General features: G+C 43.1%; 4 protein-coding genes and 1 long non-coding RNA gene across 7 annotated transcripts; 2 read left to right on the forward strand and 3 right to left on the reverse strand.

The window, feature by feature from the left end:
- Window positions 1-5,516: 5,516 nt before the first annotated feature.
- Window positions 5,517-7,891, reverse strand: LOC4342974 (heavy metal-associated isoprenylated plant protein 7). 2 transcript variants are annotated; one of them, XM_015790067.3, is made up of 5 exons: window positions 7,812-7,891; window positions 7,548-7,725; window positions 7,172-7,419; window positions 6,461-6,542; window positions 5,517-6,312 (listed from the first exon to the last, which is right to left on the reverse strand). In XM_015790067.3, the coding sequence occupies exons 1-5, from the start codon at window positions 7,818-7,820 to the stop codon at window positions 5,600-5,602; spliced, it is 1,230 nt and encodes a 409-aa protein (XP_015645553.1). In that variant the 5' UTR covers window positions 7,821-7,891; the 3' UTR covers window positions 5,517-5,599. The 2 variants fall into 2 exon arrangements, with proteins under 2 accessions (XP_015645553.1, XP_025882476.1); XM_026026691.2 differs by having other exon boundaries at window positions 6,461-6,578.
- A 9,608-nt stretch (window positions 7,892-17,499) lies between these two features.
- Window positions 17,500-29,390, forward strand: LOC136357155 (uncharacterized). The gene is made up of 3 exons (XR_010742317.1): window positions 17,500-18,231; window positions 18,725-19,993; window positions 25,999-29,390. It is a non-coding gene; the product is annotated as an uncharacterized lncRNA (long non-coding RNA).
- Window positions 29,391-46,987: 17,597 nt separating this feature from the next.
- Window positions 46,988-53,033, forward strand: LOC9266059 (uncharacterized). Of its 2 annotated transcripts, XM_015792168.3 has the most exons (5): window positions 46,988-47,086; window positions 50,977-51,057; window positions 52,125-52,219; window positions 52,411-52,568; window positions 52,663-53,033. In XM_015792168.3, exons 2-5 carry the CDS (start codon window positions 51,030-51,032, stop codon window positions 52,757-52,759), a joined length of 378 nt encoding a protein of 125 aa, XP_015647654.1. In that variant the 5' UTR covers window positions 46,988-47,086; window positions 50,977-51,029; the 3' UTR covers window positions 52,760-53,033. The 2 variants fall into 2 exon arrangements, with proteins under 2 accessions (XP_015647654.1, XP_015647655.1); XM_015792169.3 differs by lacking the exon at window positions 50,977-51,057.
- Window positions 53,034-55,661: 2,628 nt separating this feature from the next.
- On the reverse strand, window positions 55,662-59,293 carry LOC4342977 (pentatricopeptide repeat-containing protein At3g26782, mitochondrial). The gene is made up of 2 exons (XM_026027046.2): window positions 58,226-59,293; window positions 55,662-57,050 (listed from the first exon to the last, which is right to left on the reverse strand). The coding sequence occupies exons 1-2, from the start codon at window positions 59,201-59,203 to the stop codon at window positions 56,007-56,009; spliced, it is 2,022 nt and encodes a 673-aa protein (XP_025882831.1). The 5' UTR covers window positions 59,204-59,293; the 3' UTR covers window positions 55,662-56,006.
- Window positions 59,294-61,784: 2,491 nt separating this feature from the next.
- LOC136357145 (serine/threonine-protein phosphatase 7 long form homolog) lies at window positions 61,785-64,123 on the reverse strand (the record flags this gene model as incomplete). Its single annotated transcript, XM_066312029.1, has 7 exons — window positions 63,953-64,123; window positions 63,511-63,877; window positions 63,012-63,425; window positions 62,633-62,931; window positions 62,267-62,528; window positions 61,919-62,174; window positions 61,785-61,843 (listed from the first exon to the last, which is right to left on the reverse strand). Coding segments are annotated over exons 1-7 (1,809 nt in total), but the record flags the coding sequence as incomplete, so codon positions are not given.
- Between the last annotated feature and the right edge of the window lie 7,707 nt (window positions 64,124-71,830).

The following is a 71,830-nucleotide window of genomic DNA, read 5'->3' on the forward strand; positions in this document are numbered from 1 at the left end:
ATCTCCTCCCTTTCCGCCGCGCCGTCGCCGTAGTGCCGCCGCGCCGCCATTCCCGTGCTGCCGCGCCGCCATTCCCGTGCCGCCGCGCCGCCGTTCCCGTGCCCCCGCGCGCCGTCGTCGCCGCCGCCGCCGCCGTCCGTGAGCCGCTGTTTTCCCCCTCTTTCTTTTGTCGCCGCGCCGCTCGGGTAGGAGGGAGAGCCGAGAGAGAAAGAGAGAAGCCGGGAGAGAAAGAGAGAAGCCGGGAGGGAGAAGAGAAAGAAAAGAAAAGAACAGAAAGAAAGGAAAAGAAAAGAAAGAAAAGAAAAGAAAAGAAAGAAAAGAAAAGAGAGAGAGAGGGGGAAAAGAAAAGGGAAAAATTTAGGGGGAAATTTACAATATTTACAAATATTAGAATTTAATTGTAGGATTAATGAAAATATAGTTAGATAAACTCTTACTAATTAAATACCTAAAATACTAGCATTTAAATATAGGATTAATGAAAATATAATTGGATAAATTCCTATAGATTATAGATAACTTTTAGTACTCTCCATAAGAAATCAATTCGCGGTATTAATTTAGATGTAATTAATAATTAAACAAATGTATGAATTCTCGTAAATTATTGTGGATTATTTCTGGGAAATCTCTATAAATAATCGATCAACGGTAGCGATTCGGATTTAATTACTAGGGTGTTAGCCGTGTATTATATTTAATCATAGACTAAATTAAGTCGTATAATATTATAAGATAATTTTAGGATTCCGTCCGACATTTGGCTCACGATAAGAAATTTCTAACCTAATATATGGATATAATGCTAGGGTAGATTAAATTAAAAACATACGACAACAAAATATTGTAACCGCAAAATAATTTAAACCAAAATTTGGGGTTTGCCATAGTTCGCGGATAGTAAAATTAATAAAAAGGAATTGACTTTCGCGTTCGACTTCCATTTGGATTTACTTGGATTTTTATTTGAATTCTAACCGAATTCAAATCAATTTTCGCACGTAACTATAGAGACCGAGGGAGCCGCGGATCCAGGTGAAGGCCAAGACCCGCAAGACCTCGAGCAAGGCAAGTCATCACTATTCCTTGAACATGTTGATCCTAATTGCGAAATTGTTTTGTTTACAAATAAAATTGCATGCAATGATGAACATCCTACTTGTGATTATGCCATGCCTTGATTATTGTTTACCCTTAAAATCCTTGTACCCATGATTACGTATGAGTCCCTAGTCAATTATGACAATTGCTTAGAAATGCTATTCTAGAATCATGCATACTCATATTTATCAAATGCTATATGCTTGGGCAATTACCTTTGGGAAGGTAATTGAGATGCGGCATGTGGAGACATGAGCGCCACATTGCCATGATGTTGATGACATGATTTGTGAAAGGAGAAATAAAATTAAACAACTGTTTTCGACTGGGGCGGACGGAGGATTTGGGTGGTATCTGGAAAAGGCTAGTACCGTCCCCGGTCAATTAAGGACCGAGCCATGAAGTTAAGCATGAAACGACCCCCGTACAACCGTACTTCTCGAATGGGTATAGACCTAGCGGATTAGATAGCCGAGCGGAGGCAGTATCCCTGCATAGATGGTTCACCCCTGAGTGAGGCAGGTGCGCTACAATGGGACAGCCGTTGAGGTAGGGCCGAGAGGCGTGCCCTACATCGGTTTCGCCATTGGTAGGACTGCCATGAGTGTGTGAGAGAGAGAACTTAACTTGAACCATAATTTAATATGCGTGTGAGACTTCTCTTTCCCGGGAGCGCCAGAACTCCTCTCACTGCTAGAAACATGGACGCCTAGAGTGCATGAGGATTTAAGTTCATGGAGCGGGTACTGCCAATGCGAGGTTATCGAAAAGCTTTGCCGTGACGCGTCTCATGTGTTGGGACGAGGCTCATGTGTTGGGCAGTCGCGGAGTGCGGGTAAAGTGTACATCCACTGCAGTGTGAGTAAACCAAATCTATTCAAATAGCCGTGCTCGCGGTTATTGAGCACCGGGACATGTATTACACTTGGCTAGACTCTAAATTCTTAACTTGTGTGGGATGGGATATTGCATGATGATTTTTATGCTGATGGAGCCACTTCCTGAGAGGTGGGAAGGTGGACATCCTCAGAAAACCATGACGAATCAATGGCGGGAAGCTATCCTTGGGATCACAATGGATGGTGGACAGAACCGTCGTTGTTTAAATACAAACTCTGGTACTAAAAGTTGAACAGTCAATGCTAGGTCTTAGGCTTGTGAAAAGAATTACAAAACTTGCTTTGCGCAAAAGAACTATGGCCATCCTTTGAACTCCCCCTTTCATATGCATTGTTGCTGTGGTGGCTTGCTGAGTACGGTTGGTACTCACCCTTGCAAATATAAAATTTATCAGAAGCGGGAGATGAAGCCTCGGAGGATCCTTATGCCTACTATCAGGAGGGAGATGAAGACGATGGCGTCCAGTAGGTCTTAGTACGGTCGTTGCCTGTGGCAATGGCATGCCGCTGCCTGAATTCCGCTGCCTTATCTATTTCTGCTTTTGGATGTATTCCGGACCTCTCGGTCCGATGATTTAAGACTATGCCTGCGGGCCTATGATGTAATAATTCGTATTAGATACTCGTGTATGTGCACTTGATATTCCAGCTATGAATTCGTGAGTACCAAACTACTTGATCCAGGGAAATGGTACTGTTTACACGATTGATTCCTGTTATAAAAACGGGGGTCCACAATCCCCCAGTCGCCCTCTACGTTTCCCCTCAAGTCCCGAGCCCCGCCGTCACCCGTAGCGCCGCCGTCGCCGTTTCAGCCGCGCCGCACCACCGCTAGCGTTGCCGTCTCCGCCGTTTGCCGCCACCGCCGAGTTCGCTAGGTGGAGGAGCACCCCGTCCACCCCATCGCAGCCGCCGAAGCCCGCCGGAGAGCCGCCGTCGAGCTCGTCGTCGGTCGTCGTTCGTCGTCGTCCGTCATAGTTCTTTGCACCGGTGTGTTCGTGTCGTCGTCCTCTTCGCGTTGGTGTCCTCGGAAAGCCCAACCGAGCCCTCTAGCTCCGGCGACCTTGTGGTTCAGTGCCATGGCTGCGATGATGTCATCGATGACATCATAATTCCCTTTTATTTATAAAAGCTTTTCTGTATTAGATGAAAATCGGTTAAACTTAGAAAATTCATAACTAAATCATCGAAACTTGGATTCGAGTGGTTCAAGTTGCTAAATTCATATAAAATCGAGATCTACATGTTAAAAATTTCCACATGTACTGTTTATACATGTTTTTGTACTGTTTTGTTGATTTTGTCTTGCTTTAGTTTCCGATGTTCCGGAGGTGAGCGTTTTCGTTGAGGAAGGTTCAGAAGCGTTTGAAGAAGCTCAAGGCAAGTCACACAGATCCCAAACAACCCTTTGAGCATATTAAACCCGTTTAAAGCTAATGTTTTTTTTCAACTATGCATTATTTTCATATGTCATCGGGTGGTGAGCCTTTCCCATTTAATTATGGCCAACAATGACTTTATTTTCTTTTAGGTAATAAATTGATTAGCTCAAACCTTATATATTGGTTTGTTTAAGCTAAATGCTATATATATAATTGCTTAGCCACGCTTAGAAACATTTGCTCATTAATGTGATGGATTATACTACATAATTAATTATGGTTATATTTAATGGTAGCTCACGATGGTTAATCGTGTTATAAAAATTAATTGATAATTAAAACCTGATTAAAGGTGGGTTGTGAGCGCATGGTTTTGATGGTCGTGCTCATGACAATTAAGGACTGGTTCGCGAGCTACTGTTGTTAAACATTTACCGTGCCAACCACAAGCCGGCGTGGGCAACGGCTTTACCTTTTGAATAGCATAGCTCATTATGGGGTGCCTGACTGAGAAGCGGCGAGAAGTCCGTGGGGATCGCCGGGGAGTCCATGCCTCTAGTTGTAGAGGGGGTGATTATGATCCAGGAATGGTGCACTGTGGTGAGTTGTGTTGTGCGAGGGGTATTGTCACAGTTCCTTTCCGAGATATCGTGGTGGTATTGAGGCGCATGGTGACATGTTGTGGAGCTGTGTCTTGTGATTACAGTGGTACACCTCTGATCAGAGTAAAACTATTTGAATAGCCGTGCCCGCGGTTATGGGCGAGTTGGACAATGTTTTTCGTAATTAGTCTCACACTATTCATTGGTGGTAAACTGTGATAATTAATTTGACTTCTGGTTTCGAATGGTATATTCCTGGTATGGAGATTTGATTTGTACAACCGGGGTTGGTTGTTCAGATGAGGTTAGGCCTATGCAACACGGGTGTGTTGTATAGTGTTTATTTAATACTGCTTAGTTACTCAACTGTTTTATTATTCTCTCAAATGTTTACTAAATGTTGTTTATGCAAATAAGCTCTATTATGCCATCCTTTGTTATCCTGTGCACTTGCATATTTGCTGTGTGGCTTATATTCATTCATCAGAGGAGGAGTACTTCAGTGAAGGTAATGCTTTGGAGGATTAGGTTTTGTTCAGGTCAGGATGCTTGTGGAGTGGAGTCGCCATAGCAGTCTTTTGTTTTTATTTCTGCTGCGTAGAGTTTTATTCTTTTGAGAGAAACTATCCACCTCTATAATAATTTATTATTTTGTGAGTATTAATTAGCTGTTTGATAGTATTCTATTATCAATTTGTTATTATGTGTCTCGGCTGATTCCTGGACGAGGATTTAACATACATGTAAGCGTTTGGAATTTTGGATAGAAACTCCGGCGTGACAATGCCCCTGTGCCACCGCTGCCGCGCGCGCAGGCCGCCGCCGCCTCGGCGCGCGCCGCTGCCGCCTCCCCTCTCGGATCCGGCGGAGGGGAGGCTGCTGCCGCCACACGGCCGCCACCCTCACCACCACATGCCGCCCCACGCCGCCCGCCGCCCCAGACCCTGCAGAGAGCAAGAGATCGAGGAGAGGATGTGGTAGGAGGAGGAGGCGGGGAGGGGGAGGAAGGAGATGGGGAGATCGAGAGACTTCTCTGGGAGAGGAGATCAAGACTCGGCGTATGAGAGGTCTCTGTTTAATGAGAGGGGAGGAGAGAGGAAGGGGGAGGCGATAAGACCGATACTCGGCGCGCGGCTCGATCGGGGTGATTTTTTGGTCCCGGTTGATACAAACAACCGGGACTAAAGATTCATTTTTTAGTCTCGGTTATTTATACCAACCGGGTCTAAAAATAATTAGGGTCTGACTCGGCCCGGCAACTTCTTGAACCAGGATTAAAAATGATCTTAACCGGGACTAAAGATCAATTTTTTTTAACCGGGACTAAAAATGATCTTTTAGTCTCAGTTTCTATTCGAATCGGGACTATTGTGGTTTTGGGCAACCGATAATAGATGGTTTCCCTAGTAGTGATGCTTATTAAAGGTTAGCAAAGTGCGCCTCCAGTTATATATTTGTTAAAAGGGCTCCAAGTCTTGTATTCCTGCACCTGTGCATCCCATTCGGCCGCAGGTATGTGAATGGTGTTTCACTAACGGTGACAAACGTGATTTATTGCAATTATATATTAATGCCTTGTAGCTTAATTACACACCAAAAGTCCCACATTTATGTGCTACATGACGGTACATACATTTGGGTTCGCGTCACTGAAGTCCTCTGGCACATGATGTGGATAGTACCCATACATTGCAGGATAATTACCAGCGGCGTATATGTTCTGCTGCGGATATTGATAATACTGATGACACGGATACGGATATGCCGGGTAGTAGTAGTAGCTGTAGCAGAGGCTGTTCATGGCCATCTTCTCACTCTCCGGCGGCGCAACCGCGACAACTGATCTCGGGAGAGCAACTCTGAACAGGTGATCCTTCGTGCTGTGGCTCTCTTCCGCGACGCCATTGTAGCTTGCGTCGTCCTCCGTTAGGGGCTTCAGGTCATCAGCTTCGCCTCCTTCGTTCTTCTCATCTGGTTCTTCCTTCTTCTCCTTCTCTTCCGGCTCTTCTTTCTGATCCTTCATCTGATCTGCTTCCTCCCCTTCCTTCTTCTCCTGCGCATCGTCTGATGGTGATGGGTCTCCTCCTTGCTTTGTCTCCTCCTCCTCGGCCGGCTCAGTACTTCCGGCTACCTTTGGAGGCTCGTTGTCATCGTCGACCTTTGGCGGAGACTCAGATGGTGGGGGCAGCGGATGCTGTGGTTCTGCCCTGAAAATGGCGGCTCTCCTTCCTGTCCACTTGTGGATGAGCCCTACTAGGGTTGCTGGCTCAACCTTTCCTCTCACCATCACCTGGGACGATTTCATATGCGGCGTAACTTCCTCCACTCCTGACCAATGCAAGAAGTTCGATCACAATTGTGCAGTCAAAACATGCGCTGTTATCTCTGTTTCATCTAAATTGCAATTATTTAAATTGGCAAAGCTACTGCTTGCTTAACAGTTAAGATGTACAGTACATATACTACTACGGAGTACCTTTAATCTTGAGTATCCTCCGTTTGATCTCCTCGCAGCATGCCTCACAGTGCAGGTCTATCCTCATCACCACTACCATTTCCTGGCATTCAATCATTTCTCCGAATTTTACTACAAGCTAGCACGGGTAAAATTTCGGACTTACCGGTGGGTCCTGGCAGGAACAAATTGCATCGATCTAGCCAAATATTTTGAATTTGTTTGAAAATTGGTTCAAATTAATTCATCGAAAATATGTTTAGATTTCTAATTTTGTATGATGTTTCCAAAATTTTAGATTAAAAGTTACATTCCGAAATGTAAAACCTTATATCGAATGCTAATTACCTGACTAGTTATTAGAATATTTATTTGGGTAATGGATTTTCATCCTTGAGAGGATATCCCCTCGTTGTTTACATCTCGTTGTTTACATGTCATCTAAATATTTATTAATTTTTTTTAAAAAATAACAACATAGATTAATATGAAATATATCATTACATAAACATACAAAAGCAAATTCAACTCCTATAAGTTGTAAAAAAAAAATTAAACTGAAAATAGTTATCGTACATTCGCAGATATATTTGTTATTTTTATTACAATTTGTAGAAGATGAATTTTTTTTATAAATATTTAGGTGACGTGCATGAATAGCGGGGATATCCCCTCGTTGGACGAAATCAGTTTCCCTATTTATTTGCAGCAGTAACGGGAGGTTACAATTACCATGTCCTCTTCTGACATCTCTTTGCCCATGTCCTGCTCTGCAGCATCTTTCTTCGCCGTCTCAGAACTCCTCTTCTCCGGTGACAGCGGTGGCTTCAGGTTGGCCGACGGCAACGAGCTCAAAAGCAGGGCCTTCTTCCCGGTCCTCCTGTCCAAGACCTCCACAATCCCAGCCGGGTCCACCGCTGCCTTGGGGCCCCTCACGATCACCGTGTTGGTCCGGCAATCCACGGTCACCTCCTCCACACCTTCACCGACGACGACGACACAACAAACACCATACATGCATGAGCGTACGTAATCAAATGATTCAGCAAATCAAACAGCAAGTATATATATATGTTGAAAGGAAAGAATGCCTAATTTAATTAATTACCATCAAGACGCTGCACCGAGCGGCGCAGCTTCCGGGCGCAGCCGTCGCAGTGCACCGGCACGCTGATCACCGCCTCCGCCACCTCACCGCTCTTCTTCTTGTCTTCTCCATCACCTCCGCCGTCGTTAGCGCCGCCACCGGAACCACCCGCTGGCGTCGCCGGCATCCACGACCTCCACTGCATGCATCGATAGATCGCCGGTGACAAATGCATGCTTGCTGCAAAATTAATTACTAGCCAATTCAAGCCGTGCGTGCGTATACCTTGGCCATGGAGACCCGTGCGTCGTCTGTGGTCGCTGATCGACCAGCCGCTTGGACAGATAGAGACGAACTCGACCGGCGGGAGGAGAGCAAATGAAGGCGCGCGTCGATTTATGGGAGAGGAGTACGTAGGAGGGGAAGCGCGCGGCGACGTGGAGCGGGCTGGGCGCGCCACGCTAGCTGGGGTGTATGAGCTGCGCGGCGCGGGTTGGGGTTCTGGGGTCTGGGGGCGGGATGGATGGCATATTGGCATGCGTGTATGCTTGGCTGGAAACCACAGGGTAGGTAGGCGGGCAATGCGGCGGCCTCGAGCGGCTGGTTTTGCCGCCACTTGAACTATGTAATGTACTTTACTGTCTATGCGACAAACGGCTGAAAAAATTTGATGTTTTTGTCCGTCGATCCACACACGTGTCTCCAATCCCTCCACTACCTGTGGATCGCGCAAAAATTTTCACGGGCATAGTGCGCTCACAAATCTGAGGATCACAATATTGTGGGCTTTGTATGTTTTGTGGCCCACCGCCCACAGCCCTGAAGGAAAATAGTCCAAGATATTTTCTCCATGAAAAAGCCCACAACCGTAAGAAGAAACCCATTTTGTTTGAGGTCAGTTCTGAGTATAGCCTGAAAACACACAAAATTTCAAGTACTCCAACAAAGCACACCAGCAATATATATAGAATGATTTGTAAAAAAAGGCCCACATGTCGTAGGAGAAAAATGACCGGAAATCGGTAGGATGCTACACGAGTGAGGAATTGCGCTGAAGCTCACCCGGGATTAAGGAATCGACAGCGGTGGCCGGCGGACGGAGTTGAACAAGAAGAGCTCGATCTCTTTAACGACGATGTCTCGGCTCGATTCCTTCGGTGATCTTGCTCCTAGGGTCTTGGCAACAATCATGGCACAGTGGCTCGGTCTGAGATGGCATGGGTCGACGGGAACGGCGACGCAATCCACGGCAACACTCTAGACACCGAGGGCGACGATGAGCTTAGCACCAGGTGTTCGACCCATGGAAAATTAAGAACAAAGGACATGAACGAGTTAGGCATGGTGTCTAAGATTACGTTCCAGTGATAGAATGTCGCGAAGCTCATCAGAAAAGATTTGCGACGAATCAAACACCTTCGGCTAAGAGAAAAGAGGAGGATGTTCTTTGAGATTCCGAGGGAGTTTTCTCTAGGTTCTTCCTTGGAAGTGAGCAGAGTTAGCTGGTGAAGTGGTTGACCAAATAGTGGTTGTTGTGCTGGCAAGGGAGAGAGGTGGCATGATATGGCATGGACATGATTTTTATGAGTTGAAAAGCTATGTCCTAACATGCACTTCACCCATGTTTAGGAAGAGAGGTTGCCTAGTGGCCCCATGTAGATGTTTCCTATAAGAGTGAAGAGGTATGGTGAAGTTTTGGGTGTAATTTGGACATAACTCTCTCTCTCTCTCTACTTCTCTTTTGTTAAATAGAATTTAGGATTCAAAGAGGTGACTCACCAAGGTTTTATGGCTGATGAGTCGATGACAAGTGGGTCCATGTAGATACATTCTAAGTGTATGAGAGAGGTAGAGTAGTAGTAGTTTAGGTGTGATTTGTATTTCTATCTCCCTCCCTCTCACCTTTTGAGAAATAAAAGAAAAATATGTTGAGAGATGAGCAGATGATGTGTTGGCTGTGGTTGTATGACACATGGGTCCCATAAGAACATGGTCCCACATGTAAGAGATAGATGTAGAAGGAGAGATCTAGAAGCTCTAAATTTTTTAAGTGTTGAAACTATTCAACATGTGGTTTCAACCCCTCTTCTCTCTTTCATTTAATTAAAATTTTGGGTGAGACAAGGATTTTTTATAGATCAATGTACCAAGTTCCACAATTTAATTACCTTTTGGTTTACCATGGTAGTTTAGTAAAGTTGACTAGTTAAACTATTGACTGCAGTCAAGAATACTGTTTATACATCTTGTGGTACTCATTCCATGTATGGGGTTTCTCTTCGAATTAGATTAAGCCATTGCACCTTATGGTAGAGTACAACATTTTTAACATTCTGACCAAGTGATTTAGCTAGATGAGTTATGATTAAATTTGGGTGAAGGTGCAAAGTAGGCTAAGTGATATGCTCTTTTTCATATTCGAATAGCCGTGCCCGCGGTTATTAGGCGGTTAACTAGCTCCCCGTGATTAGTCCCACTATAATAATATGACTTAATGAACTGGTGTAGTTCAGGTTGTTTGGTTGGGCCTGTTGCAACGAAGATTTAGCGTTGGACAACAATGATTTAATACTGCTTAATTATATATTGTTTTACTTATTCAAAATATGATTTATAAATGCTGCTTTTAGTGCAAATATCCAATGAGCCATTCCTTTGTGAATATCTTGCATCATACCTTCCTGTTGGTATGACTTTTTGAATACGGTGGTTGGTACTCAGTTTTGCTTTATTTTTCCCCACGCCAGAGGCAGATATTGGCTCAGATGGTGAGTTTTTTAGGATTGAGCTTGTTCCAGGCATCGAGGATGCCTGTGGTTTATGGAGGAAGCTATGCTTTTGGTCGTGAAGATTAAGTTTAGATTTATTTGTTTTTCCACTCCCATCAACGGCAGCGGAATCCGCCAATCGTATAGGCGAAAACACCAGTCGGCGGCGATGGCGTCGACCGGTGGTGAAGACAAAGACGCCCATCAACGGCGGCGGAATCCGCCAACCATATGGGCGAAAACACCAGTTGGCGGCGATGGCGGCGATCGGTGGTGAAGACAATGTTGCCATCAACAACGGTGGCAGAGTACACCAACCATGGAGACAACGACGCTCATCAGTGGCGGTGGCTCCAGCAGTATATGTAAAGAGACAAAAACAATCTCTAATTAGCATCAAGAAAATTAATCTTGTCGATGTATGTCTGCATATATATGAATGCATATATGAAGCATGCATATATTTTTGATCGGCCGATTGATCTTCTGTAGCATGAACAGTACACGCATCGACACATTCACATCACCAGACCAATCCATATGCTCCTGCCGTGCGCACGTACGGACCGCAAAACCGAGTTTGGATCAAATCCAAGTCGGCGGCTTCGGACGATGGGAAACGGACTAGGGCGACGAGGTGCCACAGCCGCGTTCATGCGTGGTCACAGCCCAGAAAAATCCAATGCCACAAATATGTCAGCACCGGTAATATATGCATGTAATTAAGCAGATAGATCAATCTGTTAAAATCAGAAAATTAATTCTATATATATATATATGTGCATGGTGCATGCATGATTAATTAAATTAATGATGCGTGTGTTGATCGCCGGATCAACTCATGCATGTAATTTTCTCCTGGTAAAGCTCTAGGCGGCTGCTCTCGTGCCCTGTGGTAGCCACGAGAGCGCCGACGATCCGTCGGCGCTGCTTCGGCGTTTGACTTGTGCATGAATAAAACCTCTATGTACGAGGGCGCCGCCAATAGCTGCACTGTGATCTCGGCCAACTAGCACAGGAAGAGCAAGAAAACACCAGAAAAGCAAATCACAATTAAAAATTAATCTGATAGAAGCTAGATTGGAACGACCAACCCGATTGAAGATTTAGGCCATTGAAATCAGTAAGATTGATCTCGACGTTTCTTCTTGAAGTTGAATCCATCGCACTTCTCGATAGAAAACTCGACGCACCCCTACCTAGCGCGCCAACTGTCGAAACAAGGGCAATAATAAAAGGGGGTAGCGCACGAGACCTAAAAGTGGATGGATGCGGAGACAAAGGATTTAGACAGGTTCAGGCCCTCTCAATGAGAGGTAATACCCTACTCCTGTTTGGGGATTTGAATCCGCCGGGTGTGTATTGATCTGACGATCTGGTTGTGTGTCATGCCCCCTTGAGGGCCTCCTGCCCACCTTATATAGGATGGGGGGCAGGATTACAAGATAGAAGCCTTAATCAATACGGTATCAGTTTCCTAAATCTACTTTACAATCTTATCAAATCAGGACTTTAGGCCGTTCCATAATATACAGGGAAACGTAATACCTAAGTCATGATCCGTTACATATTTCATAGATATAAGTTATCCCCTATAACCAGTCGGATAACCATGCCGTGTGGGTATGGTGTACCCATAATCTCCACACATGTATATGCATACATGCATACATGTACTGCCAACCACTACAGTACACTTGCATGCATCGATCAATATACCACACATATGCATGCTACACACAAGCACGCATACACATATGCACGCTACAGTACACCACCGTACTGTAGCACCATATATACTCCTGTTCTAATTTCTTCCAATCCTCTTCACGAACACCGACGTTTGCACGCATATGTTATGAAGCCCGTTGCGAAGATCTCTCCCACACGATATCCATCCACTGTATGCCATCTCGTATCCAACTTCGTCACCTGGTATCCTTGACCGTCTGGACCTCAACTCCTCCCTTAGTTTAGTCCCGACCCCCACCGTTTACCGAAGTTGACCTCCAAGAATCCTAACTCTAGTCATCTTCTCACATGGTATCCCGACCGCACTAGACCTCTGCTCCTCCCTGAGCATAGTCCCGGTCCTCACCATTGACCAAGGCTGACCTCAAGTCACCTGCAAACAATCAGATAAAACAACCGTTCCTGGACACAGATATCACAACCTGACCCACATTAGTCACACGCACTCACACCAACATCCACACATCCTTTCAAACCAATTCACTGATTAAATTATTTGTAAAGCCAATTGTTCATCACAAATATTAATCATGACAATGATTTCACAATCTCCCCCTTGATGAACACATTAGCAGCATCATCAAAATGCAATTTTGTGTTTTTGAAAAATAAAAACAAAAATCACAAAAGTGAAAAAGAAAAACTCTCCCCTTTATAAAAGAAAGAATTTCTCCCAGCAAATTGCAATCAAAGCACAAAATCGACTATTTTTAAAATCAAAATACAATTCAATTCTCCCCCTTTCAAGAAGCATGCATTTTGTATATTTCTCCCCCTTTGACAATGATTTCATCAAGAATTCAAAAGAGAAATAATAACCAATAAAGCACCAATGCAATTATGTCATGATTGCCACTTGGAATAACCATTTTTTATTTTTTATTTTTCTCATTTTTTTCGAGAGCTTTGAAATGTACCAAAAGCATTTCATGATCATGAGTTGCAAGACAAGGGAGATAAATTCAAAAGCATTTCATGATCATGAGTTGCAAGACAAGGGAGATAAATTCATCAGCTAGTTAACAAGCATGCACTATAGTATAAACATGAATCAAATATATTACAATGAAGTAATAAGGATTCATGATTTCAAATGATTTATAATGCAATATATTCACAAGCACATAGGTTGAAAAATAAACACTATACATATATACCTATTGCATTTATCACTCTTTCTCAAATTAGCTTTAGCACAAAACAATCAAGAGATTTTTTTTAACTTTTATTTGAGCCTTTTTGCTCACTTTTTTTTCTCTCAATTATTCCGGGTACGTCCTCGTCGTCAAGACTGTTTCCAAGGATTTGGCACCCATTATTTTTGCTCACATCGAATACGTCCTTGTCGTCAAGACTGTTTCTATGGATTCGGTATTCATTTTTTTCATATTTTTTTTATTCTCTTTGCACAATGAGCAAATAAAAACTATTTGAGGAATAACAATTCAATAAAGCATATACATAAGCATTTATAAATCAAACCATATGCTAGCATCAATATTGCATATTTTCTTAATTCAAGTAAGACAATTAGTGTTATGCATCATCTCACTTAAAAGCAATATCTAATCCTCATATAAAGACTAAAATGCATACAAGCTAACATAGCAACAAATATACCTCAATTATTTTGCTAGTATGCACAAGAATATACTAGAGGTATAAAACAAAGCTATTCTTTTTCTTATTTTTATTTGTTTTCAGAATTAGAGAAAATGCATAAAAATAAACATGAATGCATGAAAAAGTATTAACTCCCTCTCAAATTAACCTCCAATTCTCCCCGAAGAAAAATCAAGAAGAAATCAAAGATTTTGAAAAAGACATCCAATTGCCCACGATATCACCAAGGTTCTCATGAATTGACATTCATCCACTTGTATTAATCAAAACTAGTACCTCAAACACTAGCACTTGAAAAACTAATAAACGAGAGAATAGAACAAAATTATGTCAATTCACAATTACCATGATATTACCTTGAAAAGCAATCGCCGTCTCAACATTGAACGCATATGGGGAGTATGCCGCCAATATACCTACGAACAAGAAGATATCGAGGCCTCCGTGTTGGGGTTAGAAATAAGAAATTTTGGAATCCAACAATGAGTCACACGACTAATAGAACCAGTAGGTACATATGCACTAACAAAATCAGAACCAGACTTACCTGAAAACTTTCCTTGTCATTTCACAAAAGTCCAATTTGAATTACGCGCAAAATCACCCCGAGACCGGTCTGACCGTCGCTGTCCCTGCGGTCTGACCGGGCCTGGCTGCCGGTCTGACCGCCGGTTTACCTGCAGTCTAACGCTGGCCGGTCTGACCGACTGATCAGTGTCAGTATAACCGTGTTCCTCGAACCAAAAGCTGATTTTTGCTACCGTCATTTCGCAAAAGCAATTTCTCTTTCTTTTTTCTGTTTACGGGCAAGTCTAAAACAAAAACCAACCAAATGTCCATTTTTTCCAAAAAAAGAGCAAGTATATTTTTCATGATGATTAGAAGCACAAGTTGATACAGACGGTATAACATCACAAGTCACAACAGAAGGTTTTGCATGCACAACATTGGTTTTAGAAGATGATGCACTCAAAGTAGACATGATGCCAGCAGATTTAAATACAGTGTTCTTAGTTTCAGGTTTAATCAAAATTTCACCACTTCTAGCACCAGCACCTAAAACAACAGGAGGATGTCTAGTATGATGAGCATAAGAATTAAAACCTAAACCACGATTGTTTGTGCTAACCTTAGATTGATCAAGAATCATGTTGAGGTTCTTTTGACCATCGGAAAACTTTTCCAAAGAACTTTTCAAATAAGAAACTTCTTTTGTCAAATTTTCACAATTTTCACAATCAACCAAAACACCTTTGTTTTGCGACACTTAGAACAAGAAAGCACTTCATCAGATTTCACAATGTTTTCCATATGCTCAACATGTCCTAAAGCATCTTTCAATTTCATCTCATTCAAAAAAAACACTTTGAGCAATTTTGTGAAATCAAAACATCCTCATTTTGTTTAGCCCTATTTGCACATGAAGCATTGAACAAAGAACTTGCACAAAAAGCAACTTTGTATTTTCTCAAAGCATTCTTTGTCAAAATCAACTCATCAACAACACGAGTATGCAAAGCAAATCCAAGAGCAAAAGAAGACTCCAATTTTTTAGATTTTTCAATCTCATATTCCAATTTCAAGCAATTAACAGAATTGGCATCTCGTAAAACATTAATTTCAGAAAATAAAACTTCACAAGATTTACATTCATCATCATTAGGAATCAAATATTTTAATCTATCAATTTCAGCATTTAGAATCTCAATAGCGTGATCCTTCTCATGAAGCATATTAGAACATGTTTGAAGTTTCACAGCAAATTTGAAAGCAACATGTTCTAATTGATCATAACTAAGCTTTTCTTCACTATCACTATCAGATTCATCCACATTAGAACTTGCATTACGAGCAATAAAAGCTAGATCAACAACTTGCTTACCTTTGCTCTCATCTTCATCCACCGATTTATCAAAAGCTCTTATGAATTCTTGGATTAGCCTCTGCATGCAATTCTTCTTCTTCTCCTTCGTGACCTTCTTCTTATCCACGTCATCTTCCTTGACTCTACCATTGTCGTCCTTCTTGCCTCTCCCAAGCTTAGGACAATGCGAACGTATGTGACCAACCACTCCACACTCGAAGCAATGATTTGGTCCACCTCTTTTCCTGTACATAACATTATTCATAGCTCGATAAAACTTGTTAGTAACCAAAACCAAGACCTCCTCCTCGAACTGTTCGAGTTGCTCATCAGACATGGAATTAATTAAAGCTAGAATAGAAGACTTCGATGAAGAAGCACCAACATCCAAAGAAGTCGAGGAAGAAACCAAAGCACTAGACTTAGAGTCGACTTTACGAGAAAGAATATTCATCTCATGTGTTTTGAGTTTTGTGTAAAGTGAATCCAAAGTCAAAGTATACATATCAACAGACTCCTGAATTGATGAAACTTTCATCTCCCAAATACACATGTCAAGACCATTCAAAAAGTGACGAGAAACCTCAGACTGTGCGTAATTTCTGTCATCAGCAGAATCAACCGATTTAAGATCACTTAAAATTTTGTTGAATCTAGAAAGATAGTCATCCAAAACTTCTCCAGGTTTCATCTCAAACTTAATGTACTCCTTTTCAAAAAGATCACGACAAAATTCTTTAATACTTGAAGTTCCTTGATGAAATTTTTTCGAAGCGTTCCAAATCTCATGAGCGGTTTGAAGATGTGAAACACAATCAAAATCCGAACGAGAAATCCTACTCAAAAGAATATTGCGAGCTTTGCAATTATTTTCAAATTCAGTTTTTAAAGCAGCAGTATTGATTTGATCTGGAATCTCATAAGGATTAGAAACTTTCCTCTAGCTATCAAGATCCTCAGCCTGGATATAAGATTGCATCTTACTACACCAATAAGGAAAATATGTTCCATCGAAAACATGGGACTTAGTTGTAAACTTATTAGCCATGGCAAAAACTCAAGATCGATAAAGATAAAAAAGAGCAAACGTCGCTCTGATACCACTTGTAGGATCGAACACAAGTAAACAAGCCTACCAGAGGGGGGTGAATGGTAGGAAAAACCAAAAACCCAAAAACTTTTAACGGAAATAAAAGTTACCCTCAAATCGATGGAAATCTCGACGTAGTCTTATCGCCGCCGGTCGGACCGCTCGCACGCCGCCGGTTGAACCGCCTCCCTGCCACAGGTGTGACCGCCGTACACCCACCGGTTAGACCGCCGCCTTGCTGTCGGGGCCTAGAAACACCGGTAGATGACAAGCTCGAAGATGTACATTGAAACTTTTCGGCTTTATTACATCAACTAGTGTTTAGAAAGTGCATAAACAGCACTCCTCACCAAAATCTTGAACTAAATTCGAAACCCTAAATTTCTCTCAACTCTAGTCTCTCTAAAACCAATACCGGGAAGCCTCACGCTCCCTCTCTATTTATACATGAAAATCCTCCTACTCAAAGTATGTCACACCCTGAAAATCGCTAAATTATAAATCGTTGTGAAAAAGGAATTTTTTTTAGAAATTATTTAATAATAAAAGAAAGTGTGTGAATAAAATCTATTAAAAATTTGAACTTAAACTTGAGCTAGAAAAATTTTTATTAAATACTTTGTATGCCCAAGTATTTTCTGGATTTTTCCCATAATTATTTGAGCATTGGAAGTATTTTTAATAAATGAAAGATTATTTTAGCAATTATTTAAATTAAAAAGTTAATTAAATTCTCTTCCTCAGTCTGGGCTGAATCCAGCCCACTCCTTCCTCTCTCCTCCTCCCTCAGCCCGCCGGCCCAGCTCGCTCTCTCCTCCCTGCGAAGTCCACTTCGCTTCCTTTCTCTCTCCCGAGCCGGGCCCACCTGTCGGACTCGCCTTCCTCCTCCAGCCGGCCGCTCCTCCCGTGCCGTGTGAAGCCGACGCCGCATCCTCCGCTCGATCCGGTGCATCCTGTGCTCCGTTTCCGAAATTGGTTGCAAAAACGGATTCCCCTCGATCTCCTCTACCTTATCCCCAAGAAACCCCCTTGAATCCCGTGGTATATCACGTGGATTCGACGCGGTTTTGAGTTCCTATTTTCCGGCGAACCCTAACTAATCCGTCGCCGATTTCATCCGTTCCCGAGCCGATCTCTCCCTTTTCCGGCTATTAATAGCAGTCCCGAGACCTCCTCTTCTGTTTCCCTCTTTTTCCCGAGTTTTTCCCTAGCCCTAGCCGCCTCCCCACGTTCGGCTTCTCTCTCCGCCACCGGCCATCGCTCCAGCCGCCCCTCGCCGGCGCCTCGGTCGACGCCGCCCTATGTTGCCGCTACCCTCGGCTCCGCAAAGCCGAGCTCCACCTCGGCCACCCGTTCCTTTGCGCCAAACCCCGCCGGAATTCACCGTCACCGTGAAGGCCGAGCCGTCGCCATGTTTTGATCTCTGGCAAAGCTTTGCCGCTTCTCCCGTGGTCGCCGAACCTCGCCGTTTCTTCTGGTGGCATCGCAGCACCAAGTTGAAGCCCGTCCACCCCTCTGTTGCCGCCGCTCGTCGCCAGAAAGCCATCGCCATCGTCACCCCAAGGTCGCCGACCATCTCCCTCGCCGTCTGTCATCGCGTAAGTGGTGGTAAGGGTCGCCTTGATCTCCTCTCTCTCCCGGTGCCCTCCGTTTGAATCATTATGCCGTGGTTCGCTGGTAACTGCCGTTCCCGGGCTCGCCGGCGTCGATCCTGCGTGGCAGCCATGTCATCGCTGACATCAGCGCCATCTTGGCCATCCAAAATTAATATAAATTTGTCATCTCTGTTCAATGACATATTATTCCTTTTTAATATATGTCATCTACCAAATATGATCTAATCTTTTCCGGAGGATGTTTTAATCTTTTTTTTCTCAGCTATAAATCATTTGTAAATTGTTTAATCAATTTGGAATAGTCTTTTCTTTAATAGGTTTAATGGGAATTAAATCTTGTAAAATTCATATCTAATTCATACGAACTCGGAATGAGGTCGTTCAAGTCTCATAATTCATCTAAATTCAATCTCTACCCATTTATGAATTTTAATTGTACTGTTCATTTGGTTTTTATTAGTGTTTTTCCTTGTTTTGCACTCTAGGTTTAGTTTTCCGTTGTTTCGGAGGATCGTTCGTTCGTTGGAGAAGTTCCTGAAGATGAATTGAAGATGCTTGTTTGTAAGGCAAGTCACACAGATCCCAAACAACCCTTTGAGCATGTTGAACCCGTTTAAAGCTAATGTTTTATTTCAACTTATGCATTATTTTCGAATGCCATCGGGTGGTGAGCCTTTCCCAATTAATTATGGCCAAAGATGACTTTATTTTCCCATGGGTTATAATTTGATTAGCTAGAACCTTATATATTGGTTTGGTTCAGCTAAAAGCTATATATATATAATTGCTTAGCCATGCTTAGAAACATTAGCTCATTAATGGGATGAATCATATATACTACATTATTATTTATGATTATATTTAATGGTAGCTCACGATGGTTAATCGTGTTATGATAATTAATTGATAATTAAAACTTGTCAATGGTGGGTTGTGAGCACATGGTTTTGAAGGTCGTGCTCATGGCAATTAAGGACCGGTTCGCGAGCTACTGTTGTGAGACATTAACCGTACCAACCACAAGCCAGCGTGGGCAACGGCTTTACCTTTTGTATAGCATGGTTCATTACGGGGTGCCAGACTGTGAAACGACGAGAAGTCCGTGGGGGTCGTTGGGGAGTCCATTGCCTCTGGTTTTGAGGGGGAGATTATGATCCAGGAATGGTGCACTGTGGTGAGTTGTGTTGTGTGAAGGGTATTGTCACGATTTCCCCCTTTGCAGTGCCGTGGTGGTACTTCGGGGCATGGCAACATGTGTGGAATCGTGTCTTGTGGGCGGGTCTAACAATGTTTTTCGTGATTAGTCCCACACTACTGATTAATGATAACAATGTGATAATTAATTTGACTCCTGGTTTGGAATTGTTAATTCCTGGTTTGGAGGTTTGATCTATACGACCGGGGTTGGTTGTTCTGGTTTGGTTGGGTCTGAGCAGCATGGGTGTGCTGTTCAGTGTTGATTAATATTGATGATTAATTACTCTACTGTTTTACTACTCTTAAATCTTTGCTAAATGCTGCTTTCGCAAATGAGCCTATATTATGCCATCCTTTGGTATTCTTGTGCACTTGCATATTTGCTGTGTGGCTTGTTGAGTATGTCATATGCTCTTTCTTGCAATAATCATCAAACCTCAGTTGAAGAAAAAGGATCCAGAAGGAGAAGACCTTTGGCTTAGATCCCAGTTGAGCTGCCTGTGGGAGTGGAGCTGAAGCTTCGCTAGATTTTATTTTCCGCTGCAGTTTTCTTCATGGTGAGGACTAAGTGCCTCTTATGTAAGTATTTATCGTTTTAGTTATTTTGATGAATCGTATATTAAATTGTCAGTTTGTGTACCTCGGCTGATTCCTGGACGAGGGTTTTAATGCACAAATTAGTTCAGAAATTACTTGTGAATTTCTGGGCGTGACAAGTTGGTATCAGAGCCATCTCGACTGTAGGTCAAGCCAAACGGTTAAACCCATAAGGACGTGTCTTTGCTAAAACAAAAATCTATTTGCAAAAGTCTGTTTTCCTCCTTATCCCATTGCTCCTTGCAAAAGCTTTTCTCATCCTCCCTTCCCCGTCTTTCAACTTGCTTTAAATGAATCCCTACAAGGAGAGGTTGGAAAAGATGATGGCACGCTTTGATGAAATTTGGGGTGATCTGCCCAAAAAGATTGATCAGATTAATGAGAGAAGAGAAGCTCTGGAAAGCAATGCATTATTCTAAAGGAAGCTAAGAAATATGGGAACTATGGTTTTATAAGTGAGCTTTGTCGTATGATGTATGATCTTGGATATGAGGTTCCACCAAAGTACACTAAAGTATCTACTCATGTTGGAAACCAATTGCATTGCATGACAACTGTTACTCTTGTTTCCGACAAGGAAGATCTTCCCCAGATATCATTCAATGGCAAGGCTAATTGTTTCTTTTATGCTCGTGAAGGAGTCGCATTCGAAGCTTTGTGTTGTCTCGGTCGTCATTTCAAGGATCGTCTGGAGAATTTTACATATCACTACCATCCGAAACATGGTGATGATTTTTGGTTGAACGGTTGTATGCATACCCAAGGAGAAGATAACCAAACGATTGTGCATATGACTACAATGTTGGATGCTATTGATGACCTCCACACTAATTACAAGACTCAAGCCATAAATCAGAAGCATGCCCAACAGGAGAAAATTGCCAAGCTATAGAAGATGGTTGAACAAATGGAAGACATGTCTCAACCTGAAGATAGTGACACCGCCAAGATGTTGAAATATACAGAAGCTCGTTTTGCCCAGTATCGCAAAGACACCAATCGTAAGCTCGTCCTTCACAAGAAAAGGATCTTCGAATTAGAAGATGAACCATGGAAGTTGAACGTAGAACCTTCATTGGATGAAAGATGATTATGAAGATGTGAAGCCTATTTATGTTGACAAGCGTCTCTGCACTGGAATTATTTTTCTCATGGAAGGTCGATTCCGGTGAGGATGAGTCAGTTGAAAAGCCTCTAAGTCCAAAGGAAATATGGAGAAGTTTTAAGCACCTATGGCAGAACCTAAGCTTTACCCTCAAGAGTAGTGGTCTTTTGTTTAGTTAGATCGTTGTGTTAGCTTGCTTGCTTAAGTTTTGTTTGTGTGTGTGTGGGTTTTAGCGTATGGGATATATCAAGGGTTGTGATATAACCATACTAGTTCTAGAGTTCAGTTCAGTGTTAAAGAACAACCTATTTCACATCAATAAAAATTAAAGTTTAGTAAAAACAAAAAAAGTCTATTCTATTCTGAATCCCCTGCTACTTTCTTAACCCTTCCTATCTCTCTCTTACCTCCTACCTAAGAGAATGGATTTAAGGAAAGGAAGTTTTGTGCTTATCAGTGCCAGTGGTTTTAACAACAAGTTAACAGTTAAGGAACAATGTGTCTGGATCTCCAAATAAAATTCATCCTGATGCTGATGTGGACAACACAGTCAGTCATCCAAGGAAAGTTAAAAGTCAGAAGCTCAAAGGACGCCATTGAAACAAAATTCAAGAGAATTGTTCACATTTGGTCTCTCACTCGTTTTAAGGTTCCATGTTTGATGTGAGCAAGGGTCATTAAGGAATAAGGAAGATAAAAGCTTACATCTATGTGATCAAGATGATTATTATCGCTACAATGTGCTTTATAGAAGGAATGATTATATCAAGGTGTCTGAAAGGACAATTCTTTTTGCACTATTTTATTAAGTCAAGAGAATAGTGTCAGTAAGGCTAAGACATTAAACAATGAGGAATGTAAAGAGATGTTGATTTAGAAGAAAAAAATAGCAAGAAGATTCAATTCCCACGTCTTCAATGTGAAGTAAATGGAGGTTAAAGTTTGCATTGTTATGGAAAAGTGAACACATTAATTACAACAATTATTCCTGTTATCATGGTAATGGAATATCAAGTGAAGGCTCGGTTCATAAAAGATTTTGTCTTTCGATTAATGGAATAGATCAGGAGATAATAATTGCTAGCCCAATTCAGTAATAGTCAGGCTCGCGAAGGATGGCAGAAGTTGTAATCGATCATTGGACGGTTCCTTGTTGATGGCAGTAATCATGACATTATTTCTGTTAGTAGTAACCAGATAATACTATCAAATGTGATCAGCAAAAGTATCATCAAGAAAGGTTCAAGTTTGTATATGTTTTAGTTTGTGTAAGAAGATTGTTAATGAAGAGGAATGCACCCCTTTCATGTTGGGGATTGGTATGAGTTAATTGTTTTGAGTCAAGACATTTTCGTAGAGACTATGCTAATCACAACTAAGAACCAACAGTTCTAGAGAGAGAGATATGGAAAATGTGTTCATGACGGTCTATTCAATGTGAGACAATTTCTAAAGGTCGATAGTTGAAGTTCTAGCATTAATAGTCAATTATCAAGTAAGATGGATATTAGCTGTAGATGGTTGCATATATGATTCTACCCCAAGGTCTACAGTCAATACCCTGAGAATTGGAGCAAGTTCGAAGTGTAATGTTAATGGATGCAAGACTGCAACCACAACGAAATTTACTATGGCAGATCTCTGTCATATCATAACTAAGAAGGACTAGTTGACTGCGTTACTATTATCCAACTGAATGAAAGGCCAGCTAATGTCTATATTGCAAATGATCTATAATAGTTCAAGAGATTTAAATGGTTTGTGTTTTCATGAGTAAAAAAAATATGGCTCCGGCAGGTGCAATAATAATTAGACAGAGGATAAGATATGGATCCAAGCAATCAGTTTAATTCCAGTTTATCGAAGATATATGAGATTCAAAGTTGTTTTAAGGAATGCCAGTCTGTCTAAAAGTTATGGATTCAGTTAAATAGAATCATCACTGTGTTGAATAAGTATGTAATCAAAGAAAGTGAGACTATGGATTCTACGGTGATGTATTGGAATAATATAGTTGATGCATGAACCTTAATATTTATCGATGGTCAGAGGTATACTCATGTCAAACAGATGTTTATGGCAACTCAGGAAAACAAGAATAAAGACAAAGTGATAATCAATCAAGGATATACAAAGTCGTAATGGGAGTTTCCTGCACCAGAGGCTGCTTGAAAGTACTAAAGAAGGTTTATACTCTACTAATATGGTGCAAGGTTAGGAATGGTTTGCTTGTCGACACATCACTTGTACGAGACTTGACGAATCACTACAAAGTTTCTGTAAGATAGCGTATGGGTCGTTCTACTTGTTACACGTACACCAATGGGATAAAGATGAGTGTGGACATCATTACTATATTAATCTGAAGTATGAAAATGATAATGGATGTCACTACTACGTCAATCTGAAGTGTGAAGATGATAACAAGGAGAAGGATACATAGAAAGGTGATAAATAAAGAGTCAATTGAAATGGAACAACAATCACTAGGACAGTCAGATCAAGTGTGGAGTTCTCTAATTCAAGGTATTTTGGAACTGCAGAGGCCATAAAACACGGTTGCAAAGTGGTTTTACATCAATGTTTGAAGTAAAGTCTTGATAGTCTATCCAGATGGTTGATAGTCAAGCTATTCAAGAAGCTACATTGGAAACTAGAATCAGAAAGGTTAAGGGGTCACCGTTACAGGAAATAATTCAATAATATTTGAGATAGAAACAATAATTGTTTTCACTGCAAAAAGATGAACAGCGGATCAAAGAAGATACTTCAAGATCAGCTGTCAGTTAAAGTATTTGTAAGCCCGGATTGAGAAGGCACAAATATTTCCTTAATATACTTTATGGATAAGAAATTTTTTTCCATAAGGAAATAGGAAATCATTTTACCATGGAAGGTGGGATTGGACTAAAGTGGAATCATGGGAATCAATTTGACTCCAGTAATAGGCAAAATTTCTATGGACTTGATATACTTCAAAGTATTCCAAGGAAAAGCTAAAGCGGACCTTTGGTCGAATACAACAATGTTTGGAGATCTTGTAATCAACATTCTCAAGGTTGAAGGGATAATGTTTACGAAAGGCAGACCTGACAATGTCTACAAGAGGATTATGTTAGGTGTTAGTTCTATTGGAAGAAGGACAAAAAAAAAGGGGTCAGATTATTGCCCTACCCGATTTCTTGCTAGCTATTCCAAATCTCGGGACGAGATTTCTGTAAGGGGGGTGGATTTGTCACACCCTAAAAATCGCTAAATTATAAATCATTGTGAAAAAGGAATTTTTTTTATAAATTATTTAATAATAAAAGAAAGTGTGTGAATAAAATCTATGAAAAATTTGAACTTAAACTTGAGCTAGATAAAATATTATTAAATATTTTGTATGCCCAAGTATTTTCTGGATTTTTCCCAGAATTATTTGAGCATTGGAAGTATTTTTAATAAATGAAAGATCATTTCAGCAATTATTTAAATTAAAAGTTAATTAAATTCACTTCCTCAGTCTGGGCTGAATCCAGCCCACTCCTTCCTCTCTCCTCCTCCCTCAGCCCGCCGGCCCAGCTCGCTCTCTCCTCCCCGCGAAGTCCACTTGGCCTCCTTTCTCTCTCCCGAGCCGGGCCCACCTGTCGGACTCGCCTTCCTCCTCCAGCCGGCCGCTCCTCCCGTGCCGTGTGAAGCTGACGCTGCATCCTCCGCTCGATCCGGTGCATCCTGTGCTCCGTTTCCAAAATTGGTTGCAAAAACGGATTCCCCTTGATCTCCTCTACCTTATCCCCAAGAAACCCCCTTGAATCCCGTGGTATATCGCATGGATTCGACGCGGTTTTGAGTTCCTATTTTCCGGCGAACCCTAACTAATCGGTCGCTGATTTCATCCGTTCCCGAGCCGATCTCTCCCTCTTCCGGCTATAAATAGCAGTCCCTAGACTTCCTCATCCGTTTCCCTCTTTTCCCCGAGTTTTTCCCTAGCCCTAGCCGCCTCCACACGTTCGGCTCCTCTCTCCGCCGCCGGCCATCGCTCCAGCCGCCCCTCGCCGGAGCCTCGGTCGACGCCGCCCTATGTTGCCGCTACCCTCGGCTCCACAAAGCCGAGCTCCACCTCGGCCACCCGTTCCTTTGCGCCAAACCCCGCCGGAATTCGCCGTCACCGTGAAGGCCGAGCCGTCGCCATGTTTTGATCTCCGGCGAAGCTTTGCCGCTTCTCCCGTGGTCGCCGAACCTCGCCGTTTCCTCCGGTGGCATCGAGCGCCAAGTCGAAGCCCGTCCACCCCTCCGTTGCCGCTGCTCGTCGCCAGAAAGCCGTCGCCATCGTCAACCCAAGGTCGCCGGCCATCTCCCTCGCCGTTTGTCGTCGCGTAAGTGGTGGTAAGGGTCGCCTTGATCTCCTCTCTCTCCCGGTGCCCTCCGTTTGCGTCATTGTACCGTGGTTCGCTGGTAACCGCCGTTCCCGGGCTCGCCGGCGTCGATCCTGCGTGGCAGCCATGTCATCGCTGACATCAGCGCCATCTTGGCCATCCAAAATTAATATAAATTTGTCATCTCTTTTCAATGACATATTATTCCTTTTTAATATATGTCATCTACCAAATATGATCTAATCTTTTCTGGAGGATGTTTTAATCTTTTTTTCTCAGCTATAAATCATTTGTAAATTGTTTAATCAATTTGGAATAGTCTTTTATTTAATAGGTTTAATGGGAATTAAATCTTGTAAAATTCATATCTAATTCATACGAACTCGGAATGAGGTCGTTCAAGTCTCATAATTCATCTAAATTCAATCTCTACCCATTTATGAATTTTAATTGTACTATTCATTTGGTTTTTATTAGTGTTTTTCGTTGTTTTGCGTTCTAGGTTTAGTTTTCCGTTGTTTCGGAGGATCGTTCGTTCGTTGCAAAAGCTCCTGAAGATGAATTGAAGATGCTTGTTTGTAAGGCAAGTCACACAGATCCCAAACAACCCTTTGAGCATGTTGAACCCGTTTAAAGCTAATGTTTTATTTCAACTTATGCATTATTTTCGAATGTCATCGGGTGGTGAGCCTTTCCCAATTAATTATGGTCGAAGATGACTTTATTTTCCCATGGGTTATAATTTGATTAGCTAGAACCTTATATATTGGTTTGGTTTAGCTAAAAGCTATATATATATAATTGCCTAGCCATGCTTAGAAACATTAGCTTTTGTATGGCATGGTTCATTACGGGGTGCCAGACTGTGAAGCGGCGAGAAGTCCGTGGGGGTCGCTGGGGAGTCCATTGCCTCTGGTTTTGAGGGGGAGATTATGATCCAGGAATGGTGCACTGTGGTGAGTTGTGTTGTGCGAAGGGTATTGTCACGATTTCCCCCTTTGCAGTGCCGTGGTGGTACTTCGGGGCATGGCAACATGTGTGAAATCGTGTCTTGTGGGTACAGTGGTACATCTCTGCCAGAGTAAAACTATTCGAATAGCCGTGCCTGCGGTTATGGGCGGGTCTAACAATGTTTTTCGTGATTAGTCCCACACTACTGATTAATGATAACAATGTGATAATTAATTTGACTCCTGGTTTGGAATGGCTAATTCCTGGTTTGGAGGTTTGATCTGTACAACCGGGGTTGGTTGTTCTGGTTTGGTTGGGCCTGAGCAGCATGAGTGTGCTATTCAGTGTTGATTAATATTGATGATTAATTACTCTACTGTTTTACTACTCTTAAATCTTTGCTAAATGCTGCTTTCGCAAATGAGCCTATATTATGCCATCCTTTGGTATCCTTGTGCACTTGCATATTTTGCTGTGTGGCTTGTTGAGTATGTCATATGCTCATTCTTGCAATAATCATCAAACCTCAGTTGAAGAAAAAGGATCCAGAAGGAGAAGACCTTTGGCTTAGATCCCAGTTGAGCTGCCTGTGGGAGTGGAGCTGAAGCTTCGCTAGATTTTATTTTCCGCTGCAGTTTTCTTCATGGTGAGGACTAAGTGCCTCTTATGTAAGTATTTATTGTTTTAGTTATTTTGATGAATCTGTATATTAAATTGTCAGTTTGTGTACCTCGGCTGATTCCTGGACGAGGGTTTTAATGCACAAATTAGTTCAGAAATTACTTGTGAATTTCTGGGCGTGACAAAGTAGGAGTACAACTCCTAATCACACTAGACTCTATCCAAATTACAATCTCCTAAAGCCTGCAGCCTCACAACCGGCTACCGTCAATCCGTGTCCTAGCCAACCTGACATGGACAAATGTCTGTCTCATACGAAGTCCCAGTCGGCCTCGGCCTCCTGCCATGGAGCCTGCCTTGGACTCACTGAGCCAATCACACATGTATATGCATACATGCATACATGTACCACTACAATACACTTGCATGCATCGATCAATATACCACACATATGCATGCTACACACAAGCAAGCATACACATATGCACGCTACAGTACACCACCGTACTGTAGCACCATATATATACTCCTCTTCTAAATTCTTCCAATCCTCTTCGCGAACACCGACGCTTGCAAGCATATCTCGTGAAGCCCGTTGCGATGATCTCTTCCACACGATGTCCATCCACCGTATGCCATCTCGTATCCAACTTCGTCACCCGGTATCCTTGACCGTCTGGACCTCAACTCGTCCTTGAGTTTAGTCTCGATGCCCACCGTTGACCGAAGTTGATCTCCAAGAATCCTGACTCTAGTCACCTTCTCACATGGTATCCCGACCGTACTAGACCTATGCTCCTCCCTGAACATAGTCCCGATCGTCACCATTGACCAAGGCTGACCTCAAGTCACCTGCATACAATCAGATAAAACAACCGTTCCTGGGCACAAATATCACAACCTGACCCACATTAGTCACACGCACTCACACCAACATTCACACATCTTTTCAAATCAATTCACTGATTAAATCATTTGTACAGCCAATTGTTCATCACAAATGACAATGATTTCACAACTTCAGATGGGTTACATTTTCATCATCTCCATAAGGGTCAGGCTAGATTTATTGACTCTTGAGTTTTCCTGAGTGTTCGGTTTATGGGAGAATGCACGTTTAAATATGCATGGGGGAGGCCCCATGGCAGAATTCCATAGTTCCCCAAATAAATTTGTAGAGTGCCACGTGGCCCAATGAAAGATTAGATATTCCACCCTGAAATTGGTATTAGATATTAGAGCAAGTTTAATAGTGTAGCCAACTGCTAGATCTAAATCATTTATAGTCAATCTAATAGCCAATTCATACAATAGTTAACTACAAATATATACGACTTTTGGCGATTGTTATATGCCTTGGCAAGGATCTACATAAATTGCAAAATATATACTTGAGTGATCTGAGAGTAAGTCAATATGAGGAGTATAGCCAGCTTTGCAGAAATTCATGAAAACCCCGAGAGTTCAACGAAAGAATACAAGAAGGACTGGAATCGAGACTGTTTCATCTATCAATTACCCAAGATGGTAAGCTAGACACTTCTGAAGTTCACAGGTACGAGAATTGTTTTGAATAATTTTTGTGCTTGCACTATATCTTGGAGAATTTTATCCTACATCTTAGCCTTTACTCAGGGACAAGTAAAGAGCAAGTGTTGGGGGTTTGTTGGTGGTCGATAAATGCCAATTCTATGCCGCCAATACCTGCATAAAACATAATAAATAACACATCCAACATAGTGGTAAGGTTTAATTCTAATTTATTCCACGAGTGTTGGTGTATATTTTGATGCAGGAGATAAACCGACGAAGTTGGGAGGAAACCTAGACTAAAGAGAGAGAATGCTTTTATCCATTCAAGAGTGGACTTTGAACTTCATCGAATTATTAGAAAAATGACCCATCGTTCCTGGAAATGGATAGTACAGAAGGAGAAGGAGTAACAGGCCAAAATCTGGGGCCTATTGGGCCAGACCAAGGTTCAGCCGAACCCCAATCTCAACCGTCCAGGCTGAGGTTTGGCACGGACGCTCCAGATCTTCTCCTAATGGCGGTTAAGGGGCACTTCGGACATTTCGTGTTCTCCAACCGTCATTACCTATCTATATAAGGACATTACCTTCTCACTTCATTCACACACACTCCAAGCTTGAGTTGAATTATAAGAGGCTCTATTGTACTATATTATACTAGAATTAGGGAGATACTAGAGTAGAGAAAGTCGGAGGAATTCCGGAGTTGTCGGTAATCCTCTTCTTATTTCTTTTACTATGTTAATTACTCTGCTTTAATCGAAATATCATCTGGAGTAATTAAGATTTATTGTGTGAGAGTTATCTCTTAGTTAGTTCCTAATCAACGTACGGGATCACTGATCACTATAATCCAGTAAAACATAGTGGTTGCTTTAGTGTTTAGCTAACGCTAAAGTAGTTTTTAACTGCGTAGACGTGGTGTCTGGGTAGTTAATTTCCGGTGTTTGCTTCGTATCCCACAGTAGGTTTGAGGTGGGTGTAGAGGTGGTGACAGCTCTCAAATACACTGAAGTCCTCCCTGTCCGGGTACATTGTAAAGCCATATCTAGGAGCAGCGGGCTGGCCAGCGAACAACGTACCACGTTAGGATTAAATTGAGCTTTCTGTAGACACTGTCTCTCACTAGTAAACCCTCTTTACCCTTAGCCTATCTTAGCTTCGTGTCCTTCGATGAACCTAGTGAAGAGCTGACACACACGTTCCTTGTGGAAATCGATACCTTGGAATACTTTCCTGTGAAGTGCTACATCGGTATCTTCTGTGTGCTTGCGGATTCTATCTGTGACGTTAAGAAATACGAACAACCATTTCTGGCGCCGTTGCCAGGAAACGGTTGCTGTCTATCTCCGAACCTTGTTCATCCTCGTATCCTTTTATTGTGAGAATAAAATTCTCGATTGGAAGTTACTATGATACTGCAAATTTTGGTCTTGTGCCTATGCAAGCTTGTTCTTTGATGTTTGGTCAACCATGGATATATGATAACAATGTTTTGCATAATGATATTGCTAATACATACACATTTAGGCATAATGGTCGAAAAATAAAATTGGTACCAATGAGTAGTGTTGAGATTTTCATCGATAATCTTGAAAGGTTGAGCAATAGAATCAATAATATTGCGATGCCTTCAACTAACTCTGAGTTATTAAAAAACGAATGTATTGTTGTGCCTCTTCCTTTGGATACTAATGTTTTGCAGGTGTCTGAGAACAACCAAGGTAATGAGGAAGAGAAGAAAGACGGGGATCAAAAAGAACTATCCATAGCTCCATGTATGCTTGAGGAATGTTTAATTGACCAAGCGCCTATAATTTCTAAAGATGAGAAAAAAGGCAATGATAATGGTGCTACAACTACTCAAGGTATGCATAGTTATGATGTGCCAACTATGTCCACTACTTATGCTATATTAGAGCAACCCATAGTGGAAACAACTGTTGAAATACCTCTGTCACAAAACAATTTGCTTGAAGTTTCTTGTGATAAATAAGAGTTGTGCGATGCTTCACTTATATCCATGCCACAACTAGTGAATGAACATGTTAGTTCTATGGTAGAGCCACCATGTGTTGAGTTTAAACATGTTATTCACATTACTAGTGAGAATGAAGAGCTTAAATTGCTATATTCTTTAAATACTCGGGGTTATATTCAATTTGATGATCTTTGTCCACTCAACTGCTTAGAGAATAAATTATTTGCTAGATTTGAATTGCCATGTCCTTCTGATGTGATTTTTCATGTTATTAGCAATTATGATAGTAAAGGAGAATATAATGTGCGTTGAGTATATATTTGTTCGAATTTGACTACACCTCTTTTTCATGATGGAATATATTGTCTAGAGGACTGCATGCGTATGTAATTCTCTATCAAGTTCCTCTAGTTGTTTAAATAAGTTACAGGTTGGTTTGCAAGAAGGGGAGTGTTGTGTTTTTTCAACTACAAAGATTTCAGGATCCAACCATATGGTCATCAAAAAATGTTCCTCACCGGATATTGTGATAGATAAAGATAAGTTCAATACGCGCCATGACAAGGTGAAACCGAGGACGGTTTCCAATCAAGAAGGGGAGGATGATGAGGACACAACTAGCACGGATATAATCATGACTACCTTATGTATTAATCAACCAAAGCTGCATATGTTTTATATTAGATTTACTTGTTATATATTTGAACAAACGTTGCTACACAATGAGTTTTCGTTTGCAGACGTACTTGCTTGGGCGAAAGAAAAGAGACCGAGCAGAAGGAATGCATGGATGATTAAAGAAGTTGATTGGGGACCAAACGAAGACCTTCTCCAAGACCACTTTCATCTCACCACGTCACTTTTGGTCCATAGAAGACAATAGATAAAGTTCTACACATTTTGGATTCGGATTCGGACCTCCTGACATCATCAACTTCAAACGGACCTAGTCGCTGATCTAGAACGAATTTCGGGGCCCATGAGTTCTTGTTTGATAGTTTTTGGAGTCTACTTTCAGATGGTTTTGGTCCCACCTTTTCTTTCTTTTATCTTCACCCCTGCTATCTTCGAGAAGCATCCCAGTAAAACCTTCTCAACCAATGGAGCATCAATCTATTTTCCAACTAACTGCTCCGCGGGGCAAATCCTATGAGCCACCTTCTTCATCGAAGCCAATTTTTAGAACTGTCTATGAGATTCATTCCGAGTTAATCAGTATGGTTTAGGAAAAACCTTTTTCTAGTGTTGACCAGGAAAATCCTTACCATCATCTGCGGGAATTCGAGCAACTTTGCTCATGCCTTAAGATTCGGCGCATGAAGCAAGAAACTGTGCAGTGGAAATTGTTTCCGTTTTCTCTTCAAGAGAGAGCGAAACAATGGTACACATCTACCGTAGGGTGTGTGCAATCAATGACTAGGAGAAATTACGAGACAGGTTCTTTCTCGCCTTTTTCCTTGTAACCCGTGTTATTGCTCTTCGTGTAGAAATTCTCAGTTTCCAAGTAGATAAATAAAAAATCAATCGGTGCAGCATGGTCCAGATTCACTAATTTAGTATAGTCTGGACCAACCTTGTCTATACCCGATCACCTGCCTGTTACAGCATTTTCACACAGGTCTGGATAAGGAGTCTGCATTCCATCTAGACATTACCACCAGAGGATCTTTTATGCACAAAACTCCATCAGAAGGAAAAGTAATTCTAGATCGAATTATGGAAAATGCATCCTTCAAGAATCAGAGTGAGGAACCACTCCTGGAGGTATGAGTATCTAGAATTGAGGAATCTTTGCCCGAGTCTAATCTTTAACCCTCCACTTCAAATGATTCGGCTGAGAAACCTTCACCCGAGCCATCGCATGTTGAGAATGAAGAAATTCAGACTCCAAGATGTGCTCCCAAGTTCGAGGATGATCTTGATGATGATTATGGAAACACCCTGAACTATTTTAGCAAAAAGAAACAACATATTCCCATGCCACCTCCCGATCCAATAGAGTTTCAGTTTCTAAAAGAGACAGTTCAGGAGTTGACATCCATTATGAGCAACGAATGACTAAAGGAGGCAGAGCTTTCTTCCGAAGTAATTCGGATAAATACCGCTCCTCGAACCATTCCTTGTCATTTATAGGGGAATAATGTTGGAATTATTTATAGTCCAACAATCGGTGTTAACATTATTTCAGAATCTTCTGCATTCGCTTACTTAAGCGATAAGGCAACAACACCGACTGACAAATTCTTCAAGCACCCTAACGGGAGCCTTATTGAAGGATATGGGATTGTTCAAGATGGGCCTATCATCTGTGACGGCAAAGAGGCAATCTTGGATTTCCATGTCATCGAAATCCAAGAGGTCGATGTTCTCATCGGATTTTCAATCGAGAAACTTCTCATCAATACCCCTCGATTGGGCTGCCTCGAGTTCTCTTTAGGGGGGCGGATACATTCTCGTTACCCTTTGACCAATCGAAGTACACTCTAACTCCCTCCCTGAAGATGAGTATGCAGAGGAAGTAAGAGCGGTGATGCCTTTCGAATCAACCGAATCACTCGTTGAAGATGATGTCCTAGACTTCATCCAAGAGGATGATGATTCCGGTGAAACTCTTGATCTTCCCAGCTTTGAACCACCGCCTCGACCTCCGCTAGAACTCAAACCCCTTCCTCAAAGCCTGCGCTATTCTTTCCTACATGGAGACAAAGAAGCTTGCGCTATGCTTTCCTACATGGAGACAAAGTAGCCCCTGTCATTATTAGTGACAAGCTTTCTGAAGACGAGACCAGTCATCTTCTTTCCGTGCTAGAAAAGCATCGCTCTGTTCTAGGCTATTCCCTCAAGGATCTCAAGGGAATCAATCCAGTTCTTTGCACACATCGCATTCCCATTGAGCCCGAGAGCTCGCCATCTAGGGAGCCTCAAAGACGGTTTAATAATGCGATGAGAGAAGTTGTGAAGAAAGAGGTATTAAAACTCTTGCACACCGGGATTATTTATCCCATGCCATACAGTAAGTGGGTTAGCCCAGTCCAAGCAGTGCCTAAGAAAGGAGGAATGACAGTCATGCAAAATGCTAATAATGAGCTAATTCCTCAATGCACTGTCATGGGATGGAGGATGTGCATTGATTATAGGAAACTCAACAAGGCCACAAAGGACCATTTTCCGCTACCCTTCATTGATGAAATGTTGGAACGGCTGGCAAATCACTCCTTATATTTCCTTGATGGGTATTCCGGTTATCATCAAATTCCCATCCATCCCGAAGATCAAAGCAAGACAACGTTCACATGCCCATATGGAACCTATGCATATCGTAGCATGTCATTTGGGCTATGCAACGCTCCCGCCTTTTTCCAGAGGTGCATGATGTCCATCTTTTCGGACATGATCGAAGAAATCATGGAAGTCTTCATGGACGACTTCTTGGTCTATGGAAAGACCTTCGGTCATTGTCTCTTGAACTTGGACAAAGTCTTGCAGCGATGCCAAGAAGAGGACCTAGTACTTAACTGGGAAAGTGCCATTTTATGGTCCGTGAAGGGGTTGTTCTTGGTCATCGAATATCAGAGAGGGGAATCGAGGTTGATCGGGCTAAGATTGAAGTAATAGATCAACTTCCTCCTCCCGTCAACATCAAAGGGATCCGTAGCTTCTTGGGTCATGCTGGCTTTTATAGAAGGTTCATCAAGGACTTCACTACAATCACCAGACCATTAACTAACCTGCTAGCCAAGGATGCTCCCTTTCATTTTGACGACGTGTGCCTAAAATCCTTTGAAACTCTCAAAAAGGCACTTGTTTTCGCTCCAATCATTCAACCTCCTGATTAGACGCTTCCCTTCAAGAGTATGTGTGATGCCAGTGATTTCGCTATTGGCGCGGTCTTGGGCCAAAGGATAAAAAGCATCATGCAATCTGTTACGCTAGCAAAACTCCAACCAGGGTTCAGCTCAATTATGCTACCACTGAGAAAGAGCTTCTTTTGGCTCTTTTTACTATCAATAAATTCTGATATTACTTAGTGGGGGCCAATGTCATAATCTATTCTGATCATGCGGCTTTGAAATATTTGCTCACCAACAAAGATGTTAAGCCTCGTCTCTTGAGATGGATCCTCTTACCCCAAGAATTTGACTTAGAAATTAAGGATAAAAAGGGAGTAGAGAATTCTATCGCAGATCATTTGTCGAGATTGCAAGTCACTAACACGTAGGAACCACCGATAAATGACTTTCTACAAGATGACATGCTGATGATAGTACGCAGCTCCGACCCATGGTATGCAAACATAGTAAACTACATGGTATCGAAGTACGTACCACCGGGAGAAAACCAACGAAAGCTGAAATACGAGATTCGTTGTCACATCTAGGATGAGCCATATTTATACCGAGTTTGCTCAGATGGACTCTTGAGGAGAAGTGTACCAACTAAAGAAGGACACAAGATCATAGAGAGATGTCACGCAACACCATATGGTGGGCACTATGGTGCATTCCGCACACAAGCCAAGATTTGGCAGAGTGGATTCTACTAGCCAACGATGTATGAAGATTCCAAGGATTTTGTCAGACGTTGCCAGAGCTGCCAACGACAAGGAGGGATCACTACTCGCGACGCAATGCCTCTCACATACAACCTACAAGTGGAAATATTCGATGTATGGGGCATTGACTTTATGGGACCATTCCCTAAGTCTCATAATTGCGAGTATATCCTGGTGGCAGTCGACTATGTGTCCAAGTGAGTGGAAGCAATGCCATGTAGTGCAACAGATGCCAAACACGCGAAGAGGATGTTCTCAGAAGTCATTTTTCCTCATTTTGGTACCCCAAGAATGGTCATAAGTGACGGGGGATCACACTTCGTCGACAAGACCTTCAGAGAACTTCTACGCAAGATGGGCGCCAAGCATAACATCACCACACTCTACCATCCTCAAACCAGTGGCCAAGCAGAGACTTCAAACAAACAAATCAAATATCCTACAGAAGACAATGCATGCAATGGGGGAAGGATGGAAGGATAAGCAACAAGATGCTCTTTGGGCATGCCGGACAGCCCACAAAACGCAAATTGGAATGTCACCTTACCAGATAGTCTACGGGAAGACATGCCAACTTCCTATAGAACTGGAACACAGGGATTACTAGGCAATCCAGAACTGGAACATGGACTTTGAAGGAGCTGGAGAATAGAGGAGAATGCAATTGGCAGACCTAGAGGAGAGGAGAGAAAAGGCATATCACAACTCAAAGATCTATAAGGAGAGAACAAAACGCTGGCACGATAAGCGGATAAAAATCAAGAAATTTAAGCCGGGAGACAAAATGCTAATGTTCAATTCAAGAGTCAAGCTGTTCGGACATGGGAAATTGAAAAGCAAATGGAAGGGTTGTTCGATGTCATCAACACCTCATCACATGGAGCAATCACACTCCGTGATGAATCAGGTAACATTTTAAAGGTAAATGGCCAACGTTTAAAGATTTTCCTTGAACCGAATGAAAATTTGGATGAAGAAGTGGATATTATTTAGCTAATTGACTATGAACCATGATGATCTCATCTAAAATTTGCTTAGCTCTACAAAAAATTGCATTTTCGTTTTCTCCTTAGCTTAGTTTGTGAGTGTGAAAATTTTGGAGGCTGACCGGGCCGACCAGGGTTCGACCGAACCAGGGCAGCGCCCGATTGCCCCCAATTTTCAAACCTGGATCTCCTCGCTTGTGACAACAGTAGAAACCCGGTCAGTCATGCGATAGCTACGTTAGATCAATCTAGAGTTCATTAAATTGAACTTGTGTTCATCTTCCTCTCTACTCCACTCTTCTCCATTCATCCAGCTCGTGTCTTGAGCCAATTCCATGCCCAAAAACACTCAAATGGCTAGGAAATCCCTGAAACACTTTGGTGCATCCACCTCCCACACCTTTGATCTCAATAGGGAACATTCTACGGCAAACCAACTTGTGCCACTGCATGATCTGCCGCTAGAAGAAGTGTCACGCACGGAAATTCACTAGTAATTTCCGAACTAATTTATGCATAAAATCCTCGTCCAGGAATCAGCCGAGGTACACAAACTGACAATTTAATATACAAATCCATCATAATAATAACGTTACATACTTACAAAAGAAAAGAAAACAGCAGCGGAATTAACGGTCTAGCGATGGCTTCAGCTCCACTCCTACAGACAGCTCAACTGGGGTATAAGCCAAACGTCTTCTCCTTCTGGATCCTTTTTCTTCAACTGAGGTTTGATGATTATTGCAAGAATGAGCATATGACATACTCAACAAGCCACACAGCAAATATGCAAGTGCACAAGGATACCAAAGGATGGCATAATATAGACTCATTTGCAAAAGCAGCATTTAGCAAAGATTTAAGAGAAGTAAAACAGTAGAGTACTTTAATCATTAATTTTAATCAACACTGAACAACACGCCCATGCTGCTCAAGCCCAACCATTCTGAACAACCATACCCGGCTGTACAGATCTACTCTAAACCAGGAGCTACAGCTGACTGCTATTGTTGCATCATATGGTTGAGGTAGCGATGAAACGCTTGCCAGTCAGCTTGCTATTGTTGCATCATATGGTTGACATTTTCACTCCCTCTCAAAACCTTGCTCTCAAAATTCATTGAAAGTTTTGCAAACTCGCCTCAAATTCACACAATTTGCTGCAAATTTTTGTAAGGTAGCGGCTAGTGGGGCCCACATGCCATTACTAGCCGTTATCCATGCACTATATATGCAGCTCGGCTGGGAGAGGGAAGTCACACCACTTTAACTCATTTTCACTCCCTCTCAAAACCTTGCTCTCAAAATTCATTGAAAGTTTTGCAAACTCGCCTCAAATTCACACAATTTGCTGCACTTAGTTTAGACACTTTGCATATACAAGTTTGCTTTAGTTCGCTGCAAGGTTAATCGGCGGGTATTTGCTTAACCCCCGTCCGAGTAGTCTTGTATTCTTGCTCTTTGCTGTAGCTATGAAGAAATGACTTTTGGGCATATTCAAGAGACGATCAAGCTCACGGACAAGCCGACACAATAAGCTGAGTACACCTTCTTCCGCGGATGAATCCATGGAGGAGGCGTACGTTCCACCGAGGCTGTACGACAACTCCGATCTCAACCTCATGGGCAACCGGAAAATGCAAGCCTATCATATGCTGAAAGACCGAACGTGTGCTCTGACCTGAGCATACAACTCGACCTTCTGAAAAGGATAGATATGAATGTTGATTTTCATAATGTTTGGTGTGCTATAGTTTGGGATAAATTTGCATGTGTAGACGAGCCGGGTTCCCGCTTGCTTACCATGCAGTAGGCGATGGTGTACTTTCCGGTTATTCTGCAAGGAATATCACCTTTCTTGGAAAGACCTTAGCTTACATCTAGGCTTTGACAAAACATGCAAAGTTGATTTCAGGAACACATTTCCTGATTTTAACAAGTGTATGTTTTGGCAAAGTATTTTGGGTCTCTCATCCTGTAGAAAGCTTAGAACTAATAACATCCATAATCCTACCTTGAGGCTGTTGCATAAGTGGCTTGGTTTAATGCTGTTTCTTAGAGCTGATATCCAGATAGTTCGTGAAGATGTACTAGTCCTATTGTATGCCATGGTTAGAAAAATCAAAGTTTCACCCGTTCAACCCATGATCAAGCAATGGTTAGAAAATGTGAAGTTGTCTGGTCCTGTTGAGTGTATTTCTTTGGTGACTCGTTTAACATGAAGAGTTGGGACTCTGCTTAATATGCAAGTATCTTGTATTCCTGTTACCCACTCTTATGTTAATGAGGCCTATTTGGTTCAAGGCCACATACTCAAACATGGTCCAAATGATTCTCTTATGTTTCCCGGCTATACAAATGAGATTCCGTTACCTAATCCGGAGTTTCATTTGTATAACTGCCGAGAACTAACCATTCCACTCCAAGTGGAGTTGCCTTGAGATGTCCCACGCAGGATAACGCGACGAATGGCAAGAGGAGCACCTCAAGAGGCGTCTTCCTCTTCACCACCAGTGCAGATGTATGAAGGCAGTTGGGACCCGACTGCGGATGCCCCAGGTTAGACCCAAGTTCCACAACATGACGCTGGAGGTTCATCCTGGCAGAGTGCCAGCGACAGCCAGTGGCATGTACCACAGGAGCTGCACTGGGGATACTCATGCTCCTCCAGTTCAAGTGGTCCATCTCGATCCTCTCGGATGCGTCGCTCAGTCTCCTCTTAAGGGGATCTGGGAGAACTCACCCGAAGGATGGATACACTTGAACTGCAAGCGGGGAACATGCAGCACACACTGGAGGATCATGTGGTGCAGTCACGGGAGTGGCAGCAGTCTGTTGATGAACAGTTCGCAAACCTCAACCATATGATGCAACAATAGCAAGCTGACTGGCAAGCGTTTCATCGCTACCAGGGATTTGATCCCCGCCATGAGCCATAGCAAGAAACAAGCTTCGGGGGAGATGTCTCTCCCCCCACTAAGGTAACTTGTATCACATTGCATATTTTCCTTTCATTGCATGTTTCAATTTCTGCATTGCATTTATAAACCTGAAAACAACATAAAAATTTGCAAAACTAAAAATACCAAAAAGATAGGCTAGATTTATTATGCTAGGTAAGACATGCTTAGTTCTTCATGTTGAAATGATGAATAGTTGCTCTGTTTTATATCTCTCATATATGGGTTTATGGTTAAGTACTCTCTCAAAATTTGAATAGGAGTAGCCAACAATTATCCGGGAACCTGAGGTAAGTGAGCTGCACTTTGCTGATCTGAGTCTAGGTTGTTGCGAGATATGAGATAGCAAATAAGAGTTGCTATGACCCTGCTCTAAGTTTGACTTGAATTCCGGATGTTTTATTTTCCAAAATGATAAATTTGAAAGTTCCTCAATTGATATAAATTCCTACCAGAGCCAAAAATATTCATATTGATTAAGCCATATACATTTTGGTTACTTGTAATTCCATTGAACTTTGTCAAATCTTTGTGACTTGTGTAGATACTTTTCATGCTCTATGATCAAGATCATACACCCACATATGCACACATATGCTAAGCTTCTACACTGGAAGATAGCATCCATATCATCCACCATATCCATGTTATCATTATCCACAAATAAGCTCTCCAGCCATACTTCCTTTCCAAAGAAAAATCCTTTGCAAAAATGAAAGAAAAAAAAAAGAGGGAAAGGTATGGCTATGAGAAAAATAATAAATTCTTGCTCTCCCAAAAGTGGAGCATAAAAAAAAAGAGGAAAAAAAGGGAAGAGAAAAAGTAGCCATACCGTCTCTATGAAAATTAAAGGATATTTTGGAGGAAAAGCATAAGCACAAAGAAGAAGCATTTTCTTTATCCACATTTTGTTTTCTATCATATTTTCCACCATATTATTCACACACACTTTGCACGATCTTGATCTTGAGTATGATTAGTCATCTATTTTAGTCCAAGTTTTTGACTTAGTAATAAATGTGAATACAAGTATGCCATGTTTGATCCCTACCAAGCTCCACATATCAAACCTTAGAGTAGGAATCAAAGAGGCAAATCTGGTGAGGAATCCATATTCATACAATTTGAGTGATCTAGAGAATCATTTGAGGAACTTGGCTTTCTTTTGCAAAAAAACATTTGAAAACTTCCGGAATAAAAGTTGAATAAAGACTGGGTAACTAGCGCTCTAATTGCTGTTTTGTCTCTCAACCGCTCAAGACAAGGAAAGGCAGTGTCTCATGGGAATCAGGGGTAAGGGTAAGCCACCGTGCCAAACTTATTTAATTTGAGAGAGAGAGTACCCATACCATGTATCTGTATCTTTAAGATATACAACATTGTAGCAACTCCTGATCAACAACCAAGTCTTTATTCCTTTCGTCCTTTTCTCGGGACGAGCAAAGGTTCAAGCTTGGGGGGTTTCGTTGACGGTCGTTATCGACCAGTTTCGACCGTCAATATTACCAATTAATAAAGACTAGTTATGCTTGCAATGCATAAATTCCAAATAAAATATCTACTTTGTCACGCCCGGAATTTCTATCCAAAATTCCAAACGCTTACATGTGTGTTAAACCCTCGTCCAGGAATCAACCGAGGCACACAATAACAAAATTGATAATAGAGTACAAATAATTAACTATTTAATATTCGCAAATAATAAATTGCGAACCGGTGCCAGGCCGGTTCGGCCGAACCCCTGGTGGACCAAATCGGCCCCACATTTAGCTGTTGGGTTCCAACGACTAGTTTGGTGGTGGTCGTGCAAACTTTTGCCAAAAATTTTATTTTATTTTGCTCGCAAAAATTCATTTGAAGAATTTGCCTCAAATTCAAATCTCAATGTGCCTTTGAAAATTCAAACATGCTCTGATGCAATGGAAAATAAATATGAGATAATAACTACCAATTTACCTGTTGGCAAGGGCGACGTCGTTTCAGGTCCGACGAGCACGACCGTACCTCCGACGCATTTAACTCGATGAGGTACCCGGTTCCGGAGGTACATGAACGGGTGTCTTCTCCTTAACCCGCCATACCTTCTTGGTATTAGGTGCGGGCAGCGGCCTCTTCGTAACTGGGAACGCAGGTGAACCAACTTGTATTCCCGGCTTCTTGGATGTCGGCTTAAGGTGCTGACGGTTCCTCGTTTCTTCCTGCTCTAGGAACTTCATCATGAAAGCGTTGAGGCTATCCGTCCTTCTGGGTTTTACTTTGACCTCCTTATGGGTTTGGTCCGTTCTTGATCTACCCCGTGGAGCAATGCTCCATCCTTAGTCTCCTTGTGGATGATTCCCGTTGTTGTTGTTCATGAGCATGACGTTCTCACGGGTTTTTGGACAATCCATCCCAGAGTGACCGGTGTTGCCATAGACCTCACATGTTGTGTTAAAGTCCAGGGCCTTAACGGTGCCCTGCTTGGCATCCTTCTCATTGTTGTCCAGTCTCTTCATAAGGAGAGACAACTGAGCGGTGAGCATTTCCGTCCTCTCGATGGTGCACATGCCGCGTTGACGGGTTTGGAGTCGTTCCTCGCTCCAACCCATATTTGAGACCTTCTTCTCAATCAGGTCAGTGATATCTCTGACCATCTTTGAGAAGGGTGCTCCTTCATCAGCAGCGTCCAGATGATCCCGGGACGAGGGGGTTAATCCTTTGAAGAAATTTTGTAGGATGAGTCACTCGTCCATCCCATGATGAGGACGGGCGGTGACGCATTCCTGCAGCCTTTCCCAAGCTTCAAGAATGGTTAATCCCTCGTCTGCTGAAAGCTGGATATTCTTCCACGAAGAGCATTGGTCTTGCCCATCCGGAAGAATTTTGAATGGAATGCCGTTGAGCGCTTATTCCGGGTTTTCACCGTTGCACGGTTGATGTAGAACCACTGTTCTGCTCTCCTGAGGAGGGAGAACGGCAACAGTTGGAGTCTGACTCTTCTGACGGTATACGTGCTATAGCTTTCCAGGAATTGCTGCAAATGAGCACTTGCATCCTCCTTAGGCTTTCCACAGAACAGGCAAGCCTGCGCCATCGTTAATTTAGTTGGTCTTCAAATCAAAGTCACCATCTCCCCTGCTGACTTGGGTTCCAATTGGCATGTTACTAGCAGAGGGAGTAGTGAACATGAAAAGTGTCTTCTCAGCCATATCGTGCAATTCTGGTGGCGCGGAATTGGCTGGTCTAATTGCCGATAGAGTAACCTTGAGGATGAACGACACGGGGTCGGCTTCACTTCACCAGTGACTCTAGATATGAAATTGGTCGGCAGATCAGAACCAGTCCTGTACTACCCTGTTTTCACATAAAAGAGAAAACAAACAAGGTTTGCCTACAAAGGACAATGACTATATATAGAGGTAAATATAAAATTATTAGCTAGTAGTAAACTCTTAATCATTTATCTTCCCCTGCAACGGCGCCAGAAATGCTTGTTGGTATTTCTTAGCGACACTACTGGAAATATAATTCCCAGCAATAGCACTAAAAATACTCATGGTATATTTATGGTTACAGATCTGATCCACAAGCGCACGGATATACCATTGTAGCATTTCACACGGGAGTATTCCAAGGTATGGTATTTATTTTATCCTAAGGAAAGATATGATAAGAGAGTACTATGCTAATAGTTTTTATATTACTTATATACATCAAAGTCTATGCAGGGGTTAATTCAGTTCAAAGGGTAGGGTGACACACAGGAGAAAGAACTAAGAACTACTCTCACTAAAATATAGTCTAAGCTAAGTTGAGAAAGAATAAGAAAAGTATCATTCATGTACTTCTACTATACATACATCTTTAGTCTATACTTGCTATTATACAGTCATGCAACCAATACCCCGTACCCAGTGTCCTTCTGGTGTTTCGAGAAGCCACCCCTGACTGTCGAGTTCCTTACGACAGCCCGTCATGACCATACAACCGGAGCTAAATACGGAAGAGTACCTTCCCCAGGGAATTAACTTAGGATTATATACCGCGCGGAGGAATACCCATACTGAGCTGTCACCATCAGCGGCCCACCTCTCATCCGCAGTATATAACCCCAATTAATGGTATCTAATAATCTAAGCACCACGCTTATATTACTAAATACTACTCTACATCCTTGCAACCGACATAGAGCAACCGAATAATCGGACACTAAACCCACACCAATACACCTATCTGGAAAGCTAGTTACGTGACTATATTGCTTCAAGTATAAAGTAAAGTCGGCACTCAAGTAATATGAATGGAATAAATTACCGAACTTGTATAAAGAAGAATATTCTATTAATTCAGTAAGTCTTACAAAAGAAGAGAGAAAAGCTACTATAGCCATACCCGAATTCTCCTGAAGACTCGAGGACTATGAAGACTATTCTATTTCCTACTCCACTAGCACTAGAACTACTAAACAATACTTGAGAGAGCTCTTGATCTTCTTCTTGAGGTGTGTGTGGGAATGAATGAGAGGAGGGGTATTTATAAGTGGAGAGGTGCCTTGGGAGTGTGGAGATGCTCCAAGCATCCTATGAGCATCTTTGCTCTCCTCTTGACATGTGGCATGATGAAGCATCCTAGGAGCATCTTTCTCCCTCCTTGTGACATGTGTCCACGGCGGTTATTTCAGGTAGAACCGATCACAACCACCATGGGATGTGGATAACTTCCAGCTGATGAAGAATTGGGCTGATCGGGCTGGCTGCTGGTTCGGCCGAACCAGGGGGTTCGGCAGAACCCTGGCCGAGCCCAATCAGCCCACCATTTGGCATGTGTTTCTCCCAATGGATCCTCAGCTTAGTGGTATGAATTATGGCCTTGTTTGCTCATGTTAATTCTGTATTATTAGCCCATCTATCCACAAGTCTGCTTCTCGACAGCGTCTGATTGATCATTCGTCTATTTTCTGTCGATTCTCCTCCATTTATATGTGCTTCTTCTGCATACATGTTAGTAGCATAGTATATAGTGGAAGTAGATATTTTATTTGGAATTTATGCATTGCAAGCATAGCTAGTCTGCATTAATTGGGTAATATTGACGGTCGAAACTGGTCGATAACGACCGTCAACAGCTTTTATCTTGTTCTTGCTTGTTTCTTCGATTTGCTTGAAGGAATAAGGTTGATCTGCACCGGCAAGATCAACAACCCACTGAGAGATGTATCGATCGCTAAGGTGCAACACAACAACGTCTAGTACGGTTGTAGTCGGGTCATCAACGTTTCTCCCAAATCGTACTTATCATCAACTCACCGAAAGATCAGGCCAACAATAGCCTTGAGTGTCTCGAGTGGAGCTCAGGGTTCATCATCATGACACTTGGGGATTTATTTTGAAAATAAAACTTCTTTTGGGACTTACTTCTCAGTTGGTTTCATCATTTTACCTACCAAGGCAATACACCAATATATATTATCAAACCATTTATATATGTGTATGACTACTTGTTATTATATTGAGCTTTGCTAAATTATCGTGACTCGTGTTAGATATCTCTCATGCTCTCGTGATCAAGGTTGCACAATTACCACATTATCCCTATAAAAAAATGCTAAGCTTCTACTCTGGAAGTTGGTAATATAAATTTCCATCACCATCCAAAAATAAACTCTCCATCCAGTTTATGCCTGCTTCACCTAGAGACTCCTTGAAAAAAAAATAGAGAAAAGGAGGGAAATGTATGGCTATGAAGAAATAAAACTTTGCTCTTCCAAAATATGGAGCAACATTGAAAAGAAAAAAAAGAGAGATATTGTAGCCATGCAACCTCCAAAATATTGAAAGGAGAAAATTGGAGAAGGTATACACAAAAGGAGAAACATTTTCTTTATTTCTTTTTCCCATCCACCACTACAATATTCATTCCACACAAGTTGTGCAATCCTTGATTTGAGAGTATGATTGACTATCTTCTTGAGTCCAAGTATTTGGCTTTGCAATATATATGATGCAGGTATGTCCCGATTTATCCCTATCAAGCTCCACATACACAGCCTTTTAGGCTAGGGATAAAGTTTGGTAAAATATACCTTGGCAAGGATCTACATAAATTGCAAAATACTTGAGTGATCTGAGATAAGTCAATATGAGGAGTATAGCCAGCTTTGCGAAAATTCATGAAAACCCCGAGAGTACAACAAAAGAATACAAGAAGGACCAGAATCGAGACTGTTTCGTCTTTCAATTACCTAAGATGGTAAGCTAGACACTTCTGAAGCTCACAGGTACGAGAATTGTTTTGAATAATTTATGTGCTTGCATTATATCTTGGAGAATTTTATCTTACATCTTAACCTTTAACCTTTACTCAGGAACAAGTAAAGAGCTAAGTGTTGGGGGTTTGTTGGCGGCCGTTAAATGCCAATTCTATGCCGCCAATACCTGCATAAAACATAATAAATGACACATCCAACATAGTGGTAGGGTTTAATTCTAATCTATTCCATGAGTGTTGGTGTATATTTGGATACAGAAGATAAACCACCAAAGTTGGGAGGAAACCTAGACTTAAGAGAGAGAATACTTTTATCTATCCAAGAGTGGGTTTTGAACTTCATCGAATTATCAGAAAATAGGCCCATCGTTCCTGGAAATAGATAAGGTAGAAGGAGAAGGAGTAACAAGCCAAAATCTGGGCCTGTTGGGCCAGACCAAGGTTCGCGCTGGTTCGGCCCAACCCCAATCTCAGCCGTCCAGACTGAGGTTTGGCACGGACGCTCCAGATCTTCTCCTGATGGTGGTTGAGGGGTACTTCAGACATTTCGCGTTCTCCAACCGTCATTACCTGATAAGGACATCACCTTCTCATTTCATTCACACACACTCCAAGTTTTTGAGTTGAATTGTAAGAGGCCCTATTGTACTATATTGTATACTAGAATTAGGGAGAGAGTAGAGTAGTGGAAGTTGGAGGAATTCCGGAGTTGTCGGTAATCCTCTACTTATTTTTTTACTCTATTAATTACTCTGTTTTAATCGAAATATCATCTAGAGTAATTAAGATTTATTATGTGAGAGTTATTTCTTAGTTAGTTCCTAATCAATATACGGGATCATTTATTATTATAATCGAGTAAAATATAGTGTTTGCTTTAGTGTTTAGCTAACGCTAAAGTAGTTTTTAACTGCGTAGACGTGGTGTCTGGGTAGTTAATTTCTGGTGTTTGCTTCATATCCCACATTAGGTTTGAGGTGGGTGTAGAGGTGATGACAGCCCTCAAATACACTCATGTCCTCCCTGTCCGGGTACTTTGTAGAGCCATATCTAGGAGCAGCGGGCTGGCCAACGCCCGAAGTACCGCGTTAGGATAAAATTGAACTCTCTGTAGACACTGCCTCTCACTATTAAATCTTCTCTACCCTTAGTCTATCTTATCTTTATGTCTTTGGATGAACCAGGTGAAGAGCTGACACACACGTTCCCCATGGAAATCGATACCTTGGAATACTTCAAGTGAAGTGCTACATCGGTATCTTTCGTGCGTTTGCGGATTCTATCTATGATATTAAGAAATACCAACAATGACATCATTAATAATTGGTCCCACTTGTTATACACACCGTGTTTTTTAGTCCGTGTTACAGTTGGCTACAAATCTATAGCCCACTTCTCTTCTCTCTCATCACTTATCTTCTCCACATAATAAGCTTATAGCTCATTTATAGTCTATTATTGTACCTACTCTTATAGGATTATAGGATTCCATGTAACTCGAGTATCTTCCTCTCTCCTTGGCGTTAAGGATTTGCCACTCTTAAAATTTGCTACTGGACCCACATATAATAGATACATGAGGGCTTATATGTTATAGAAAGCGAGTGGCAAATAATTAAATGCCTCGGCAAAATAAAAAAAATAAATGTCACAACAGAAAATGTCCCGTCTAGTCTCCTCTCGTCCTTGCGCCATCTCGCTGCTGAACAAGGGAGGGGCGCCGATCTCCATCTGGCGAGCAGAGGAGGAGAGGGGATCCTGGTGAGTATCCACATCGTCTTTCTGATTCATCTCTCTCTCCCACCGGGACTACTTTTGTCTGGAATTTGCTTGCGTTCGTTAACCCTAGCTTCTCTTCTAGATCTAGAAGAAGCTCTTCTCTTAATTTCAGAGCCTTGACCTTAATACAAGTTACAGTTTGTTTGTTCCCCAAAAGTTTGGGGGTTCAATTGAACCCCCATGTCCCAAGTTGGATCCCTGGCTTTTCGGTCGCGATCTAGCTAGGGTTTATTTTGTCTGGGCAGCGTTGAGTTGCACGGATTCGATTTTGTTCTGTGAGGGGTCCTGCGATTGCTGCTATAGTAGGGTTAAAGTTCTAAAACTTGGACTGGTTCATGAAGAGAATATATAGAGGCTTTAATCCTGTGCTTAAGTTTTTCTACTGCATGTTGGATCCGCCCCTGAGCCCAGCAATGATTATATTAGTTAGTAGTCACTATTCAACACTTTATTAGATTATTCCAGTGGATTTGAAGGATGAATTAAATTGAACATCAACACATAATTATGAAATACAGTGATAATCCAAATGTTTCGTCATCACAAACAAAAAAGAATTGGGGAGCCACTACATAACAAAAAAAAAGGTATCAAACCACATATACTTAGCATATATCTATTCCATTCATTGTCATACTGGATGGTATCTAGCTATGTGCCAACTGCTTAGATCTGTAGTAAAATTCGGAACATCGCCTTGCTCACCATGGATCACTACTGGCAATGCATTCAACATTTAATCACACATGGGCATTGGTTGTGTTCCTCATTCAATTTGCCAAATGAAATTCCCACCATAGCTTACCTGAATAATCTAATATCAGAACCAATTGGGATGTGTAGTAGTGAAATTCAAGGCAATCATGATTGCTGGACAGCTGAAGCCATCCAGCATAGGCCTGTTTCACTTAGTATGATAGTTGTGTCGGAATTAAGTACTCAGATATTGGAAGCAAATAAACTGTTTTTTTTTCTCCAGAGGGATGAAAATCAAAACATGTTAGTTCAATTTTGTGTGTATGCATGTAAGTGGTAAATACAATAATCAATGCCAACATGAATGATTCGATTAGTTAGAGTGCCACTTCTTGCTGGTCGGAAATTGCTTGGCATGATAATTGGTATTTATCAGCTAATAAATGAAGATATAGTTTTCATTCAACAATCAATATTTCAAGTATTGTTGATCGTCTGATCCAAAGCTTATCAATTTCGTGTTGATGTGGCTCTGTCAGATGGCTTTGTGTAGTCAGATGGCTTCTTTACTTAGAATGGTGTAGTTAGCATCACTGGTAGTATATACTAATTAGCAGTAGTATATACTTGTTTTTATACGTTGTATTATCAATATATGCTACATTCCTCGACAAAGATGTACTACCTTTTTTCGGTCAGTATATACTACATCCCTTAATCAAGCAGTATATGCTTCTTTTTTTGCTCAGTTAGTATATACTAGAAGCTAGTAGTGGTATGTACTGTTTTTTAGCTAGAAGTGGTATATACTGTTTTTAAGTTAGTAGTGGTATATACCTTTTTTTATGTTAGTTGCAGTATATATCTTTTTTAAAGTGGTATGTATAAGTAGAGCAGTATATACCTTTTCAAGTCAGTAGCAGTTTATAGAAGTACATTTTTTTTAGTTACTAGCAGTATATACTTTTCTTAAGGTAGTACTCCAGCAGTATATATTGCTTCTTACTTAGTATAGCAGGATATGAATTTTTTTAGTATATGCTATTTTTAAGTTAGTAGCGGTAAGTTTTTCTTTTTACTGTTATCTGAAGATCAAAAGTATCGATAAATTCTGTAAGATGCAAAAGGCAGTATGTATTGAGATGAGAATATGAAGAAGAGAGCCGTTCTACTCTATATATAAACTAAACCATACGCTGAATACAAACAAGAACAAACAATCCAGCCAGTATATCTCATTCACTTCATGCATACAGCATCTAAAAAAGCAGAATATTCAATACGAGAAGCACAAAGCTCTGTTTTCTTTTCTGAGCAATATATACTCGATTCTCAGAATGCTTTAAAACAAAATTCAGCTAGCAAATCACACTTTCTAAACAAGGGCATTTTCCCATGGCGCAACACATACTCTCTGCGCTAGCTGTTGCAGGGTTGAGGTAAGCAATTGAGTCATTGGAGTCAACACGCGTTCTTGGCGCCGGCTGGCAACCATCTGCACGCATCAATTAGACTTAATTATTGAACGAACGGAAGAACAAATTTGGATTGCCATGAAAAGAATGCATCACAATCAAAATAAAATAAAATAAAATCCCCACCGTTCCGTGCAGCGTCGGGCTGCCTCATTAGTCTTAATTGCTTGCTGCATGACTGCATCCCTCGATCTGGAGTCATTGGGTCAGCGGCGAAACTAATATGAAGAAGTCGTCAGGTGCCCTGCTGTTGGAACTAGCTAGCAAGGCTGTCGTCATCCCGTCGGCAACGAGGTAGATGAACCGCTGCGATTGGATGAGCTGGCGCGCCGCTTGGGAATATGCAGTCGTCATTCTAGATCGACGTTCATGATCTACACATCGAAAAATAAAAGTCAGCTGCATGAGATCTACATTAAACGAAAGGGAACTGTTGATCTGCAATACAAGCAGAGAAAGTAGGAAGGATTACATGCCTGGAAACAGAGCCTATGGATCCATACCATAGATCACCTAGGAATCTCTGTTGAACGGCTTGTAGAGCTGTAGATGGGTTATATGTGTGTGCTCTGATCAACTGGTAATGTCGAGGGAGATCGATGTGTGACACCTCCCGCCTGGGAATGACATGGGAGAGCAAGGCGAGACATCGCCCACCTGCGCCTGCGATGGGAACGCCGCCGACGAGATTGAGTCGTCGGCGCTGCCGACTGGAGACGAGGGTTTTTCTTTTGAGATTGAGAACGATGGATTTATACGATCCATTCGGTAAGGACGTCAGTTCTGTTTATTTGGAATAATTAACAATTATGGGAATTATTTATTTTCACAAAAATGGAACGGGTTCGTATTGATGCACCCATTAGCAGGGACAGGGAAACTCAATCACGCAGGTTTGGATCAACGGTGGATGAGAGCAGGTGTGTGTGTGTATATATATATGTATATATATATGTACACATACATATGTACATACATATATGTACATATACATATATATACATATATACGTATATATACACCCCTCCCCTAGAATAACTATTCTACACCCCCCATCTCCCAAGGGTCAAACCCACCTCCCCCACATTCCCTAGGGCCCAAAAACCCCCTCCCACCTCGGTCAAAGCGTCCTCCCGCCGGTCAAACCCGCCAACCACTTTGCTGTTCTCGTCTTGCAGGAATCATGCAGTAACAGGACGGTCATCGTGTAGTAACAAGATAACTTTCTCGCAGTAACAACATCAAAAAGTAGTCATGATGGATCTAGTTTTGTTAAGTGTTTTTTTTTGAACGTCATGGTGCAAACGGATTAGAAAAACAAGATATTATGTGAGAGATATTGCTCTATAAAGATTGAGATTTACCTCTTTTTAGTCCTCGTCTCACTGGAACGGCGTAGTAACGAGACGACCAATGTGTAGTAACACGACTGCTTTCCGCAGTAACAACATTTAAAAAATAGTTATGATGGTTCCAGTTTCGTTAAGTACCTTTTCTACTGATGCCATGATGCAAACGAGATAGAAAAATAAGACATGACTTGTACGTTACTGCTCTCTAAAGATTGAGATTTAGATTTTTTTTAGCTCTACAAAAACATTATTACCATAGTGTCACTGTTACTATGCATGTTCTCTGTTACTGCAAATTTCGCCATATCGTTATTACCAACCGTGCAGTAACAACATATAAATTTTGCAGTAACAACACATAAATTTGGCAGTAACATATCATGTTACTACCCTTCTGGGATAATGTTACTGCCGAATCATAGTAACGAAGGTATGATTATTACAGCAACATAACTGATTTGTTCTCACACAATTTGAACATATATACAAAGCATGCAAACAATATTTTCTATTCACATAACATCATGTGGTGAATTGGTTAGGAGAGTTTGCCATGAACCATGAGATCATAGGTTCAAGTCTTAATTTCACCAATTTTTTTTAAATTTTTCTAATAAAAGAGAGAAGAATAGGAGGAAAAAAGAGAGAATGGAGGGAGAGAAAAACGAAGAAAAAAAATAGAGGAGGGCGCTAGGAGGAGAAAAAGCGAAGAAAAAAGAGGGCTCTGCCCGGGATCGATCGGGAGGAGGAGAAAAGAGTGAAGAAAATCGAGGGCAAGGGAGGAGGAGGAGGGCGGCGCCGGGAGAAGGAAGAAAAAGAAAAAAAAAGTAGAGGAAGAGGCGCCATGATCGGGAGGAGAAAAGAGCGAAGAAAATCGAGGGCAAGGGAGGAGGAGGGCGGCGCCGGGAGAAGGAAGAAAAAGAAAAAAAAAGTAGAGGAGGAACTGAGGAAGAGGGCGGGGCTAGGAGGGTTCGAGATCGGGAGTGCGAGGAGGACGCCCGCGCGATCGGGAGGCGGGCCGTGCGTGGCCTTGGAGGGAGGGATGGATGGGCTAGGAGGAGGGAGGAGATGGGCTATGTGGGAGGGGGGTGTAGAATAGTTATTCTAAGGGGGAGGTGTAGAATAGAGCTGTCCTATATATATATATATGTATATGTGTATATCCATATATGTATATAGGTATATGTGTATATATATGTATATACATACATATATGTATATAGGTATATGTGTATATATATGTATATACGTATATGTCTGTACGTATATGTATGTATATACCTATATGATGTATATACATATGTATACGTATATGTATACACATATGTATACCCATATGCATATGTGTATATGTATACACATATGTATATGTGTATATGTATATATCTCTATATATATATGTATATATGTATATATATGTATATGAGAGAGAGAGAGAGAGAGAGAGATAGAGAGAGCAGTATTTTAGAAAAGTTGACCCTTTTGCTATTCTGCTAGGAGAAAAAATAATCTTGGGCATGGAAGGGCGCTCCTCAAATGAAATATCATCAGCTGAAGCTGTTTTGGTGGGAGCACTGTCTTCTGGTGTTAACGTACGAAACACAGTACAGTATTATTCATTGTATTAAAAAAATCTTAAATTTGATTTTAATCTTGTTTCTTTATATATGTGGTTTCAAACTGTACAGATTGTTATATTCAGTCTTCAATTTAACCTATTTCTTGTCCCTTTTTGTTTAGTACTAAATGGAGAAAACCTAATTGGTGTTATCTCAATTTGTAGGCGCCAACGTGGTTTGTGCTCAAGATCACATTCTTGCTACTGGCTTTCTGTTTTACTGCTATGCTTTCTCTAGCATTCTTTTCAAGTGACTTCATGATTATTGCACATGTTCTTTTGCTTGTGACCATTGGCACGGTGCTATTTGTGCTTCTCAACAGGTTTGTCTCTCCGTTTTCTCTACCTGCATCCAATCTTTACAGTCGTCAGGATGAATATTTTGAGTTATTTTTATTACTGTATCAATCTTTACAGGTTTCTGGCAGAAACTGGTCTGGTACCAGTTGAACAACAGATGAAGGAGATGGGTATTCATAAAATAGAAGCTACAGAGAAGGACAAGGGAAACTAAGCCTCTTGCTTTTATTGACATAGATGACAGCTCAAAATATTACATCATTGAACAGTGTCCTTTTGTACAGACTGTATATGCTCATTCAGGCATGGATGTAAATTTCAGGCTGACACTAACACATTTTGATGAAGCTACATTTATCTAGGAATATACCACTTTTAGGAATGCTTGTCATCCTCCTTTGATTTGCTCTTCTTCCTCTTGATGTAACAGAAACATGAGCAGCAGGGGAACTGAAACAAGAACTTCATCGTCTGTTTATTCACACCAATACCGTGTTTGTGGAAGTGTTATTGTGTTTATGCAGAACGGATTTGCTCCCAAACCCTTACATATATAGTATGCATTGATTCCTTGCTTAGTTGCTTATCAGAAGAGAGTTGAAATTGTGGCCCCCGTCCTTGTCAGCTGGGGCTTTTCACCTGCCTGCACTTATACTTTGTTTAGAGGGTTTGGTTTTTTATGGAACATTATATCAATCATCAATCATTCCGTCAGTTGTATTGTATTGTTATATCAAGGGCAACGTATAACTCCCTAAAACTGACATAGAAGTCAAGATCTTTTGAGGTCTTGAAGTTGGGCAAGCTTTCGTGCCTCTTTGCCTCTTTGCAAGACAGAAAGGATATTGTTTTCGTTCTGGATGGGTTTTCTGGTGCATATTCTTTGTTTGAAGAGGAGCTTTGTGCTGTCTCGTACATTTAGATTTTAGAGAGAACTTACGTCAAAACCAAATACATAAGCATTGTAAGTACAAGACCATTAGAGCTAACAAACTGTCAGGGAAGTCCTTAAATTGTGCTAAAATTTTCTGGTTGTTCATCGGTTTTGTGACGATACTGGTATTTTTGTCGAAGCCGGAATTCAAAACCTTCATCTACACCAGCAATACAATATGAAGTGCAAGACCTTCATAACTTGTATCCATGCGCTTCCTTCAGATTATTAGCTTGGAGTTCACCGACCTTTAGGGAGGGAACAAAAGTAATAGCCACAAACTGTTTATCATCCTATGACAAATGATTGAAATGCATAACAAAGAAACTTATGTGGTTGATAAAAAAAGAGTAAATTGCATTAGCGACACACGAACTTATCAAGTGAGTGTAATCTAGCGCAATAACTTATAAAACTTATAAAACGCTTGTTTTGGTATACAAACTTGTTTGCTGACCAAAAATTTGCTCAGCAAGATTGATCTTGTTGATTTGAATGTTGCGTAAATATGTATCTCAGAAGAAAATCAGTATGTCACTTAGACAAAGATCTGTTCAACAAAATATAGAATATGGCGTAATGATTGTATAAAGATTAAAGAAATAAAAAACCAAAATTAATGCAAGAGAAAATTCCCTATGTAGCATCAAAAAAAGTTGCTCTTCCCTCTATAGCACTCAAACTTCAAAAATTCCCTATCTAGGCACTTCTAAAATTTTCATTCCCTATGTAGCACTTCCGTTAGTTTTTACACTTGACGGTGTTAACTAGCAGGAGAAAAGGCGGTTTTGCCCTTCTTTAATAATCAACATCATGTACAGGCAGATCTGAAAACTAAAGAAGGGCAAAACCGTCTTTTCTCCTACTAGTTAACACCGTCAAGTGTAAAAACTAATGGAAGTGCTACATAGGCAAGGGAAATTTTAGAAGTGCCTAGATAGGGAACTTTTGAAGTTTGGATGCTATAGAGGGAAGAGTAACTTTTTTTAATGCTAGATAGGGAATTTTCTCATAATGCAAGGGGTAGAAAATAGAAATAAAGAAAGATAGAGTAGAAACCAAGTATACAAAAATAGCCTTTCACCACATGTGTACGTATGTAACATACTAATTTATTTATGATGTTCAACTCAGTAAAATTAGCCTTGCCATGCTATTTTGGCTTTGGTTCATACGCACCAGACAAGTTCATGCACCAGCGCTTTACAAATTCATTCACTAGATTAAACCCACCTGGCAAGTTCGTATATTGCTGATGCAATTTACTCTAAGGAGAAAAAAAGTGGTGAGAAATATAAAATATTAATAAGTCACTGTACTTCATTGTGTCTGCTAGTTACTTTTGAGTTGTAAAAAAGAAATTTTCAGTTCGCTTCCTCTTAATGCATTTTGGAACCTTTTTATATCTCCTCGATCTTTGTTCAGTCTTTTGCAAAAAAAAGGAAAATAAAAGGAAAACAAAAAAACTATGCAAATATGGACTAAAGTAAGCACCTATCGGAAATTTTCATATTAGATTTTCTGACGTGTATATATGTCTTCTACATAATTAGATCAAGAATAGCAATAAATATTGTATAAAAGCAGTTGCATAAGAGACCGCTCTAACCGTACTACAATTGTAAAGCATAGCTTAGTCAAATTTTAAAAAGGAACTAAACAAAAATGAAGGTTTGCATAATAACAATTTAGTTCATCTTTGTGAGTTATTATTTGAGCAAGCCAATCACCTATATCCCTTGTCAATATTAGTTGTAAAGCAAACCAAGGTTGTCTTGCTTTCCTTTTACAAATCGAATACAATGAGTAAAACAGTTACATCAAAGTTATTATTACTTGGTATTTACATCTATACAGTTAAGGCCATGTAAGCACTTTCTTATCACTTATTAAAAAATTGTCAGCAAACATACATAGCTTCAATAAGCATGACTTCTAAATGAATCATAGTAGTCTTTGCCCCTCCATGTATAGTGTCAAAATCAGTAATAACAATTATATGTTTAAATTAGGAGAAAATACTAACCTGATACACCCAACATCAGTGACATATTTGCCACAGGAGTAGAACTTTAGACTGAACAAACCCATTCTGAAGTTTGCAATAGTACTTGTGATGACCAATATATTATGGGTGCAACAGACATGAACAATACTGATCCAAATGGAAACAAAATTCACGTACTCCAAAATGATTTTATCCTCCTTTTCATGAATGGTTCAATGGATAACGGTTATGATGCATCAGTCATATCATGACTGACATTCTTGTATTGGAAGGTACAAGTAGTACGTTCATTCAGTAAAAGAAAAGGCACCAAAAAATTCGCCAACTTACAGTTACACCAGCGCAGATAGTTTCGGGCTGTTCTAGGCTTCTAGCAAGCAATGAAGTGAGACACTGCCATTACCCTTAATCCAGTGACATTACAGCATCACTATCTTAAAGGGATGTTAGCTATAAAGATCAAAACGTGACATTATGACTACAAAGATGTCATCAGAACCTAAGCCCTTTGGTACATTGTCACCAGTAATCCCGACAAGAGCATAATCCATCTTTGAAGTGATGGAAGCGCTGTAAATCTCTGATGATGATTTCTCTTTCAGTGATCTTGGTAATGAACTTCATTGCTGTATGGCAATCACTACAGACCCGGAGATTCTTTATTATATGGATCACTGATCTTGGGACTGAATTCATTAGAGCAAAAGCAACAGCAAGCTTTTCACTATGGATTCGCAATGCAGACTCTTTCTCTTCTTCATCCAAATCATGAAGAACAGAACCCGTGTTTGGTACATAGCCTGCTTCTTGCATTCTTTCAAGCAGTTTCTCCAAATAAGAATAGATTTCAATGTGCTGTGGGTGACTCTTGTCGCCAACATAAAACAAATAGATTTTACCTTTCAACTCAAAAGAGCTATACCCAGGAGGCTTTTCTATTCTTCTTGTTTTGACCAGAAGCCTTATCCGTTCCACATCTTTCCACATTCTAGCCTCTGCATATATATTAGACAACAGAACATAGTATCCACTATTGCTTGCATCCAATTCAAACAATCTTTTTACAGACATTTCTGCAAGCTCAACATTTTTGTGTATGCGGCATGCACTAAGAAGAGCTCCCCATATAGCAGCATCGGGTTTGACCTTCATTTCTTTAATGAGACTATAAGCTTCATCAAGACAACCAGCACGACCAAGGAGATCCACCATGCAACCGTAGTGCTCCACACCAGCTTCAATACCAAATTCTTGCTTCATGGCATTGTACCAATATCGGCCCTCATCCAAAAGACCAGCATGACTGCAAGCGGCTAAAACTGAGATAAACGTTATGTAGTTAGGCCTTAGACCTGATCTTTTCATCTCGGTGAAAATCTCAAGGGCTTCTTGTCCGCGACCATGCATGCCATAACCAGTAATCATGGCAGACCATGAAAGGATGTTCTTTTCCTTGATTTTTCGGAAGGCCCTACTTGCCATTTCAACTCTTCCACACTTACTGTACATATCAACTATGGAAGTACCAACATAGACATTTTCCTCCAAACCCATCCTTACCACCTTTCAAATACAAACATGATGAAACTTCAGTCATAATGTAAATAAATATTTAAGAAATCATAGAAATGTAAACTTATGATGCATATCCTCACAAAGATAATGGGCATGTGTATGCAATAAACTTGTCACAAAAAAATGTTACAAACATCACAAATGGAGGATTATACAATTTGGAACCTGCAAATAGATTTGCATTTTCTAGGGTCAATTTTTTTTTCTCGAAAATGCAGGAGAGCTGCATTTCATTTCATTAAGGGGAAGAAAAAACAATACAAAAACACAACACAAAGAAAAAACAAAGTAGGAGTGCCCGAGCCCTCCTACCGAGACCCACACACACTAGACTACCCGGGGAGCTTAGTTGCCTAGGTTAGCCGTCCCACTAAGGAGCTTTTGAAGGTGAGAAGCTCCAGCAACACCCCAAAGATGGCCCTCATTTTCTATCACTTGTAAGACCGTCGCTACTCTAGGATTGGCGTTGTTGAAAACGCAGTCATTGCGGTGCTTCCAAATCTCCCAAGCTACTAAGGTTACCAAGGAGTTAATCCCTTTCGGCACCTCCTTCGGCCAGTTCTTGGTTGCTTGACTCCACCACCTCAGGAAGCGGTTGGTAGAGGGCTGAGGCGCAGCCTCGGCAAAACCAAGTCTCAAGAAGATTGCCGTCCAAACTTGGCGAGAAAAAACACAAGAAATCAAAATGTGTTGGATGGATTCTTCACTTTGATCACAAAGGGGACAGATCACTGAGTGTTGCAGCCCAAGCTTTGCTAGACAATTGGCTGTCCAACACCTATTATTGAAAGAGACTGAATACATGCAAATGGATAGTAACAGTTTGTGGACTACAGCGGTGCTTGAACTATCACTATGTTAAGTTCATTTTGGAAGAGATTGAATGTGCAATTTTAGTTACTAGAGAAAGTTAAATATATTAAGTTAGTTACATACAAAAGGCACGGAACACATCAACTATAAAACAATATCTGATATTACTAAGAGAAATAGTAGTGTGTAGAAAGCTTTTGGAGGGCTCATGCCTATATGTATTGTTGAATGCTAGTATATTGCTATGTATTGTAGGCTCATGAGCTTCTTTCCCACGATTAGGAACTGAACCCTTCACAATGCAACTAAAATGTTTGGTCTGAAACAGCAGATCCAAGCAAGTAATTTACCTGATTATGAATGCGCTTTCCTGTCTGTATTGCCCCTGCATGCGCACAAGCCAGTAGCACAGCCGACAATGCCACAGCGTTGCATTTGATTCCTCCGCCAACATTCAGCATCTTGCTATACAACCCAATTGCTTCGGCTGACATCCCATTCTGTGCGTACAGAGCAATCATCGAATTCCAGGACACCACATCCCTTTCCATTGTATCAAACACTTTCCTGGCTACCTCCAAGTCACGACTGCCACCCTTAGCGTACGAGTCTAGCATCGTGTTTACCACCCCAGCATTCCTTTCGAAGCCAATCTTTGCAATAAGCGCGTGGAGGCTGGCAGTAACACCACGGTCAGGGACACGGGCGGAAGCAGAGAACGCCACCAGAGCGGCAGCCTCGTCGACCACAGAAGCAGAATCGGAGGCTATCATGGCACGGAAGAGTTCGAGCGAGTGGTAGACTAGATTGTTGCGTACGTAGCCAGATGCCATAGCGGTGACGATGACGGGGTTGGGGTCAGGGATTTCGTCGAACGCCCTGCGGGCGTCCATGGGACGGGAACAGTGGTGGTACATGTGGAGGAGGGCGGAGGCGGAATACGGGTCGGAGGGGAACAGGCCCGAGCGGAGGGCGAGGAGATGCAGCTGGCGACCGGCGGCGAGGGACCTGGCGGCGGCGGCCGCGCGGAGGGCCGGGGGCAGAGCCGGGCGGAGCGCGGCGGGGTTGGCGCGGACGGCGGCGGCGAACGTGGCGAGGGCGGCGACCGCGTCGCCGGAGGAGAGGAGGTCTGCGACGGCCGCGGACCAGGACGCGGGGCGCGACGGGTCGACGGCGCGGAGGAAGAGCGCGCGGAGGGAGGAGGCGGTGGTGGTCGGACTCGGGACGCTGCGCTCTCGTTGGCGTTGGGGATTGAACGCGGGAGATGGGTGGGCAGGCGGCGTGGGGAGTGGATTTGGGAGCGATGTCATGACGCTTGCTCCCGCCATTGCCGAGCCACAGCCAGTCAGTCGCCACTGCTCGCGTGCCACCGCCGCTGCGGCTGCTCGTATTCGGCCGCCGTCGTCGCTCTCGCACTCGGAACTTTTTTCGTTTTTAGATTTTTTTTTAATATTTACAGAAATAATCTATGGACCAAAAAAAATTGCAGAAATAGCCCCTGCCGCCCTAATGGTGGGCGGCAAGGTGACGTGGCAGACGGTGGATCGACCACGCCGTCTGCCGCCGTCGGCCAAAATTGCGCTTAGGCCCTTGCCGCCCGTACAGAGGGCGGCAAGGGGCTAATTGCAATTTTGGCCGCCCATAAAGAGCTTGCGGCCGTACTTTTTTCATCTGGGTCCCTTGCCGCCCTCTATTGGGACGGCAAGGGACCCAGATGTAAAAGTACGGCCAAAAGATTTTTCTATGTTATGTTAATAATAAATAAAGAAGTATTTATTGGTAAAACTTGTTAATATTGTTATAAAAATGTATTGAAGTTGGTTGTTGCGCAATTTCATATGTTAAGTGAGGTATTATTTTGTACCTTATTCGACGTATTAGTACTCGGATAATTTATATAGGCCTATCGCAGTTTGGGTCGTAGAAACATTATATGGACTTAAACAAGGAGAATTATGTAACATGAAGAAATAGTAGTACAATTTGAACATGATACAACTATTTGCATTGCGGTTACATAGATGATATTAGATTCGAACTAGGAGGGAGGTAGTGCAATAGTTGAACACAACGACGATGTAGTAATGGGACAAGGAAGCATGACAGTAGAAATTTCAATATGCCAAGTTGTCCGATAATAGCTAACCCCTACGTGAGGATCCCTCTCCTCTCTTAAACCGCGCTTTAGTAACCCTGTATTGCTCTGGTAGTTCAAGCTGCACAACACGACTAGGTGGAGTTAGAACCCTTCTGGTGTCTATCCATTCTCTGTATTGACATCTCCTTGGTGGTTCCTAGGAGGAAAGAATAGATGTAAAGCAAGCAAAGTTAGTAAATGTTGTGAGAAAATAAGGATTCATGTAATCAAAATATTCTTACCATGAAATCGTCGTCAAGAATATTTGGACAAACAAAGAACCTTCGACCCAATGTTGTAGGATTTATGGAACGAAGAACCTGACAACGATCACCACACCTGCATCTTGGACGGGCTTCCCATGGAGGGAGTGCCGTAGTTAGCACCCGCCAGTCGCTCTGTTATTCACGACATTGTCGTTCATAAGCCGCTTTTCTCTGTAAGTATTGCTCAGTACTTTCGGATGCGAAATACCAGCGACTTTCTTGTAAACAAGTGGTTAGGTCGAGAACGGGATTTTCTGTATCGACCCACTCGATGTATGCGCAAGCTGTAGTGCGGGTCTGCCGAATAGAGTAGTGTTACGAAGAATAAAGCGATTGCCCATACGGAATGAATAAGCATATGCAGATAATAAAATACCTCACGGTCATAGTTAGGACACCTAAAAAAGCGCCTTCCTCGAATATCAGGACTCCTCGAAGCCATTAGTTGGCATCGATCACCGCATAGGCAGAGAGGACGCTGGCACCAAGGTGGTAGTAGGTATACACAAGGATCGCTACGCCAGTTTGGATCCTCAACACCTCGGCGTCTAGCCATTGACGAAAGCCGGTCGGATTTGTAATGAAGCAAGTGGGGAAGAGAGTACTGAATGTGACTGAGTTCTGAAAGATTGTGAGGCCTCACTCGTTAAGGCGACTTATATAGGCGCAAAAAATCGAGTGATACCCCTGACATGTGAACGTGGTGGGGTATGGTGGGTACGCCTGATTGGCGCCGAAAGATACATGCATGATCGGCGCCGAAAGTTACATTGGTCGTATGCGCCAAATGGCGGGCAAATACTCGTATCACACGCGAATAAAGGAGGCTGCATCCGTGCGGCAGAAAGTAGTCGTGCATGCGCCGAAAGGTATCGTGCATGCGCCGAAAGGTATCGTGCACATATAACAACAACGTAGTCATTACACAAGCATACAGTACTGGAAAGTGAAGCAAGTAAACAAAGAGAAGACTGCTCTACTGGCCCTGCCCCGCGCCGCGACCACGCTTGGTCCTCCGGGCCTGTGCTCGCACGTGGTCCTGGGAGTAGGTGAAACGATCCGGTGGCACAGCACGGGTAGCACGAGTGTCCCGCGGAGGAGTGGCCTGCGCCTGGTCCTGCGTTTGCACCGGCGGTGCGCCTCCCAGCTGTGAGGGGCCGATGACGTCCTCTGTCGAGCCTGAAGCGAAGTCGAAGTCAGTGATGTCGAAGAGGAAGGTGGAAGGTAACAAGTGGTCCGACGAGGTCCCAGCATGGTCCAGTGGTGGACCCTGACTCGACGTGCCGGCTGCCTGTGACGAAGTCCCGGTGTACTGCCAGAACTGCGCTGAGTGCGAGGTCGACACAGCTGCCTGAGACGCTGACCCTGCAGCTTGGGAGAAGTGGGCGGCCTGCGTCATAGCGAACTGGGCGAAACCTACACATCGACAACGGGACCCTTGTAAGCTAAGACATAAAATGTATGTAAATTGATTGTCGAAGTAATGTTGTTTTTTTAAGTACCTGTGGGGGGCACAACAGAAGGCCTAGCCGAGGAAGGCGGGGTGCTGAACGGTGCACGAAACCCTGAAGCAATCGGCAAGTGAAACGGCTCACTTATATGTGCGAGGCATATACAGAAATAGTAATAAAAATACTTACCTCCGTGCGGAGGGGGAGTCGGCCTAGGAACGTGCGCAGCTGGACGGGGACCAGTCGGTACGGGTGGCCGCTGTACAGCTGCGTCTGCCCGAGCAACGTCGTCTGCACGACAGGTGAGCACTCGGAGAATCGAGCGCATCGACTCCACCATCCGCGTGTACGTCGTCAGGTGCTCCTCTACGGGTACCGGAATCCCCGCGCCTAAACGTTGGATCGTCGTTGAACCGTCAACGATGACCCGGTTGATGTCGTCGACCTGCATGGTTAATTTGTTCGTAAATATTCATAAAATTTGACGAAGAGAAAGACATGAAAACATAAAGGAATGGTGCGATGCAGGGTACTCACAGCACGAGCGAAGTCCTGGTCGCGGTGCCTGACATAGAGGTCTCTAGTGCTCGCAACGTGGGGCTGCTGCTCCAAGGGAGCGAAGGTGACCCTAGTACGGGTGCGTGGCTGGTACCAGCGTAGGTAGGCCTGGTACGACTCCTCAGTGTGTGGCTCTCCCTCGTGGTCCACGACCTCCTCGGTTGCGAGCAACCAGTCCTCAACAAAAGTCGCCAACTTGGCGGGCCAGTCGCCAGCTGACTGCTGACCCTTGCGCGAGTACCTGCGAATTAATGTGTAATATTAGTGTGAAATGACAGATGTTACAAATTATTGTGAACAGGCAGATTTTAATGCAACAACGAAAAGCGTAGTGCAAGATCTTACCGGTGAACAGCAGCTGGGACGGTAGTCGGAAACGGTACTGGAAAGGGCTGACGGAAGCCGAACTGCCGCATCACGCGGAAAGGGGCGTGAGGCTCAACGCAGATGTCGAAGACCATCGGAAACGTAGTCATCCAGTACGCCTGGTCCCTGGTGCAGAGTGTGGACAGACCCAACGGCGCACGAGCCTGGGTAGCCGTGGCACTGTAGGGCTCCCACACGACGTCAGTCGGCAGAAGGCGGTCGAACTCCATAACAAACTCAGGATACGACCGCCTAACCTGGACGTGAGCCCATCGGCGCTGCAATACGAGACGATCGATGTGATGTACAATGAACTTAACAATTAACTTAACAATACGATAAGATCGATGCAACGTACCTGACGACGGCACCACAGAGTACCCATCGTAGGGTAGTCGACCTCTGGTCGCTCCTCATACAGTGACTCCTCGTACGCGTGCTGGTCCACCTCAGGGAGGCCGATCGCAATCCTCTCAGCTGCCCAGATAGAAAGAAAGAGAGGGCACCCACCAAAGGTCGCGCTGGGATCCGTCTTCGTGCAAGACTCACAAAGTGCACGGTACAGAGCCGCCAACAACGCGGAACCCCAGCTCCACTGAGGCACCTCGCCTACCGCGGCGTCGGCGATGCTCCTAGCGTAGTGCACGAATCCCTTGTCGACCGCGTGCCCGTGATCGCCACAGAACATCACCCAGCCAAAAAGCCAGAGCAAGTACGCCTCCAAACATCGGCTGTAGGAGTACTCGTCGGCCTCCGCCTGTAGCTGCTCAACCTGCAAGCCGTCGATAAAATGTTAGGCACCTTAACTGCGGACTAAATATGTAATACGATTGTCATTTCGGTACAAAAATACTCACGGTGAACTGAAGCAGCCACCTCTTCGTAGGTCCGGTGTTGCGGTGGTGTGCCAACGGCTCGAACGGGAGGTGCGGTGCGCGCTGTACTAGTGCGAAACGTGCCGTCAGATCGTCCTGCCAGTCCACAGCCGTGGTCACTGGCCCAACAGCGTCTCCCGCGAGCGGTAGCCCCAACAAGTACGATACGTCCTGTAGGGTAGGGGCTACCTCACCGCACGGCAAGTGAAAAGTGTGCGTCTCTGGCCTCCATCGTTCGACCAAAGCTGCTAGGAGGGACCTGTCCACAGTCCATCGCTTGGCCGGGTCCACGTCGCCGGCCGCAGCCTCCACCAGCCGACACATCGGTAGGAGGCCGGCCTCACGTAGCCTGCAATAACAAATTAATATGTCATTATAAAAAATATTACAGTGCAACTAACTTATAGTAAAACACTGTTCGTACCTCTCGACAAAGGAGTCGTGAACCGTGAGTAGCTCACCGCACGTCCGTGCCCGGAACGTCCCAAGCTGAGCCCCCTGCACCGCAGTAAGGTGAGACCGGTGTCGGTGATCTATCGCCGGGTCCAACAACTGAGGTGTATCCTGACGTGCCATCTCTGAAAAATATAGTGTTTCGTGTTAGAACAATTCAAAAAATAGTACTGTAAAACAAAAGATAACTTGCAAAATTATGAAATAGTAATAAAATCATGAGATTAATTATGTACAACAAGAGTACAGGCTATTTAAATATAGCAAACGTTACTAATGGTACATAACGATGACGTGCAATTTAACATATATGTAGAGTTCAATAATATAACATAACATTACGTGTCGAAGTCCGACATACATCAGCATACCTAAAGACGTTAGGCGCCTTAGTCCGACGTTACATCACGAGACCTAAAGACATGACATGCCGAAGTCTGACATTACACGACGAAACATAAACACATCGATAAGTTCGAAACGAATTACAAGCAAATCCACATGCCGACATAGAACATAAGAACTACACCACGTAGCCAGACGTGGCACGACGACGCCTAGGACGTGGTCGAGTGGAGGTAGTGCCTTCACCCGTAGGGCGAGCTCCATCTGCTGCTGATCCTGATAGTCCTGCCTCCGCCACACTTGGTTTCTCCTTGTCTTTAGGACAATGCTTGTAGGTGTGCCCATGTTCATCGCATTTGCTGCAACGCTTCACCCTGCCAGCCTCCGACTCGTCCATATCGTTGCGGATGCGACGAGTCCTCCTCCTTCCAGCCTTGCCTCGGAGCTTCGATGGGTCAGGAATATTGAGTACTTCATCGTTAGTCTCTGTGAACTCCCCAGCTATGCCGAACCCATAAATCTCGCCGCTCCATGTATGATATATTGCTTGCTTACTGAAGTACTGTGACACATATACTGCATCTGGTATGCCACACTCCGCTGCGGCAGCAATGACATGGGTGCATGGCCTGTGGAGCAGCTTCGGCTTTGCACAAGAGCAATGACATGTGCCGTCGGCTTTGAGAACACACTCCTGCTTCACTCTCTTGCGGTAGATACCCCTGCCTGCCTTATCTTGACATAGTATCTCAAACCTGTGCTGTTGGGTACCTTGCACTAGAGCTCGATGTTTCATGGCCTTTTTACGCAACTCCTCTAGCTTTTTCTGCATGAAAGCTCCAAACAAAATGCTGTTGTTCGGCATAGAGGGAAGAACTGCCTGGAACCGATCCCTAAAATACCTGCATGTCCCATGTAAAATGAACTCCACTATGCCAACTAGTGGCAGTCCACGGACACCGCGCATCACCCAGTTGTAAACTTCTGCCAAATTTGTTGTCATTATTCCATATCTAGCACCACCTGTGTCATACGCCTTGGCCCATTTCTCTTTTGGTTCATGCAGAATCCACTGAGAAAATTTCCGAATCTCCAATCCAGTTCTTCTAACCAATGTTGGACTATCCGTTGGGAGAGGTCCAAGAGCTTGAGGAGGGTAAGCAACGGCGGTCGATGGAGCCGCTGCACGCTGATCACTGCATTTGGCTGTCAACTCATCTAATCTCTTCCAAAGCTCATTGAATTTTTTCTCCTGGTTCTGATTGCACAGCCTCTTGAACATGTTCATGAGCTCCTTGTTCTTGAATTGCTTGAAGAAATTAGCTCCCATATGACGCATGCACCACCTACTCTGTACATCTTCCCAAACACCGGGGTATCCTCATTCCATACTCCCAAACTGCAACTCTCCTATCGCTCGCAGAATGCCAGCGTGCCTATCATGTATCAGGCATACATTTGGCCTCATACCAACAACTTTTGTTTTAACCAATTTCAGGAACCAGTACCAGCTGTCGGTATTCTCACTCTCAACAAAAGCAAATGCCAAGGGCAATACCTGATTGTTCCCATCTACCCCTATTGCTGTTAGTATCTGGCCCCGATACTTTCCTGTCAAGAATGTCCCATCAATGCAGAGAACAGGACGACAGTTCACGAATGCCATCTTGCATGCATGTAGAGCTAAGAACGCCCTTTGCAGCACACTCTTGCCAGGATGTTCAATTGAGGGGAATTTCTTCACTTCGTAAGAGCTCCCAGGGTTTCTTTCCTCGATAACACCAAGCAGGCGTGGCAAATTGTCATACGAGGCTTCGTAAGTTCCAAATCTCATCTCTATTATTTTCTGTTTGGCCCTCCGGGCCTTGGCATAGCTAATAGTATACTTGTATGTCTCTTCAATGTGTCGGATTATTGACCTTGGTTCATATGTGAGATTATCGATGACATGCGCATACATCTCAGATGCAACAAATGCACATGTAATGTTCCTGTGGTATTTCTGAACACCAGGTAGAAAACATGTATGCTTGGTAACAACTGTGTCACGTCCTGATAAATTCATCCCAAAATAAAAATCATTTTCTAAAAGGAATAATAGAATTAATTAAAATTCGAAAAGAAATTGACAAATACTAAAATACGTGCCAGAAAAATTCGAATGTGGTCCGGAGAATTTTTGTTAAATTCTCCTTGGTCTAAAAGGAGCCCTCAAATTTTACTTGAATTTTCAGAGCACCAAAAATATTTATTAAACAACAACAACAATTATCAAAGTTTACTAAAAAGAAAAACTAAAAATAAATCCCCCTCCTCCCTTTGGGCCAAGTCGACCTCTCTCTCTCTCGGCCCGCGGCCAAAGTCCTCTCTTCCTCCCTCTCTTTTTCCTTCCCTCTCTCTCTCTTGGGCCGGCCCGGCCCATCTCCCTCCCCTCTCCCTCCTCTCCCCGCGGCCCACTCGGCCTCTCCCCGCGCGCGCGCCGCTGACGGGCGGGCCTGCCCGCCACCCTCGCTGACGGGTGGGGCCCACCTGTCATCCCCTTCCTCCCGCCGCCCCCGTCCTCCCCGCGTGCAATCAATAGGGGGGAATTATTCCCCGTGATTCCCTCCCCCTTTCCCCCCAATTTTCCCTCCCTCTCTCCCTTGGATTCATTTGGAAACCCTCCCCTAATCCCGCCGGCGCCATTGATGGAGCCCCAGAGCGCCGCGCCGGTTTCCTTCCCCTCCGGCCGCCCTCTCCCCCTTCCAACCCTATATAAACCCTCCCCGCGCTTCTCCCGTCCGTTTCCGCCTCTCGCCGCCCTTCCTCCTCGCCGGAATCGAGCTCGCGCCGTCGTTCTCTCTCTCCACCGTCGCCGCCGAGCTCCGGTCCGCCGCCGTCGTCGCCCCAGACCACCTCCCACCTCGGCACCGCCTCCTTCGGCTTCGCCGCATCGTCGCCGACCTCGTCCACCCCTCCGTTTCGCTCGCCGACCGCCGGAACTCCGTCGACCCCGTCGACCCGAGCCGCACCGCCGCCTCCCTCAACTCCGGCCGCCTCCTCCGTCGCCGCCGTCGCCCCGGGGTGAGCCGTGGACCATTGCCTCCTTTCCCCTTTCCCTCCCCTCTCTCGGCCGCCGCTCCGCCGCGCCGGTGGTCGCCGGCGGCGACCATCGGGGCGCGGGCGCGCCGCCTCCCGCCGACCGCGCCGGCGTGGCCGCCCTCGGGAGCGCCAAGTGGCTGCCGCGTGGGGCCCGGCCGTCAGCCGCCCGCGTCCTCGGGTGCGGCTGACGCGTGGGGCCCACTGCGCCGGCCGGTGTGAGCCCGGGTGCACCCGGTCCACCGTGGACCGTGAGGCTGCCGCGTGGGCCCCACTCCCATGGACCCGGTCCGCGCGCCCCCTCCCCTCGGCTGACGCAATAAACCCTTTTAAAATTAAAATTTAAATGAAGAAATTCGCAAATATTCATTTAAAGAGCATATAAACTTCAAATGGCCATAACTTGGCCATTTGAACTCGGAATTGGACCGTTCAAGTCTCTAATTTTTCCTTAAGAAGTCAAGAACCCATTTTTGTGCTTTGTTCCTGCTTGTTATATGGAGTTTATTAGAGTAAAAGCCTTTTCTTTTTCGTTGGTCGTGTAGACGCTGCAGCTTTGGAAGATCCGCTTTCGTGGAGGTTGAAGCCGATGTTTGGGAAAGCGAGCAAGGCAAGTCACATCATCCTTGAGCATATTGAATCCTAGTTTATAAAATTATTTTGATTTAAATTAATACATTATCGCTTTATTTAAATTCCCGCGTTATCACTGTTTTATTTAGCCATGCCTATTTACCTTTGTTAAGACATTATTATTGCTATTGTTATTATTACCTTGTTCACCCTAGAATAAACAAAACCCCAACTAGTGGGTACTCTATTCATGGTTCCACTAATATGAATTTAGGTAGATGCTTCGCTGATTAATAGGACAACATTAGGTGGTTTTTATAACTTTAGACTTTGGGAATATTCATATCTCTTGGATACTATGGAATGGTTGGCTTATGGTGGAATTGGACATACCCCTCTCTTCCTCTTTCAAAGCCCCTAAAACCTGTTTTTCGGTGGGGTTTGGGTGCATGCCAGTTGTGGGAAGTAGCACCCCGGCCAATATAAGGACTAAGCTCGGGCCTCTGTTGCAAAGCACTACCGTACTTCCACATGTCTAGTGGGTAAGGCTTAGTTTGTGGCTCAGTCTGGTTATAAACAAAAGTACACGGATGGAGATGGACGAAGTCGGGGGTCCATGGACATCTCTAGGACAAATGAAGGCTACACGAGCTGCGGCCCGGTAGTCGAGATGTCATGGCACAGGGCATGTGTCCTGCTGCTAGGGGCTCAATCCTGCCTGCCTGTCCCGGGGGTTCCGGCCGTAGGTGGGGTTGGGTCGGTACTCTTGTTTATGGCTAGGATGGGTTGGGAACTATGTCACGTCTTCCGTCTGTATACCGTGGTGGTATGTGGCACGTGGTTACACGTGAGGAAGATGTGTCTTGTGGGTAAAGATGTACACCTCTGATCAGAGTATAATCTATTCGAATAGCCGCGCCCTCGGTTATGGGCAAGCCGAGCAATGTACCCAAGTTAGTGTTTTAATTCTTAAAATTTGCTTAACAACTAAAATGTGGAATGGTTGGCCTGGGTTGGCTTGGGACGAGCTGGGACCCAGGGTCGGGTTGCCAGTTCGGTCTGAATCATCGTAGGCCTTGGGTTAAGGCAGGTTCGTGTGGGTTCACGGCCTTGATTAATAATACTGTGTAACTCTAGGATCGTCTTTATAAAATGGCTTTGGGCAACTAAGTGACTTTTAAATACTGTTTTCTGCAAAACTTAACCCCTATATTATTACCCCTTGTACCCCCTTGCATTAATCATGCATCTGCCGGTGTGGCTTGCTGAGTACTATGGTTGTACTCATTCTTGCTCTATCTTTCTCCCCCCTTCAGTAAGAGAAGCTTTGGAGAAGAGGTCTTAGGTGGAGTCCTGGCTTATACCCCAGTTGAGCGCCTGTGAAGTTGGAGCCGTAGGCCCGCTAGTCCGCTGCTGTTTATTTTTGATTGTCAGGCCTTAAGTGCCTTTGTAATAATGTAAATATTATCGATATAATAAAGATGTGCCTTTTGTACCACGTTTGTGTGGTGTACCCCGGCTTTTCCTGGGACAGGGATTAATACACTAGCGTTCGAGAGAATGTATTTTTCTCGGTCGCGACAAACTGACACTGTCCAATAATCCTTCCATTTCCCCTTATACGCATGCACTCTCCAGGGACAACCATCTTTTTCCTTAACACACCGAACTTCATATTGCGACCGGTTCGACTTGGCAACCCAAAACTCTCTATGAAGTGACACTACAAAATGTTTTACCGCCTCCTTCATATCTTCTGCTCTACTATAAATCGCTCCCTGAATAACCTCATTTTCTTTGTACTCCCGTCTCACACTATCCTCTTCAGAGACGATCAGCCCAGAAAAATCCTCACTAGCCCATTCTGCTGGATTAATATCCATCTCATCATCTGACGAATCACCTTCCTCTACATGCTCGTTGTCAGAATCCTCCCTCTCCATTTCATCCACAATGGCACCGACAGTCTCCCCCTCGTCGGCCACTCCACCTGGTTGAATGCCCACTGGAGCTACTACGCCCCCGTCCTCTCGTGCGTTGACCTCCTCCACAGAAGTCTCGTTTACTTCAGCACTTGGTCCCTCGCCATCATCCATGTTCGTCTGCACACCTGGATCCTTCGGGTGAACAAACGGAACCAAAGCTAGAGGCCACCCGCGTTGCAATGCATTTTCCAAATACCATCTCCACACTCGAGAGTTTTGAACTGGCATTAGTTCCCAATAAAAACCCTCAGTTGCCCGACTTACTATAACATTGATTGTTATGTCACTTGTCTGTGGATCAACTCTCAAGCCCCTCATTAACCATCCTTTTATAGAAGGTACACTCCTCTCAGCCGGTCTATCAATTCCCCTTTCTGATACAATAAAATCTGACAGATCTACCCCAGTTGGCTCGTAACGGACGTTTCCTGGTCCATGGTAAACTTGGAATATTTGTTTGTTCGACATATCTGTCAACGAAATAACTAGATCATATTACTCTTTCATGCAATAAACATCTACAACGTAATATCTTCTTGTGTAAGCCAATGCAACGGTAATGTATTAATTCCAAACTAGCAGATCTACGTAGTTACCGATATCTACAATACGCACTTCTAGATTAGTACAACTAAAACCCTAAAAATATAATGCATTTATTCAAACAAATTTTTAAAGAATACACACTATTTAACTCAATAGTCACATATAGGATCTATGAATATTACCTGAAATCGGCGTCTGAATCCGGCAGGGCTTCGCCCCTTCTTCTCTTCTCCTCCCCTCTCTTCTTTTTTTTTTCACTGGAATTGAGGAGAGAAGAATGAGGGCTGGGGGCTGGGCAGCAGGCCTTTTATAGGCAGCGAGGCCTGCCGCCCGGCCAGAGGGCGGCAAGGGGCCGCCTGCAAAATAGCCGGCCCCGACTGGCTTTTTTGCATTCGGGCCCCTTGCCGCCCCACCAGAGGGCGGCAAGGGTTTTCCTGCAAAAAACCCTCCCTCCGTCACCGCCCGTTCCTCCCCCGTTTGCCACGTCAGCTTGCCGCCCCAGAGGTGGGCGGCAGGGGCTATTTCTGCAATTTTTTTGGTCGATAGATTATTTCTGTAAATATTAAAAAAAAATCTAAAACCGAAAAAAATTCCTCGCACTCGTACCGTCACATCTGCTTTGCCGTCTCGTGCTGGGACTCGGTCCATCATGGGTCGTGCAAACATGGGCCGTGTGGTACAGCCTTCGTCGTGAGGAATAAGTTCACTTGACGTCCCTCACTCTGTACGCCGAGTATATCTGATGTCCCCTAACCGCAATACTAAATGTGTATCCCTGAACTATGTAAAACGGTCAAAAAAAAAAAAGGTCCCGAGGCAGTATAGATGCATGGTTTTCGCTGAGGTGGCAACCTAGTCGGCAAAAAAATAAAAAAACAAAATATGAGGCCCACATGTAAGTGAGAAGGAAAAATGCGAGGCCCACGTGCTAGCATCATCTTCTTCCTTTCTCTTTTCTTTCTTCTCTTCGCTTCTCTTCTCTTCTCTAGTCTTCTCTTCTGACGCCGGCGGCAGATGGGGAGAGGCGGCCTCCGACGAGTCCGCGCCGCTCGTCCTCGTCGGCGACGGCGGCGACCAACCCCGGCACCCCCGGCACGCTGCTTGGCCTCGCGCTCCAGCTTCTCGCGCCGGCCTCACCATCATCTTCCTCGTCCCCAAGGAGTACTCTTGGGAGGTCGCCATCCAAGTTGTGGTTGCCCTTTCTTGCATCGTCGGTGGCTCCATTGTCTTCGCCTGCACCCGGCCCGCCGAAGGAGTCGAAGTGAGGGAGGAGCTCGTCCACCGCTAGCTCATCCGCCTTCGTCTGCAGTAGAGGGACAACG

This window comes from Oryza sativa, chromosome 7 (genome assembly GCF_034140825.1).
Source record: "Oryza sativa Japonica Group chromosome 7, ASM3414082v1".
In the NCBI taxonomy this organism is placed as follows: Eukaryota; Viridiplantae; Streptophyta; class Magnoliopsida; order Poales; family Poaceae; genus Oryza; species Oryza sativa.

Excerpts from the sequence above, each read along its gene's own strand:
- LOC4342977 (XM_026027046.2), bottom strand. The coding sequence starts at position 59,203 with ATGGCGGGAGCAAGCGTCATGACATCGCTCCCAAATCCACTCCCCACG. Across the intron at positions 57,051-58,225 it reads GAAAGCGCATTCATAATCAG|GTGGTAAGGATGGGTTTGGA; the intron begins GTAAATTACTTG and ends TGTATTTGAAAG.
- LOC9266059 (XM_015792168.3), top strand. The coding sequence starts at position 51,030 with ATGTTACTGCCGAATCATAGTAACGAAG. Across the intron at positions 51,058-52,124 it reads GCCGAATCATAGTAACGAAG|GAGAAAAAATAATCTTGGGC; the intron begins GTATGATTATTA and ends CTATTCTGCTAG. Across the intron at positions 52,220-52,410 it reads CACTGTCTTCTGGTGTTAAC|GCGCCAACGTGGTTTGTGCT; the intron begins GTACGAAACACA and ends CTCAATTTGTAG.
- LOC4342974 (XM_026026691.2), bottom strand. Across the intron at positions 7,420-7,547 it reads CTCGGTGCAGCGTCTTGATG|GTGTGGAGGAGGTGACCGTG; the intron begins GTAATTAATTAA and ends TCGTCGGTGAAG. Across the intron at positions 6,579-7,171 it reads AGATGTCAGAAGAGGACATG|CTTGTAGTAAAATTCGGAGA; the intron begins GTAATTGTAACC and ends TACCCGTGCTAG.